Genomic DNA, 72,089 nt, shown 5'->3' with positions numbered 1-72,089 from the left:
ATATATATATATATATAATATTTCTCTGTATCATCTGTAATTTTTGTCTGTACTATCTATAATATTTATATAAAATATCAGTATATAATATCTGTATACTCTGTATATAATATTTGTAATCTTTGAATAATCTAATTATAGCATCTTGATGCTATAACTGCATAATCTGTCTAAATAATCTATCTGGGTGTTATGGTTTAGAAATCATGTTTTCTGGGAAATGTTATCAGTCTCATTTCTGCTATTCATCTATATATCTGAATATCTATAATGTTACATGATCAACATACCATATTGTAATAAACTTATGCCACACATTTAAATACTAAAAATCTCATGCTCAATTTCTGTAATTTCTGCTGTAAAATAATATTCATAATATTCTAAAAAAAAATAACCTGATTTTCATGCTTGTAAATATACATTCATAATCTTCTTAAATATATAACAAAATCTCCAGCATAGCATATTTCCCTTACCTAGATTCTAGAAAAACCCCTACTGAACTCTAGCCCTATACCCGCAGGGTTCCAAGCTCAGCATCTTGAAAATAGCTATCAAAAATCTGAGTTTCAGCTATTTATAGAGTCGGATTCATCGACGAGACATGTCACCTCATCGACGAGTTAAAAAATTCGTCGATGAACCTGCATCCTCGTCGACGAGTTTCAATCTGCCTTAAACACTCCCTCGGTATCTTCTCGTCGACGAGATCCTGAAGAACCTTCGTCGACGAAACCCATGTGTTCATCGATGAGGCTTGGATAAATTTCTTGGGTTATTACAGTTGTGCTCGAAAGGAAGTATGGAGTGACCCAGGAAATGGAGACTACCACTCCAAATGTTATGAGCCACAATCATGATCAAATTGCATTGGTAGACGAAGAGGTAAATGATTCTAACTCTGCCTCATTCACTGATTTGTGTAATAATGCATGTGATGTTTCTTATGCTGAAGCTTGCGATACAACATATGTTGAATTAGAAGTTGCCTCTAATGATTGCTTTGATGGTAACGCATATACTGATCATTTTTGTGTTGAATGTCGTATTGTATCATGTATTGAATCATTTGTTGAATCTTGTGATGATACTGTAAATGCCACATGCAATGATTCATGTAATGATTGTTTTAAATTTTGTAATGAATCATGTGCTGAATATGATGATGGAAGCATGCTTTTGAATGATACACTAGAAAATGTTTTATGTAAAATGCATAAGCTTCTATCTAAGGTATCTAAATAGAAAATATCTTTGAAAAATGAAAATAGAAGGTTGGAAAAACAATAAAAAGATCTAAGAAAATATCATGCCACCTTAGAAAAGAAAAAGATCAAAAAAAATATTAAAAATTATTTGTTTAAAGAAAGAAATAGAGAATGATAAATCCTTATGAGTCAAAAGAAATAATTCTTTGAAAAATGGTTCATATTCCAAATCTCGCAGTTATAAAAACTCAAACGTCTCTTCTGAACAAAATATAACAAATAAGCAAACATGTTTGTATGCAAATAATTGGTACCTAGGACACATTGGCTCTGCTTATTTGTATAAAAGTGCAAGAGGCTTAAATAAGGAAATGAAGTGGGTAATCTTAATAGCCAATTCCTTAGAGAGAGAGGGAGGAGGAAATCAAACTAAACCATAGGATAGGACTTAGTGGGGTCGATGTAACCAACAACCTGAGTGGTAGTTAAACTGAAAACAAAGGTGTACTCTCAAAAGGGGGGTGAATTGGATTTTAAAATTTTTCTTTTAATTCCTTTTAAGAATCCTTAACCTCTTTTAATTCTTTAACTTGTTGTTGATTCTTCAAAATTTCATCAAAAACTTGTTTCTTTATTTAATCCACAACCACACAAACATTCAATCATTCAAGTAATCAATCAACCAAACAATTTGAAAGCAAACAACCACACCAAGATTAAAGTATACAACACTTTAATAATGTAAGAACTTAAGACGGTTGTTTGTTTGTATAAGCCTTGTGGATATAAATTTGATTCAAGCTCTGTGGTTAATGCAATCCCTTTGATAATAAATTAGCTTTCTTAAAATGATTTTCGACAAAACATTTACACTCTTCCCAAAATTCAAAATTCAAATAAACTCTTAGTTAATTTATCTTTGGGTGTTAACCAATTAACGTACTCCCTTATGGTTTCCGCAAAGTATGGTTTAATCAACGTACTCCATTTCAATTTCCGCAACCCAAATCAAAATTAGACTTTATGTTTACTTAATTTCCAAATTTACGTAGTATATATGATTAATAAATTAAATCATCCACGTAATTTATATGTGGTGAAAATAAAGAGAAAGGGCAAGAGAGAGTGAGATCATGACTTTTACAAGATTTGGCTTATACCCATCCTACGTCCTCGCCTTTGGTAAACTACCAAAGGATGCACTAAAAACTGTTCTTTTACTAGACGGAACAACACTGTTTACACACTCCTTCAATAGGCTAGAGCCCGCTTCTCCAAGTGATATCCCTTCACTCAGTCACTCCTTCAATTAGGCTAGAGCCCACCTCTCTAAGCGATATCCTCATTCTTAGCCAATGATCCAAACACCTTGGAATGTCAAAGAACTACAAGAAACACAAGATACAATCTGCGTGCAAGTATACTCTCACAAAGAGCAAGTTAGTGCAATTTCAGCACTATGTACTTCAAGAAATTAAATACCAATATGAAATAGAATTGAAGCTCAAATTTAGAATTCACCAAGGGTTCTTTAGTGATTGAGAAAACTCAATATGAAAAACGTAGGTTGATGTTTCAGCAACAATTTAGATGATTTTCCCTAGCAACAGTATGAGCAATAGAGAACTTTAAGAGACATTGAGAGATTTAATGCAAGTATGTTGTATAATTGCTTATGTGTTAATTTCTTGGGATTAAGGTAGTATTTATGGACTTTTTAGGATTATTTTCCTTGTTCCCCAAGTTACTTGGAGTGTCCTCCAAGTTTTTATAATGTTCACATTTAAAAAACTAATTTTTATAATTTTCCCATTAAGTTCAAAAATTTGAAATCCTGTAGAGTCAGTCAGCTGGACAGGTGACTGGGTAATGCTTTTCACAGAGCCAGTCAGCTGGACAGATGGCTAACACCTTTCTGTCTATTTAGAATTTGACCAAAATAAATTTCAATCAACTAGCTCGACATAGTTCAAAAAATGGTCAGTCGGCTAGTCATGTCAGTCAGCTGACTGATTTCAATGCAAACTGTTAGTTGGCTAGGCAATTTATCCACTCTGATATTTTTTTTCAATCAGCTAGCCAATCTTAGTGTTTTTCTAGCCAGTCGGCTGACCAGTCCACTTTCTAGTTTTTCATTTTTAATTTTTCAAAATTAGTTTTGCTCTCTTAATTTGATCATTCATAAAACATTCTTCGAGGTTTTAAAATAGGTTTCTAAGTCCATCAATACCCTAAAGAGCTTCAACAATATTTCAAAAAGACATTTAAAATATAAAGCGCTTACATAAAGACTTTTAGGACATTTGATATTTTGAAACACTCAAGTCTTCATGCTTGTTTTGCTTTGAGCTCGTTGCTTTTCTTTGGCTCTCTTGCTTTGCTTCTTTGGTTCCATCTTGACTTCAAGCTTTAACATATCATCTTTAAAATCATACTTTTGATTCTTTAAACTTCATTTGATCCTTGTGAGCACTTTGAACTTACTTTCACATATGTGAGCCCTAAATCATCACTTAACCAAATATGTCAAGTTCCACTTTTTTGTTAGCATCAAAACAAGATTTTAAGCCTTGTAAGGCCAACATAAACTTAGAAGACCTCAAAATTGATGCCCCCCTAAGTGGAAAATCATGTGTTACCCTTTAAAGAAGAGTTTAGGTCAAAATTTGGTGAAAATTGAAAAGTTGACAGAGTTCGATCGACCATCCACGAATGAACTAGCCTCTTCAGTCAACCGTATAGCCGACTTTGACTCTTTGGTCGATCGACAGCTTTTGAACTAATGAACTTCAGTCGACCAAACCCACTTTGGTCAACCGAACTCCTCTTCGATCAACCATCCATTTTAGGTCAAAATTCTCTTGGTCAACCGAACTCGAGGGTTTTGTAAAAAATATTAAGCGTCGGTCGACCAAACTTGTCCCAGGTCAACCGAACCTCACGGGTCTACATATATTTCCCGCGTAAAAAAGCTCATTTTCACCGAAAAAAATTTTAGAGCTCCTCTGCTATTTCCTTGAATATTATCCTATATTCTCAATCCAGCACCAAAACCACTTCCATCAACATCCATGGCACGACTAGATGAGCATATTGATGCTCAGGATGTCGCATACACCAAGGACAACTGGTTTTTGTTAAAGCGTGCCAGGATCAGATATGCGAGGGAGTTTCGCCCCAAGGAAGTTATACTGGGTAAGATTCTCGATCTTCAGTTTATGGAAAAGCTTTTTAGCAACATTATGGACCTATTTTTATATCGGGGGTGGAGATCTTGTACACATATCAGCCTAGCAAACACTATCCCACATATGTTTAGTTATTTTACGCCAACTTAGGCAATAATGAGAATGGATATTACGCTAGGGTTTTGCAGACTGGTATTAGATTTGATGCTGAATATTTGTTAGATACTCTGGATATAGGGCAAGGTGAGTTTAAGTGCCCTAACTCTGTGACCTCCTGGATAAATGAATAGGAGTTTACTATTGAGACTTTTGCAAACCTGACTATAACTGATCCACTTGCTGCTAGTCTAAATCACCCGCCGAACTACAGATCCTTCACCTTAAAGGCCAAAATAGTTCACCACCTGATCACTTACAATATCCTGCCTAAGGCAAGATCTTGGGTGCATGTTTCTTTCCTCGACTATTTTGTTATGCGGTGTCTGTTTGTGAAAAAGAAACTTGATCTACCAAGTTTGATGATCCATTGGATGATGGCTAAGACTATTGGGTAGAGGATTATTATGCTATATAGGGGAATTTTGAATAGACTATTTCTTGTGATGGGAGTCACCCGATCAAATATGGCCATGCTAAAGAGAAGGAGGGATGCATATATGTTCTCCTTAGTTACCCTGAGGTTAATGGCGTATGAGCTGGCCGGCAACATGTGGTTACCCACAAGTGCTAGGGGAGGAGCAGCTCAGGAGGAGACCCCACAGGAGATGCCTCCACATCCTACGCAGTTGACGAATGCTAATCTAATGGCTGCCATCACCGGTTTTACGGACTCATTTTCGCAGTACAGAGATTCGTAGCATCAAGTTACTCAGTCTATTCAGTCTAACATAAAGGGGCTGAGGGACATGACTTCGTCATCCAGTGCTCAATACTCAGCTCTTTGGGATGAGTTCAAGGAGTTCTCTATCTTTTCAGAGAATAGGTCTAAGGAGCTAGATATGGTCATTGCTATTAATTTCAGTAAGCTAAATGACAATATCCATAAGTTATAGGATGATAGAGATTGGATGACGATGGACTTTGACCTAGATATAGGCAATGGCACTAATGATGGAGGCGACATATAGACACCAAGAAAGCACCCTGCATGATCAAAGATCATTCTCTGCCCTACATGATCAAAGATCATTCTCTGGTCTGTATTTATAATTTGCTTACATTACTTTTATTTCTTTTTCACTGACTACACCATACTTACACCCACTATCCATTTTGGTTTCTACCAAAAGTTGGGTCATTTGCAGTTACTTATATTTATCAATAGTTATTAGCTGAGGGCGAGCATTGGTTGTTCATTACTGACGTGCTCTGTATGCTCCTATGATCATATGATTATATATATATATATATATATATATATATATATATATATTCGGTTGCTATTATTTGTTCTTTTCATGAATATTTTATGATTAATGGTATATGTATATATATTGTTGACTACCTGGTTGCACGTTTAGTTTATAATGCCTCCTGCATGGCAGATGTAGTGGATGTGAAATTGCATGCTGGTAGATAGCTAGGTTCTCGCATGCTCTAAAACTTTGATATACTGTCTGTTTAAGAATCTTCTTTTGTAGGTTAATTTGGGAAATGTCCTGTTTATAGATGACACATAGCCAGATTTTTGGTCGACATTTTCCCAAAAACATTAAAATGTTTTCTAAAATAATATGGCATGTGCATGAAAAATATGTTTTTGGATTTTAAAATGCCTGCACTTGGCTCATTTTTAATTTGAATTATCTAGAGCTGTTTGTGCATACATATTTGAATGTTTTGAAATTAGCAGATTCTTTATGGGATAAATCACATTTTTAGATAAAATGCTACTGAAATTTTTAAAAATATTTTTTAATAAAACAAGTACATTGATGATTATAATGAAATACAAGTTAAAACATTTTGAAAGGATGAGTGAAAGCTAAGTGAAAATTAACCTCCATCCTGGCATAATCATCAGGCATTTAGAGGAGCTTAGCTCCATCTATAGGAAAAGAGCTTAATGAACTTGCTCTAGGTTATGAGTATCATGTCATGCCTTAATATATCTTTTCTCTTGCATGTGTAGTCTATGGGGATAGCTATATTGGTTGCATAGAAGAGTAAATTAATCCTTATCAGTATATTTATTTTAAGATATTTTAAATGAATGGCCTATACTCTTGACATACTTTGTAAAATCAATCTTTATAAGTATAAGTAGCTTATTTCATATAAGCTATAATTCAAATTGAAAAGGGGAGTATCTAAACGTAAAATTCCTACCATGCTATACTCTCCAATATTCTCAGCTTAGATGTATGTTGAATGTCACCATGACATGTGCTTAAATGAAATAATCTTCGTGAAAATCTTAAGTTGATACATATCGCTTTGCCACATGTTTTTTGTGTTTGTCATGTGATCCTTGTTTTAATTTGTCTGAAATCTTTAGGATCATCATGGTTGTGGTTTGCTGGTTATATTTCAATTTGTGTGCTTAATTAAAAAATCCGAAAAATCTTGCATGCTTGCATGATCTTTAAATTATTTTTTTTTTTGGCAAGTAACCCCTAGCACTTTAAGCAAACATTATAAGGGGGATATATATTTATATGTATATACATATATATCTATTGTAATACTTTATGGCAAGAACTAATTTCAAAACTAAATTTTTTTTTCTTTTTTTTTTCTCTCTTGCCTTATTATTATTATTATTATATGGTTTTAAAGTCGCACAACTAGTTTGGTAAGTACACATAAAAAATGCATGCGAACTAGTTGGACCGTTTTATGCTCAAACCTTCTATTTGCTATCATATGTCGTGTGTTTTAAACTCAAATCTTCCACGGGTCTTATGATATGTTTCAATTGCAATGGTTTGTGTATATTTATGGTCTAACCTTGTTTTCATGTCATTTAAATCATTTAAATGACCAGTTATATTATTTGTGTGCGTAATTGCTATATTTCATACTTTGTCATTCATTGTGCACTGTATGATTATAATCTTTTTGGATGCTGAAAGTAACAAATCTTGATCATACTGAACTATTTGAATTGGTAGCTGTGTATATATTGTAACTCTAAAACTCAATCAAGTCATTTATATGCAAGTATTTTTGGGAAAATGTTCTATTCTCGAACAGCATGCTGCCAAAATTTTTAAAGATTTCCCAAAACCATATTTGTATTTGAATGATAATTATCTTTTATTTGCCTATATATACTTAAATGTTTATTTAGGCCTTTTTTGCTGTTGCCCAAAGGGGGAAAAGTAGGCAAGTATTTGTTGTCATTAAAAATGAGAGATTGTTGACCCTATAGGTTATACCCAGTTTTGATAATGACAAATGCTCTTTGTATTTAATGGCTTTTAAGTTTGTGTGCATAATCATACTAACCGAATTACATTGATGGCATGCGACAGTGACAACTTGAAGAAAATTGAAGACCCCAGCCTATTTGTTTATTGTAATTTATATTTAACATTTCGAGTTTATTATAGTAAATAGGAAATGATCTGTAATAATTAATGCATTGCATGCATGATATGGATAAAAACTCAGTGATGATCATAGACTGACCATAGGGGGCCACAAAACCTTAGGGATCACCGACGCCCGATTTTTTAGGGTATATGCTCAAAATGACCAAGACTGTCGTTAGGACTCCCTATACTTCATAAAATATTCCCTATAGTCTTAACATTAATCATCATATGAATAGGGAAAATTTTTTAAGAGGAAAAGGATCGAAATGCCCAAGGATGGCATGTTCGGTCGACTGAACCCTAACCGGGTCAACATGTTGACCGCTCAGTCGACCGACTGGAAGTTTATAATAAGAAACCTAGTCAATCGAACCTCCCTAGGTCAACAAGTTAACCACTCGGTCAACCGACCGAAATTATATGGGCAACGCCCTGGTCGATCGAACCCCCACGTGGGAAATGCCAGCTTCCTGATTGACCGAACCTCATAGTTCAAATTGACCTGGTTGACCGAACCACGTGGATTTGGCAAATCGCCTCTGAAACCTTCAAGATGGTCGACCATACTTTCAATTCATTTTTTTCCTGGTCAACTGAATTGGACACTACGGTCAATCGAACCTCAAGTTCAGTCGACCAAGCCTCTAGGGTTATTGAATTTTTACCAAGAGTTAAACTGAGTTAACTTTAATTAAACTTATTTAATCTTTTTCAAAAATACCTAGTGTGTCCCCAACAACTATATGTTTTCCAAATTCTATATATAGCCCTTCATTTGCAAAAATTAAGTAGGGATTAGGATTTAAGATAAGGGAAAATTCTCTAAAAATATTTTTGTTCAAAATCCTTATACTTTCATATCTCTTCAATCCTATTGCCAAAAATCTACCTCTTGTACTCATCTAGCCACTTGCTTTGAAAGAAGGTAGTGTTTTCATATCATTCGTATAGGCTAAACTCTCCCTTGTTTATATGTGATTATGTGTTGAACTTTGGAGAGTTAGCTAAGGTTTTTCCTATAATATTTCATTCATAAATATTTTATTGGGAAAAACCCTTGTGTGGCTTAAGATCTTGAATCCCATTACAATTTTTCATAAGCTTGATTCGTGCTTTGATGAAAATATTTTTTAGCAAGATTGAAAACCCTCGTATCTACTGTGTTTGATATTTGAGAAATATTGTTTGAGATATCTGTTAGGGTTATAGAAAGTTTATGATTAATCACATTACAAGAAAATTGGCTTGACATCAAAAGCCTCACTCTCATATACACACATTGATTTACATCATGTTTAAGAGTTGCCACATTGGTTAACAAAATCTTACTTGAGCTTGATATCCTATCATATGTGAGTGCATTATTTGGTTGAGCATATTGGTACACATCTTCTTAGTTTAAGAAGCATATTTGGTTGTACACAAAAAATAGTATTTTATTATTGTACTCCAAGAAAGGGCCTGAGGTGGGAGAGAAGCCCTGGTAAATAGTCCCGGATTGGCTTAGACCCAGTTAGGAAAGCTAGGTTCACCATCCTGTTAAGGTGTGTTTAGGTTGAGGTTAGCCCCGCTAATTGACCTGGTTGTAACCGATGCCACTCCACCCGTTAAGTGAACAATAGTGGTAATCCTTGTACTTGTGAGCCAAGGAGGGGCGTAGGCAGTATTGGCCGAACCCCGATAACATATCGTGTGTGCTTTTATTTTTTCACAAATTTATTTACTGCACATGTATGTACATTATGAATGCTATGCAAGATTTACTTGCTGTATATTAATCTTATTTGCACATTTGGGATTGCTTAGAAAGACCCTAGGTTGCGAAATAGTACTAATATCTTACTTAACCTAGGAGAAAAAGTTTAAATTTTAATTCACCCCCTCCCCCTCTTGGGAATACAACAATCCTAACAATAATTATCCCTACACATCACACCCTCCTCTTCCCTCTCTCTCTCTCATCCACCTCCTCCACCAGAACCTCTTCCCCATCCTTATCATATTCAACTTCTCCCCCCCCCCCATCCTCCTTCATCGAAAACTCTGATTTCCTGGGCAATCCTAAAACAACCACCCAGTTCTACCTGCACCCCTGCCTTATGATCTTGAAAACATTTGACTTTCTCTCCACTATTCTTCTCTACCAAGTTCACTTCATCCACTTTATGTGTACCCGCATTACTAACCTCATTCACAACTTCTTTATTTTTCTCATTCACATTCAAATGACCACTTACATCTTCATTCTTTTTCTCTTCCACCCTCTAATCCTAAATCCTAAAAACAAGACCTTCCTCTTCTACTATCACATTTTCTTTTCTATCCACTTCTTTCCAAACCATCACATCTCCCTCCTTCCTCATACCTACCTTCCTTTCATCCTTAGGTTTTACTCCAAATCGGCACACCACGTCAGTGTGACCTTGCCTACAACATTTATTACAATAGAAACCCCTCTTCACGTATATTACCCTTTTCCAACTCTGCTTTTTTCCTACCACCAATGGAAAACCCTCCACATGATCCTTCTGCAAATCCAATTTAACACACAATCTTGCACCAGTGGCTCGTGTTCTATATAGTGTGGTATTATCCGTACCCAAAAATCTACCAAATCTAGTGGCAAAACTCTATAAACGGTTCATTCTATATAAATGTAAAGGCAAACCTGGTAAGAAAATCAACTGTGGTGCGATCGATGGCTCCTTGTTGACATCAAAATTCAGAGACTAGTTAAATAGTCGAAGTTGGCACCCTGCCACCCATCTTCCTTCTCGTGTCCATGCATGAATGTACTCCTTTTCATTTACCAAATGCAAACAAAACATGATAGTTGTCCATAAAACTTATCATTGGAACTTCAGAAAGACCCCAAGATTGGATAATATGCCTCCCAAGGACATTGATAGACGACCTTACAGAAAGAAATTTAAGTACCAACACAAACTTTAGACCTTCAATAGCCTTTTTCATTTCCACATTCGAGAAAACAAAACCTAATTCCCTATTAATTAGTTTCGGCTTCCTCAAAGGGATTTTGAATTTCAAAGATGGAATTGGCATCTTCAATGCTTCTACAAATAATTTTCCTCTAGAAAAACCTTTCCCCTTTCCAACCATATCATTCCCCAAACCACTCTCTGCAACTCGTGAACCACCGTCGGCACTTCCGCTCAACCCTCTGGTAACAGCTACCGGAGGTGGCGTGGCCATGTCTAGCGGCTACCTATTTTCCATATTGTTAAAAAACCGAACTTTTTATGGAGAGAGTAAATTGAAATTGAGTTTCAATGGCGATTGCAAACTCCTTGGCGTGCGGTGTCCCCCAAGCTTCCCGATAGTTCATAGTAAAGAAGACGTCGTTGGCTACGTTATCATCGGCATCGTAAAACTACATCGCCGTCGCAAGTTCACCATCGCAGCTTCGTCATCGTCGTCGCCGATGCAAGTTTTCTATTGCAATATTTGTCGTCACCGATGCTGGTACCCTAACCCTCCTTCATGAATAAACTTGAGAGAAGAAGAAACTCAAGAGCTTCGCGGTGGTTCAACGAACGAAGATGTCGTGGACAACTTCGTCATCGCCGTCACAGGTTTGCTCATCGTAGTAGTTTCATCGCAGTTGCCGCTTTGTAACCCTCCTTCTCTAGGGCTTCCCAATGGCAAAAAATGGACGCCATCGCAAGAGCTTCCCGAAAGTTCACAGAGACACCGTCAGTCCTACGTTGCCTTCCCCGTCACTATCGTTATCACTGTCACTGTCACTGTCGCAGCTTTGTCGTCAACGTTGCCATCACGGCTTCGACATCGCCGATGCTAGCTAACCCAATGCAACCCTCTGCCTCCGCAATGCTGGCTAACCCTGGAACCTCCCCCATTAAGTATGCCTTAAAATATCATATTCTCAATTGTTTGTTTTTTCCTTATATCTTCAGAATTTTTTGTTTTTACATATACTTTTTGTTGTATTTCAAGAAAAATGTGAATATTGTTGGCTTGATATATTTGATTGTTTGTAATTTGAGTTTATTGGAAATTATATCTTTGAAATCCCAAGCTATTGATATGTTGGAACATGTTTATTACAAGATTAGTGCACATACATGCTGATTCATTTGAAGATTTTAGTGTTAGTATTTTTGAAATTAAGAAACATGGTTTGAGAGTGATGTTTTCTATTTTTTGGTAAACGGTTGACTACTTTAAAACACCAATGAGAGGACAGCATAAGCCAGTACATACTAGAAAACTAGACAAGTAATCACAACTACATCATGTACATCCAAAACAATCTGCCTCGCAACGTTATCCACATTAAGCCTATCATCTGAGAAAACCTTCTTGCTCCTCATCCTCCAGATATGGTATACTGTTGAAGCCCATCCAAGTTTAGCCTTTAAAGCCCCTTTAGACTTATCCAGTTTGAAATCTAGTGAACAACTTCCTCCAAGTTTATAACTGCAACATGTATACCCAACTCTAACAGCACTGCCTTAAAATTTTGTCTCATGATGCAACACTCAAAAAACAAATGATTCCTTGTTTTCCCCTCCTTCAGATAGATTTTACATTTAGCATCATGAACTATTCCCCATTTAACCATCTTATCAAGAGTTTGTAGCTTATTCTTTATTGCTAACCAACAAATGAACACACATGGTTGACCACAGATTTTTTATGCCAAAGCCATTTTTACCAATTCATCTCCAAATATCTTTCTTTTATTAATTCCCAAGTTGGAGCCAAAGTAAAATTACTTGAATTTGTGAGGCTCCACACAATCTTGTCATTCTGTTATGAATTAGGATGAAACACCAGTTTCTCAATCAAATCCTTCACATTCTGTGAACTTCTTCTAAGCCACTTCCATTCCTTATTTTGCACCATAGAGCTCAACTTAGCATGTTTTTTAATACCTAATTCATACTGACTTTGATTTCCATAGTGCTCAATAAGAGGACTACAAAGATGCCAATTATCATACAAGATATTAATTTTTGCCCCATTTCCAACAATTCGCTTCATGGCTGGATAAATTTTCTCTCTATATTTTAGTATCTTCTTCCACAAAAACGAGTCTCTAGGTTTAGCTCACTTTGAGAGTGATGTTGCATGAACTGAATACGAAAATAGATTTTAATTTTTACAAAATGAGAAAAAAAAAAAAAGACAATAAATATTATAAAATAAAATAAAATGGATGATATGCTGCAAAAATTTTCCTTAGCTAGTACATCATTGTGAATATTTTTGTTTATGTATGCTGAGCTTGATTAATGGGGAATTTTGACAGGGCTTATGAATTTGAGAGCTTATGAATTTCCATGACCATGCCTCGGGAGATGCTAATATGTCCCACAAATCACATAACTAAAGGGTTTACCATGGTGATGAGTTTGTTCACTGTCAGACTAAAGAGGATTACTAGATTCACTGTCATGCTTTAACTGACCAAAACTTGAAATGTCTTGATATGCCATGTGACAGGTACCCATCTCCACCGAAACTCAACTGAATGAACACCCAACCTCTTGTATCCCAATATACTTTAATGATTACAATGCTCATTATCTTTTGGTTACGCTATGACATTAGCCATTTTGGTGTGATATATTTTGAGCAAATTTTTTGCATGCTTCAACTGGACTGACTTCTTCAAAGTGTTTGATCATTTTGCTGGCCTATTAAATTTCTATTTGTGGCTTCATATTCTTCTTATTATTTATCTATTCAGTGTTTCATTACTGCAAAAGCTCAACTTCTGATCTCATAATTAACATGTAAAGTGGTCTTTGTTCTCATTGTTAACATCGGAGGTAGGAGTCCATGGATAGTCTTGATATTCACGAGTGAGCAACAACTAAACCCCAAAATTTAAACTTATTGGGTCTTGGGTCCGATCAGGTATATAAGCACTCATCATCCACCTAATGTTCCAATGTGAGATAAACTCACAAGCGAAATTCTCAACACTCATTATAGATCGATGATTGTAGATTCGATGCTGTCAATTTCAATTAAAGGAATACGTTGGTTTTTTCTTTGGGACTTAAGAAAAGAAAAGAAAAAGTAAGAGATTTTTTTTTTCTGGCTCTATTATGAAGAAAAAACCGTCCATTTGGTTTGCACAATAAAGCCTGAAATGGAATCAAATTTCAAAAATGGGATGACATTCCTGCATTTGGTTTGCGAAATCAAGGACGAAGAATGGTGAAATTGTGACTCCAGTTTAGATGGGCTAGAATCGATCTTCACTCCATGGAATCAAATTCATTTATGATGAAAAAAAATATTCCAAAAATAACAACAAACATAAATAATACTAATAATAGTTATTATTACAGTAAAAATAGTAACAACTAATAATAATTGTAATAACAATTATATTTGTTATTATAAAATAATAATAGCAAAAAGAGCAATATTAATAAAAAGGCCATAATAATAATAATAATAGAAATAAGGATAATTATTATTATAGAAATAATAAAAATAATAATAACTAATAGTCACAATAAAAATAATATTTATTATTGTAAAATATAATAGAAGAAAAAACAATAATAAACGATGAAAATAATTATTATTATTTTAATGATAATAATTATTATAAAAATAATTAACAAAGTAATAACAACAATAAGAAATAATAATTACACTAAATAATAATTACAATAACAGTAGTAACAACTAATAATAAAATTTATTAAAATTATAATAAAAATCGTAAAATAATATTAATTATTATTTTAAGGACAATAATCATTATAAAATTAAAATGATAATAATAATTAATAATATTTACAATGGCAATAATATTTATAAGTATAAAAATAATAATAACAAAGGGAAAAATAGTAATAAAAATGAAAAAAAAAATATTATTATTTTAAGGATAATAATTAGTGTAATAACAAAGGTAATAATAACAACAACAGTAAAAAATAATTTTAACACTAATAAAATATATATTATACAATAAGAAAATAATAATAAAAAATTAAATAATTGTGTATAGGGGTTTCTATAAAAAATAGTTTCTTTTTTATTCCATTATAGAAAGCCATTGAAAAACATCGAATGTTGGAAAGAAATTGAAGTTGGATTCCTAAGTCATTTCATATTACTAACCAAACACAATAATTGCATTTCAAAAGCAATTGCATTCTACCTTGATTCTATTTCTTCTCAATTGCTTTCGTACTTCAATTTCATGCCATAAACTAAATGGGGTTAGTGTTTTTTAGTTTTTTAATGTATTTGGTTAGACTTCATAAGCACTAGCTCCAAATCAATCCGTTCGATTAGATGTGGAAGACTTGCCAAAAGAATTTGTCTAGTTCGAGCCTGAGCCCGAGCAAGCCTGAGCCTAACCCAAGCTCTAGGCTAAGCCAATCTTAAGCCTGATTTTTTGAGCTCGAACCGAGCTGAGCTCAAGTCAAAATTGAGCTTGAGTCGAGCTTTTACTTTACCAAACTGAATCTGAACGCTTCGAAGCTCAACTCAATTGGAATCAATTCATTTGTAATCCTACAGAAACTCTATTTTCAGGAATGTAATTTTCAAAAATATCATTTTATGAGAATTTTTTATGTTGTGAACTAAATCACCCTATACATCACATGACCACTTGAAAAAAGAAAAACCACAAAGTAATAGGTTTAGTGTTTACTCGCTTCGCAAATGGTTGTAGTATGGTCTCCAAACTCTGGAAGTGGAACCGTAGCTCTCATGATCCATCCTCCCAGTCTTCAAACTTTTCTCCGTACCTCCAGTTGCCGGACACCTCTACCTCAAACCTTTCTGCCACCCTCCTGGACATCTTAGCCTTCGCCGGACATCTTAGAGTTTTTTCCCCATTTATTTATTTTTAAAAAATATATTAAATAATACCTTTTTTGGAAAAATAATTCTCAGAATGACTCTGACGTAATCTTACTACTTCAAGTAGTGAGATTTGTCATGTGTCACTTTGGGAATTATTCTCATAAAAAAGATATCATTTAATATATTTAAAAAAATCATGAAAAAAACTCCTCGCTGAAGAGTGAAGAGAGCCGAAGTGAAGTTTTGGAAAGTGCTTTCATGTGTTGGGTTAATGCACTTTGGCGTTTCCCGATGCACCAGGAGCAGCCCAGACTAGACCCTTCCACTCCCTCTGCCATCCCTGTACGTTAGCCACCCCCAAAGAAAAATAATTTATTATTACTTCTTTGTTAAATATATATGGGTTTTCTCTTTTTATTTTACTCATTTTTTAAATGTATATATATTGAGTTATTAAAATATTTATTTTTTTAATAAGATGTGGTAACCTGCCCTGCCTCTTTCTTGCCTTCCCAAGAAAAGTCAGCATTTACTCAGTTGATGGAAAAGAAAGCAGTTAATTCGAGAAGAAAGATAAAACAATCCTACCCATCCCCCGACCCATGCAGAAGCAAATGAAAGGGAGAGAAAAAGGCGCATTGTCAGATGCTCAAAACCTAAAACTTCTCGAGTCACTTCCAATACATTTAAAAAGATTGAAAACCTTTTTATCCCTTGGGAGGCCCAGTGGGATTGAGCTACATATTAATGGCCATCCCCTTTCCTAAGCCTTCACTTCTTTCCAACTCCTAGGTCCAAAGCTTCCAACATGGAAGTTCTATGATCCAAATACTGGGCATCCACAAGAAGATTTGTATAACTAAGCTTCATAAGCTATTTTATCTTATTTTATTTTGTTGCCCTTGATGGTACAATATTGGAAGGCTGATTTTCGAGAAATGGATCCATTTTGATTATCCATACTTGGATCTCTTGTAAGGCATCTGGATCAATAGCCATGACTAGTTTCCATTTCCCAAAGTTATAGTAATGAATTGCCATTCATCAGCCCATGCTTGTTAATATGATATGCATTTATCTATCTTTTTCATTCTCAAAAACCAAGAAAAACAAATAAATAAAAAATAAAAAATAGAAAGAAGCTATAAACAAATTATATTTCTTTAATTTGCGCAGATGCTAGAGAACTTCAGAAAAATTAGACAACCAAAATCCAGAACGTGATATAGAATCCATCCCCATTGTCTCCAACTCGCCACCGATGGCAATGACCCAACTCAATCGAGTTTTCTCCCATTTTATAATTAAAAATAAATAAAATATCAAATAATACTTTGATTGGGAAAAATTTTTTCAAACTAATACTCACGTAATCTCGCAACTTGATGCTGCAAGATTTAAACTAATGGGCCACTGGGAAGGTGACGCGTGGCACGGAAGGAAGAAAATCTCGCAGCTTGGTGCTACGAGATTTAAATCGAATAGCCAACGGGAAGGTGACACGTGGCGGAGGGGAGCAAATCTCGCAGCACCAAGCTGTGAGATTTCAAGGAGCCGACCTTGCCGTCACCAGCGCCGTTAGTTCAAGCCTCTGCAACTCCAACGACAACCCACTCCTCTCGGCAACTCGCAGCAACAATAGCCGCTGCTGTCGCTCTCTGCTTCGCAACCGCAATCACCAACACTACCACAACCCCGTGCTCCACTCGCCCAGCCTCCCTTGCGGCAACTTCACCACCTCACCCAACGAACCAGTAGATTCAGCCACGACACCACACAACTGCAAACAACTTCGGCAACCATCGTCACTGTCATCGTCGTCATTATCAACTCCGGATCACACCAGAAAACCGACACAACCACCACGCATAACCACCTCAGGCAACCTCCCCATCCTTACCCTGCAACACCTCTTGAAGCAGAACCAGTCCTCGCCGCCACCGTCACCAACACCCCTTGCCGTCGTCGCTCACCATCCTTGCCGACACCGTCGCCCACGCTGCTCGTATCTTTTTTCGTCACCGTCGCATTCTAGCCTTCTCCCCCTCGCAGCAACCTATATCTAACTACCCGCCTCCCCCAGCATCCAGGTAAGTTCCCTGCATAACTCAATCAGCGGAAAGGTGACGCTGGCTTTTGCCCTTAAATCTCGCAGCTTGGAGCTGCGAGATTTTCTCCCCTTACGCGTCACGTGTCAACTTCTCGTTGGCTGCGAGATTTGGTTCTTTCCTTGCCACACGTCGTCTTTCCAGCAGCCCATTAGTTTAAATCTTGTAGCATCAAGCTAAAGAGATTACATGAGCATTACTTTAAGAAAATTTTTCCCAACCAAAGTATTATGTGATATTTTATTTATTTTTAATAATAAAATGGGAAAAAACTCCAACTCAATTCACACATAAAACAAATCTAGCATCAAGCAGGGATGGCAGAAGGAGTGGCTAACTTACAGGGTTGGCAGAGGGAGTGGAAGGGTCTAGTCTAGGCCTGCTCCTAGTGCATCAGGAAACGTCAAAGCACATTAACCCAATACATGAAAGCACTTTCCAAAACTTCACTTCCGCTCACTTCACTCTTCAGTGAAGAGTTTTTCCTGATTTAATTTTTTTTTAAATATATATATTAAATAATATCTTTTTAAGAGAATAATTCTCCAAGTGACACGTGGCAAATTTCGCTACTTGAAATAACGAGATTTGTTTAAATCTCACTATTTCAAGTAGCGAGATTACGTCAAAATTATTTCAGGAATTATTTTTTTTAAAAAAATATTATTTAATATACTTTTAAAAAAATAAATAAATAAATCGAGAAAAAACTCGTACATCTTAGCTTTTGGACCTCTCTCACAATCTCCAAGTGTCTATGCCTTCTAATGTCTTAGAAGGCTTGGAGGCTCTTATTTGCCGAAGGGTCGAAAACTCGAAGCATCTTCCTTGTGTTGATTAGATTTGTAGTTGGAAAAATATTTTTGTATTTTGCGTGGGAGCCTTGGAACATTTTTTGATGGCTGATGAGTGGTGAACGTTCTTGAGTTTCCGTTTTTCTGATAATCGAGCATGAATAATGCTTATTACCTCAATACGTTTCACTTCAAGGGAAAAATATGCCTATATATATATATATATATATATATATATATATATATTTTATATATTAATTAACTGACATTATTTTGTATCCTGATTTCCGTATTCCCATGTCAGGATCATGTTGTATCCATATTCCTCATTGATATTGGTGCCTTCTGTATCTGCTCTCTATGGGGTTTTATTTGTTTTGGGATTTTTTTTTCTTTTTCTCCTTATTTTTATTTTTTCTGCTTCTTTTGCTGCAGGCTAGTGTGTTTTTTGATCCTGTATTAACAAAGACACCTTCATTTCATCTTTTTATTCATCATTTTACCATAATGGAATTACTTATGCCAATTGGGAAAAAAATGATCCATTCAATAATCAGGACATTTGCATCATTAACTAGAGTTTCAATTTTTTTAAATTAAAGTATGAAAAGGTGTCGTTGGCCACTCAGATGATCCTACCATATATGCATGTAAAGCGGTATTCAAGCATCAAGGTTGGTTCTCTATCAACCCAAATTCATGAACTTCCAGAGTCTTTTGTTAGATACCTTCTAGATGACTCAGGACCCTTCCTTCTTCCCCTTTCCATCTCAAATGATGATGCCCTGCCTAATAGAATCCACAACCCTTTGGATGAGGAAGATTTTCAAGTATCTGAAGGATCTGAAGATGAATAAGAGAAATCATTATCACCTCCTTTTCCAAACCTTGAATTGATGGTTAAAAACTCAATCAACTCACTTGGTGGTGCAATTTTCCGTAAACTGAATTGGAGTGCACCAAAGGACTCAGCTTGGATTAGCACTAACCCTCTGATGCTCCTCTTTCAGCGAGATTGTGCTCTTGTTGCAGTCATATGATTCATTGGTACATGATCTATGCCATGCATATGATGTTTATATTGATGGAACATCATCAAGGCCTGCAAGTTTCTAACTTGCCCTTCGCAAGTGGTATCCATTGCTTTTTGCCCAAAAATGGAGTTTCGCTGCTTTGTATGGGGGAAGAAATTGATTGGAATTTCTCAGTGTGAGATCACTGGGTTTTATCCAGCACTTGTTGAAAATAAAAATGTTATTGAAGCATTGATTTGGGAATTTTTTGTTGATAACGTGAGGTTTAGATTTGAATTGGAAAATTATGTATTTGATGTCTATGTCACAAACGATAAGCGGGTAAAGTTCGTTGATTTTAACCTTTGGAGCGCGGTGCCCTCACACTGTCGTTGCTATTTGATTGGGAAGAATTGGGGCAAAAATTTAGGGAAGAGAGGGATGATCTGGAGTCTAGAATTGTTGAGAGCCAATGCGATGTTTGATCAGGTTTGAAGACAGCAGTTCCGTATGATCACTTCGATACCAGTTCAGATAAGTGGTTGGGACCAGTTCTTTAGAAAGGCCGAGGAGGAGTTGCAACAGCAAATCAGGTCTCCTGAAGCAGGAGCATGAGAATTTAGTCTTTCATTTTTTAGCTAAGTAATTGCTGTTCTTTTCACCACATTTTGTTTTAGACATTTCCTTCTCAATGACAGGTCAGAAGTTTGATAAGACATGATTCTATGCATTGGCGATGCATTTTATTTTGTTTGGAATTTTATGTCATGCATGGCCTTTGTTTCTCTCATTGTTGGCGAGTTTCTTGGGCATTTATTTAGAAAGTTGTCTTTTCTCAGTCAATACTAAGCATTTTCCTTCCTAGTAGCTAATAGGAATCTGAATCTTGTTGTTTCTGTGACAACTTTTATTACTTTGAGCTAGCTTGATTATTATGAAGCTTTATTCCTTCAACTATCACATGGAATATACTACTACTTCTGCAATGATCCTGTTGACTGTAGCCTAATCAGCTTGAGATGGTAATAGTTGGCTGATATTCTGCTTGAAGAATGAAAATTGCTGCAATAAGAACTCTATTTATTTACTGACATTTTAAAATTGACTTGTTAATAGATTTTTGTTATTCGTTCAAGATAGAATTCATTAAAGGGAACCAAGGAGGTGCCTATGACGTACAAAACAGTTTCAAAAGAGAAATAAACTGTACTACATGGTGTCAAAGAATTCAAGAGCTGTATTGGCTTGTAAAGGTAACTTGGAGCCTTCCAATAATGAAGAAACATGACACTGGTTTTAATGCTCGTTTCCTTGATATTCTTTGTTCAGTTATTTTTGTTTGTATTTGGATGACATTAACCCCCATAATTTTTCTCATCATTCTTAATAAAGTCTTTTGTTTATCCGAAAAAATGTCATGGGGCAATATGATCTCTTTAGCCTCTTTACAGTGTTCTGCTTGTGTAGCCTTCCGAGAAGCATCATTGTTTGATAAAAGTAGAATGATTTCTAATCTTTATTATTTTAGTTTTCTCTATTTTTTAGGAGGATTTCCTTTTTTCTACATTGTGCTTCTCTTTTTCTTCAATATAGTGTTTGGGGGGCTAGCAATGGTGTTGGTATATGGAAGTTGTTTTCCAAGCAGCATATTTGTGAGGGTGAATCTGATTATGGTTTCCCACATTATATACTTATGAGAATGGGTCTTCGAATTTTTTTTGCTGGACACTTGGACTTGAAGGCTTGGGAATTATAGTAATATAGTTGATTGAATGGATAAGGAAGATTGTCATGTCATGAACAAGAGGCCTAAAAGTGATTGATGATCTATTCTACATATGATTCTTGAACTTCTGACGTCTTGTCTTGATGCATGCTCTGGGAGCACATGAGCCTCGCGGGGTTTGGGGCAGAGTATGTGGTCTTTTCTCGGGTTTGGCATGCCCTTCTGCCCGAGGAAATTCCCTCTCTTGGTGTCCTTTGGCCCAGTTGCGTCTGCCAAGCTTCCCTCTCTGTAGGATCGTCTATTGTTGGTTGGTATGGCACTCTCGTTGCAATTTACCTGCTCCCAGATCTGACTCTGAGTTTTTTCCGGTTTTATCCTTTTTTTTTTCTTAATATATTGAGGAAAATATTTCTTGAATAATCCTAACGTAATCTCACTACTTTGAGTAGCGAGATTTGCCACGTGTATTTCCTACAAAAAAATATATTATTTAATATATATTTTTTAAAAAATGATAAATCTGGAAATAAATATTATTTAATATATTTTAAAAAAATGATAAATCAAGAAATAAATTTTTCTACATAATAAATTTAGCATTTATTATTAATTTTGAGTAATTAGTATTTATAAATCGGGAACGTTTTGAGAAACTTTCTATACCCGTCCTACGATTGGAAAATTTATATATATAAAAATTATTTGAAATTAGCTGTTGACTGCGGACAAGGCAGTATTTACGACGATTCAAAATAAATTTTATTTTAAGAAAACACTTGCGTCTCTCCCCTTTTTATATTTATTATTTTAAGAAATAATAATAAAAAGTTCTGAAGATTTATTCAAATTTTAAAATACAAAATCATTTATAAAGTTATTATATACTCTATATATATATATATATATATATTACACTATTTTAAAATTTTTTAAAATATCCATATAATTATCTATAATTCTTACCTTGTATGCATTGCTTTGGTTCTTTAATTTTTTTTAAAAAAAATCCCAAAAACTGATAATTTAATTGAATTAAAATATGTATGGGTCTTTTGAAACATCTCAAGTGACGCCAAACCGCATAATTAATCTCAATAATTAGAATTTAAACTATGGTATCATTTTTATTTTTTTATATTCATTTTTGTACAGTGAAGAAACAGTTTATCACAAAAAAAATCTAGTATTGAATAAATATTGAAATTACTGCTCATAACTTTGCAGTCTTAATAATAAGTATTTTTCTTAATTGATATTGATATTAAAAAAATCTTATATTGAATAAATATTAAAGTAATTTTTTTTGTTGTGTCAATATATATATATTAATTTCTGGTACAATTAAAATTGGTAATTTAAATAAAGTTTAAATTTTCAATTTATTATGCAATAAATTCTTTTAATATATATTTTTAAAAAATGATAAATCGGGAAATAAATTATTCTGCGTAATAAATTGGGAAATAATTTATTTTCCGATTTATCATTTTAAAAAATATATATATTAAATAATATTTATTTTTTGATTTATCATTTAAAAATATATATATTAAATAATATTTTTTTGTGGGAATGACACGTGGCAAATCTCGCTACTTCAAGTAACAAGATTACGTCAGGATTATTCCGGGAAATATTTTTCTAGGTATTATTTAATATAAAAAAAAAGGATAAAATGGGAAAAAACTCTTCACCGTGCATTTTTCTCGGATGTTTCTCAAATTTGGGTTCTGTGGCGAGACTGTTTCACTGTTTGAAGGTATGGCTCTCTTTGTACGGTTTACTTGCTTCTAGATCAGCTCTCTATTTCTCTTTGGAGGATGTGAAATTTGAGTTGGGGGCGTGCTTTGGCTGAGTGGTTCGTGGTTTCTCATATTTTGATCGATTCATTCTGAAGGAGGAGGTTATCGTTCTCGTCTTATCATTGTCTGATTTTTAATATGCCATTCTTCTATTTATTATTTTGGAGTTAGATTTGAGATTGTGTTTTGGGCTTCCAATTTTCCTGTTTGCATCTGTTCTGGCGTTCAGGAGCTGTGTGGAGTCCAGGTCTTGCTTCCTTCCTGTTCAGGTCTTCTTTGTGGTTAGTTCATATTGTGTGTTCTATGCAACATGAGCTTTCCCAATTTTGATTTGAGAGAGAGAAAGAGAGAGGGGGTTGAAGAGAGAGGGCAAGCTCAAAAGATTGTTTTCAGGATATTTGGTGCATCAAAAGATTTTGTTTGTTCCCCTGTAGCTCTATTATTTGATGCTGCCCTGCGCTCCCTCTAAAGAATATGACCTTAGTGTGTGAGGATTTTGTGACTCCTCTGTGTTCTTCTTAGTGTATTTACTCATTTTCTTATGGTTTTGATGAAAGCCCTCATATGTCTCCCACTCTCCACTGGGTTGTTCCTTGAAAATTAAACTTCTAAAAAAATATGATGTTTTTTTGGGGGTCCGGGAAGTGTTCCCTATTACTTGCTTTTTGCTTTCAATTTTTTTTTTAAACAACTAGTGACTGTAGATGCTCCCAGTTCTATGCTGATTTTAGCATGATTCCATTGAATACTGTTATGATGAGTATAGTTTTATCGAGGTCTTCTACTTAATTAGTGTGTTCCATGAACTACAACCATGCTTAGTGTGTTCGATAAACTACAACCATGCGTCGAGCCTTCATATTTTAATTTGCTTATGGATTAAGATGTCTTAACTAATGTATCTTCTTTTTACAAAATATTTATGTATATTTCTACATTATTGTTCATCATATTAATGAATCCAAAATTATTTGAATCATGCCTTTAAAAATTGTGCATTTTATCTATTTGTTGGTTCAAATTTGAATTCCTGTTTAATTTTAGATTGTAAGCCTCCATCTATATGTTTGGAAAGTGCTTGATTGTATTTTGGGTTTAGAATATTAATTTCATGGAAACAACATTTTTGCTAGCTATACAAATAAGATTTGGAATGTTGTCTTTGGGGAAAAAAATTATTTTCCCTTGATGACTGAGCTTCATTGGATGTAGGCTATTCTCAAGGAAAAAGTAGATTGAAGATTTTGATATACAGCTGCCTGAAATTTGGTTAGTTACAGTAATTGTTTATCGAATAAATTTCTTCAAATATAAGGTATTTATGATTCATTTGTTTTGGTTGTGGCCTTCAAAAAATAAAGAATGAATATTTGAATTATTACATTCCACTGTTGCATGCATTGTTAGTTTGGTTCTAGATGTTAATATTTGTCTGTTGTGTTAAATTTTGTTTGTTGGTCTTGGGCTTTGGTGGAATTTCCAGAAATTAATTTTGTGAATATATTTTAAATTTTTTTCTTTTAATTTACATTGATTATCAGGAGTCCATAGTATTATCTTTTCTATGAAATTTGTGGCTATTCACTTGCAGCATTTGTATTTCATTGCTATATTTAGGGTCATGATGAGTTGGTGCATGGATGCAATTATTGTCCAAGGTTGAGTAAAGGAAAGTTCTGTGGAATTTATACCAAGTGTCATGAACATGCCCTAAACTTGCTACAGTTATGTTTGTTAGGGATTTAGGAACAATAATCACACACACAAGCAAAATAAGCATACAAAATAAGAATACCAGGTTCACGTAGTTCAGTCTAATCTGACCTACGTCCACCAAATATACTATAACTTGAGAGAAAACAAGAGGAGGAGACATACACTCAAATCAACTCTTCTCACACTTTTCTCTTTCTCACCTTTAGCACTCTCACACTCATCGCTCACTCACTTCACTATATTCACATTCACGTGCAATTGCTTCATTATATAGTCATATTGAATGGATAGGAAATGGAGTAATTGGGATATTTAATGGGTTATTATAGCACGCGTGCATTATCATTCCAACGTATGAAAGCTAGCTCCTCCGTGGCTCATTTTCATCTACAACTCATCCTTTTTAAGGCCATTTAATTTTCCATTTCCATTTATTCCATTTCCATTTTTTCTGTTTCTATTTCAGCTTAACAATCTCCCACTTGGAGATGGAGATACTATCTCAAGCAGTATATAGATAATGATGTGCTCAAATCTGTCTTCAAGCATGATGACCAACTGAAGTTGAGCATAACTTCAGCTTCTCTGTAGTCACCACCTTTGTCAACATATTTGCCGGATTCCTCCTACGTTGGATTTTTTCCAGTGTCAACACTCCATCCTCTAACAGAGATCTGACGAAATGATAACGTAATTCAATGTGTTTGGTTCTAGAATAAAATGCAAAGTTCTTTGTCAGTTGTATTACACTTTGACTGTTGTTGTGTAAAACATTTCTTTTCTGTTTTATTCCGAGCTCTGTTAAAAAACCTTGAAGCCAAATCATCTCTTTACTAGCTTCTGTCACTGCTACATACTCGGCTTCTGTAGTGGATAAAACAACAATCTTCTGTATCTGTGACATCCAACTAATAGCTGTTGTGCCAATAGTGAACACATATCTGATGATGCTTCTATGATGATCAATTTTGCCTGCAAAATCGGCATCAACATATCCTCGAATTTTTAAATCTCCTTTGCCAAAACATAGGCACTTATCAATAGTGCCATGTAGATATCTCAAAATCCACTTCACTGCTTCCCAATGAGTCTTCCTTGGATTTGACATAAACCTGCTGACAACTTCCACTGCTTGACTAATGTGTGGTTTGGTACCAACCATGATGTGCATTCCAATGGCAGAGGCGTAAGGTACTTTAGCCATGAAGTCTTTCTCTTTATCTATCTAAGGAGCTTGATCCTTGGAGAGACGAAAGTGTCCTGTCAATGGCGTATTTACTACCTTGGCACTGCTCATGTTGAATCTCTATAAAATACAGCTAATATACTCCGACTGAGATAATCGCAATGTTTCATGTTGCTTATCTCTTGAGATCTACATACCAAGTATCTTTTTGGCTGAACCCAAGTCCTTCATGTTAAACTCCTCTGACATTTGCTGCTTCAATTTCCTGATTTCTTATATATTTGGCCCTGCAACTAACATGTCATCGACATATAGCAATTGTATGATATAGCTAGAATGATGCATCTTGAAGTAGCAACAATGGTTGACATTGAACTTCTGAAAATCTTTTCTGTGCATAAAACTGTCAAATTTTCTGTACCATTGCCTAGGAGCTTGTTTGAGATCATACGAGCTCTTCTTCAATCTGTACACAATATCCTCTTTACTTTTTATTGAGAATCCTTCTAGTTGGTGCATGTAAATCTCCTCATCAAGATCACCGTGAAGAAATGTTGTCTTCACATCAAACTGCTCAAGATGTAAACCCTTTAAGGCACCAATGCTCAAAATTGATCTAATAGTTGTTAACTTCACAACCGGTGCAAAATTGTCAGTGTAGTCAATTCCTTTCTTTTACTTGAAGCCTTTAACTACCAATCGGGATTTGTACCTCCTGGATCTGTCATGCTCCTCTTTGATCTTGTACACTCACTTGTTGTGAAGAACCTTCTTACCTTTGGGCAACTTAGTTAGTTCCCACATTTTGTTGGAGTTGAGGGACTTCATCTAGTCCTTCATTGCAAGCTCCCACTTTCTCGAATCTCCCACCTGACATGCTTCATCATAGCATTCAGATTCTCCTCCATCTGTAATAAGTAAATTCTTCATATACCTCTTATTTGGTACATGCTATTGAGAAGATCTCCTAAACTCCGGAGCTGGAGAAGGAGGCGGTGGTGCGACAATCTGCTACACAGGTTCCTCTGCCTAAGGAATCTCAGCATTTTGCTGTTATGTCTCCTATGCTTGAGGATTCTCGGCGTTTCACTATTGTGTCCTGACACCTTCTAGGACATTATCCAAGTCTATATAGGTTGTTTCATTCTGAACTAGTTATACGGGTTCTGTTGGATTTGTTGTGTGTCTGTCTTTGTATATCACATTTTCATTAAAGATCACATCTCTGCTTCTGATCACCTTCTTGTTTTCATCATCTCAAATGCAATACTCATACTCATCTTCACTGTAACCGACGAAGGTACATTTCCGGGACTTTGGATCAAGCTTGTTTCTAACATGATCATTAACATGCACATATGCTACACAACCAAAAGCTTTCAAATGTGAAAGTCTCACCTCTTTTCTGCTCCATACCTCTTTTGGTAGATTGTTGTATAATGGTACTAATGGACTCCTATTAATCAAGTATGTTGTTGTATTGACTGCATATGCCTAGAACTGTTTTGGTAAGCTTGACTGTATACGCATGTTTCTGGCTCTTTCAGTCAATGCTCGATTCATCTACTCGGCCATGCCGTTGTGTTGAGGCGTACCTAGCACAGTTCTTTCCATTCTGATACCATGATCATAGCAGAATTTCTTGAACCCGGTGTCATCATACTCACCACCGTTATCGGTTCTCAGCTTCTTGATTTTCAAATCAGTTTCATTTTTAACCATTACTTTCCAAATATTAAAAGCATCAAAGACATCATATTTGTATTTCAAGAAGTAAACTCATACCTTATGAGAATGATCGTCAATAAACCTCATAAAGTAATTCCTTCCACCTGGGGATAAGACGGTCGTCGGTCCCCATACATCTAAGTGGACTAGTTTAAGTCTCTCCTTCTTTGGGGTACCGGTGTATGTCTGGAAACTGACTATATTCCGTTTCCCAAGTATGCAATCCTCGCACATATCAATATCTACTAACCGTAGATCACTCAACTTTTCCTTTGAATGCATCACTCTGAGTCCCTTTTCACTGATGTGACCAAGTCATTGGTGTCAAATGTTGCTATCGACATTTCCTGTAGCAACAAAAATAGACATACATGCATTAGAAGTCACATAAAGTGTTCCACTTTTCTTACCTCATGCAATCGATAGTGCACCCTTTGAAATCTTTCATTCATCGCCAACAAATGTTGTGATGTATCCCTCATCTGCTAGTTGACCAACTGAGATCAAGTTCTTTATCAGGTATGGAATATATCTGACATCCTTCAGCTTCCTTACTCACCCATTAATCTTGATCTTCACAATTCCCTTGCCAATTATGTTGCAAGTGGTATATACTCCTCTAGGCAATCTTTACTGTAAGTGGCATAAAATGAGGCTCCAAAGTCTAAAACTCAAGATTCTTTTGCTCTCCAAATAGCATATCAACATATCACCTTCTTTTGAAGTAACATTTGCTTCTGTCTTCGCCTTATATTTCTTTCTTAGACCTTTGCACTGGTTTCTGAAATGATCGAACTTTCCACAGTTGCAGTACTCAATGTTTTTTGTGCCCTAGGAACCTTTGGGATTTTTGGATTTGGATCGCATGGACTTAGATCTTCCGCGATTGTTTGATCGGCCATGCCCGCTTCCTTTCCATGAATCTCTCCTTCGGCTTTCCACATTCAATGCTAAACTTGAAGTGGAAGCAGTGTTTGACATCCTTATCTCTTCCTTCAAAATCATGCTGATGATTTCGTCAAAATTCAGCTTTGATTTTCCTGCGTAACTACTGATCATAGTAACAATACATTTCCAACTCTCAGACAACTGACTAAGAGTTAGTAAGGCTCGGATCTCATTATTAAACTTGATTTCAACTTAAGCGAGCTGATACAACAGCTCGTTGAAATTATTTAGATGTCTACTAAAACTTTCACCTGTGAACATGTTCGTGGTAAATAACTTCTTCATTAAGTGTACCTTATTGGAGGTTGATGGCTGCTCATACATGTTGGAGAGCGCATCCATAAGAGACTTGGTGATTGTCATATGCTTGATATTGAAGGCAACATACTTTGCTAGCATCATCCTGATATCTCTGAGAACTTTTCGATCAAGCGACTCTCACTCATCCTCCTTCATAGAATCTGGCTTTCCCTTCAATGGTAAGCGTAACTCCTTACCAAATAAGTAGTCCTCAATCTGCATTTTCCAGAAACCGAAGTTCGTGTCGTTAAACATCTCAATCTCAAGCTCTTTTTGTTCGACATCTCGATTTATCAATCTAGAGATGGAATCAGCTCAAACGAATAGCATGGTTGGATCCGAAATGGCCAAAAACCTTAGAAATGGTTCAAGTCGTTCGAAAAATGGACCTGCAATGACTCTGAAAACCTGATCAAACCTTCTGGTCAAAATCGCTCAACTTTCTGTTAAACTTTACGAAATATACTCCCACTTAATAGAATATTCTGATTCCATTATTGACAACGTTAACTAATTGCTGATGTGATAGGTGGGACCCGATGATGACATGGCACTGACGTGGAAAGTGGGGCCCGATGATGTGGTACTGACGTGGCAAATGGGGTCCAATGATGATGTGGTGCTGACGTGGCGATGGGGCCTAATGCTGACGTGGCAGTGAAATCCAGTGATGATTGTGCTAAATTACATAAGGTAAAATCCCAAGAAAGTGGGGGGTCACAATGGGTCACTTAAGTCCTACTTTCCTAGACAGAATTTCCTTAGACACGTAATTAGTACAATATAAAACCTAGGACCTCCGATCTAGCAACTTTGCTCCGATCTGACAATTTTGCTTTGATCTAGCGACTTTGCTCCGATCTGACTCTGATACCACTTGTTAGGGATCTAAGAACAATAATCACACACACAAGAAAAATAAACACACAAAATAAAAACACCAGATTTATGTGGTTCGGTCTAAATCTAACTTACATTCACGGAGCACACCGAATATACTATAACTTGGGAGAAAAACAAAAGAAGGAGACACACACTCAACTCAACTCTTCTCACACTTTTCTCTCTCTTACCTTCAACACACTCACACTCCTTGCTCACTCACTTTACTATATTCACATTCACGTACAATTGCTTAACAATATTTTCCAAGAAACACCAGATTTAAATGTTTTGTTTTAGTTTTTTATTCTTACATTTTGTGTTAGATTTAATGTTAAAGTTTGGGTGGGCTTAATAGATGGCTTAAAGACTTGAAAACATTGGGCTTGGATCTATGCTGACTTTAGTTAGTTTAGGATTTTATTTTATTTATTTTAAATATCGTTTTGGTTTGTGATGTTTTTTGTATATAATGTATAAATATGGTCCAGTTTGAAAAAATGTTAGTTTTGCTTCAAGAAATATTTGATCTGGGCTGTCTTCTTTGGGCTGTAATTTCACTTCACAATATTTCAGATAACTATTCGATTAGGAAGGAAGTCTGGATACTACCAATCCCATTGTAAAGAGGCTAAAGAGCAAAAAAATTGTGATGACTTTGATAGCATTTGAAGGAAGAACTATGGGAACAATTTGTTTTCCATTTGTGATATCTTCATTATGTTTGTTCACTTGTAAAAGAATCTGCCTTTCCTTGAGCTGCTTGAATTTGATTCGCCATGCTGACCTGCCTATTCTGGCAGCAAAAAAAATCAGTCGTTTGAATTAGTTTGCAGGCTTAAACGTTAGCAGAACTGCTATGACATGTCAGAACTAATACTAACTGAATCAAAAAGGAACTAATGTGTATTAAACTGAAATGAAAAGGAGTTAATGTGTATTCTTCCTTAATCTAGATATGATATGTTGATTAAATCTTGCTGATTATTTTTTCATATACTTATTCAATATTTTCAAATTCATTTATCTTTATGTAAATTTATGTTATTCTGCATTTTATATATATATATATATATATATATATATATATAAGCGGAAGCCCTGAATTACATTGAATTAATTTTTTCATATATACATCCCAATCTTATATAATACAATCACCTATTTTAAATAAGGAAACAATCCCCTTACCGAAAAATATCAAATATCCCACATTTGCCCACTTTCCTAATTTGTTCATTATTTACAATGATACTTGGAATTTTAACACTCCCCCTCAAGTTGGATCATAAATATTAATCATCCTCAACTTACTAGAGAGATCATCAAAGTTCTGTCATCCCAACCCTTTAGTGAAGATATCTGCAGTTTGTTCCTTGATAGGTACATAAGTCATACATATAATTTCTTTTTCAATTTTCTTTTTGATAAAGTGTTTGTCCACTTCCACATGCTTAGTCCTATCATGTTGAACTGGATTGAGAGAGATGCTGATAGCTATCTTATTATCACAATAGAGTTTGATAGAAAATTTCACCGAGACCTGTAATTCTTTTAAGAGTTTCTGTAACCATAGTCCTTCACATATCCCTTGAGCAACTGCCTTGAATTTAGCTTCAACACTACTATGAGTCACTATATTCTGTTTTTTGCTTCTCCAAGTTACCAGATTTCCCCAAACGAATGTGCAATAATCTGTGGCGGACTTTCTATCTTCCACTGATCTTGCACAATCTGCATTTGTAAAGATCTTTACTTCCTTGCTTTCACATTTCTTGAAGAAGAGTCATTTTCCCGAGAATCCCTTGAGATATCGAAGGATCTTGTACACAACATCTAAGTGGACTTCTTTTGGTGAATGCATGTGTTGGCTTACTACACTGACTGCAAATGCAATATCTGGTTTAGTATGTGATAGGTAGATTAGCTTATCAACCAATCTCTGATACCTTTCCTTTTCAACTGGTATTTTACAGTCTTCAACCCTTTTTACCGTTTTAATTAGGGTTTCGCTGGGTTTGCATCCAAGCATGTTAGTTTCAATTAAGAAATCAGTAACATACTTTCTTTAATCTATCCATCTCTACTGTATCATCACCAATAAGGATTATATCATCAACATATACTATTAGAATTGTTCTTTTACCTCTTTCAGACTATTAGAAGAATATGGTGTGATCTGATTGCCCTTGTCGATAACCTTGACTCTTTATTACTTTTGCAAATCTGTCGAACCATGCTCTGGGATTCCACACAAGGACTTCTTGAGTTTACACACTCTATTTTCTTCACCTTTCTCACTGAATCCTAGTGGTATAGTCATGTATACTTCTTCTTCTAATTGCCATTTAAAAATGCATTTTTAATATCAAGTTGTTGTAGTGACCAATCTAGGTTGGCTGCCAAGGACAAGAGGACTCGAATTGTATTTAAGTTTGCCACTAGTGCAAATGTCTCCGTATAGTCAATGTCGTAAGTCTGTGTAAATCCTTTTACAACAAGTTTGACTTTATATCTTTCAACTGTTCCATCATATTTATATTTCACTATGAATACCCATTTACAACCCACTGGCTTCTTCCCTCTCGGCAAATTTATCAACTCCCAAGTTCCATTTTTTTTAGGGTCTGCATTTCCTCCATGACTGCCTCTCTCCATTTAAGTATTTCTAGAGCTTCTTGAATGTTCTTTGGAATTCTCATCCTGTCAAGGTTAGAGACAAAAGCACGATATCCTGTAGACAAGCTTTTATAAGACATGTATTTAGACCAGGGGTATTGAATACATGACCTAGTTTGTTTTCTGATTGCAATAAGTAAATTGATATCATCAGTTATAGGATTATCAAAAGAAAGCTCAATTACTAGATCATGATTGGGCGTGGACTCATGGCTATTCAGAGCCATTACCGGTTCCAACGCTCTTGGTGCCTCAGGTATGAGATTCTCCCTATTCTTTGTATTCGGCTTTCTTGAGTAAACAAGTATGTCTGCGTTGTTTTGCTTTCCTGAATCTCCCCCTAAGGTTAAGTGTTCTATTGTGTTTGGCAAGTCAGAAAGTTATACAATGGAAGGCTCGATAGATGGACTAGGGAATGAAGCAATGGGAGGCTCAATAGGTGGTACGGGTTCAGATGACTTCTCTACTTATTTTTAGAAGCAATAACCAGTTCTCATTACGAAGCGGAGTCACCTTGGTTCACATTTCTAGGTAGAACCAAACCGTACACACTTTATAGGATGGTGCACTTCCTAACTCACCTAACCGGGTTAGAACCAAATCGGTACACCTTACAAGACAGTGTATTCCTCTTCAAACCACACCTATAATACAAAGATATAATTTTTGTACAAATAAATGCTTCTAAAAATAAATAGAGATGTACACAATGAAACTCTAATATGCTCTCTCTAATGATATAATTTATGCTCAGTAGAGCATGAGAGTTTTTTTCAAAATAATTTTGTAATCTTTGAAAAGGATGTATATGATAAAATACTTAAAAGATTTAACCGCAAAAAATATTTCTCCAAAAATTATTTTTCAATGAAGTGTAGGATAATAACTTAGGGTTTTCTTTCAAATGATTTTTGCAAATATAAAATTTATATATGAAAGCTCAAATGCAATAAGGCTTTTCTAGCACCATATATATATGAGTGTAAATATGTACTTAAGCCTTTCAAAATCAACCCAAAAAGATTTTGTAAAACAAGACATGGAAAATAGAAGTGTAAATATACTCTTGTTTTTGAAAAGGTGAGTGAAAACAAGATATGCAATAAAAGCTCCTATAAATAATCTAAGCTCAAAGAAAAATGTTTTCTCCAATGAATATTTTCAAAAACAAAGTATAGGAGAAAAATTATATTTGATGCACTCTAGAAAACATTTGCAATGAAATGGAGTTGAGCTTTTGATTTTGATTTAAAATGCCTAAAATATTTGAGAGAATTTTTGGCTAATCAAAAGCTATTAATTGAAGTTATGAATGTGTTATTTATAGATTTTTCGAAAATCTCAGTGTTAAGGGACACGCTCGTCATTTTAAAAATGTTTAATAAAAAAATTAAGCATGTTTAGTGCTAGAATTTTGAGCAACTCGACAGGGTCAGTTGAATGAGGTATGCAGCGATCGACTGACCTCAAGCAATTTTCAAAGTGCTTGATACTCGGTCGGCTGACGCTATGCTTCGGTCGGCGGAGTATTGAAGGTTGGTCGACTAAACACATTTTGTGCTTCTATGGATGGTTGATTGAGCTTTGAATATGACTAGATGACGAGGTTCGGTCAACTAGTGAATGTACTGGTAAGCTGGCCTTAAAGCACTTTTCAAAATTTTGCAAACGTCAGTCAACTGAGGATAGTGAAGTGGAAAAATGGCCGGTCGACTGAGCTCTGTTAAAACCTAAGTATTAGCCCTATTTTGACCTTGAAATTTTCTAACCCTATGGTGATGAGTATGACATTTTAAGTGAAGGGTTTTCTATGAAAATTTTGGTTCCTTAAGGTCAGTCCATGGTCAATTGAGCTTAGCATCATATCACGTGGAGCGGCATTATTATTGACCGAAAATAAACTAAATGCAAGTACAAATCAAAAGATATGAATATCTTCTTCTTCTTTGCTCTTCTGATTCTTTATAGGATATGACGGACATTATATTCTTTAAGTGAGTCGAACTTCCATTTCTCCTTTACCTTATGTGTGTGCTGAATCATGAACATGTTCAAATACTAAATGCACATATAAGATACGAGTGATTTGTCATAATCAAAACGGGATCGGATTCAAAAATTCAATAAACTCTCCTTTTTTTATGATGACAAACACACGAAAGCAAAATATGTGAAGCCTAAAAAGGCTCCCCCTTGCAATATGCACAACTTAAAAATAAATCATGAAACTCAAGCATATTCAAAAAAGAAAACATTATAATTTAATCGTGCATTTAGATTTAGCATTAAGGCTCAAAGACTCATCCTATTTAAACATTCAAAAATGTAAGGAGTATGAAAAGATTAGCAGCATTTTGCTCAAATAATTTTCCCCTTTTTGGCATCAACAAAAGGGTTAAACTAAGTATAAAACAATTTAATCATTAAACAAAGTTTCTTAGCTTAAAACGAGAACTCTCCCATTTTGACATAAAGTTTGGGCAAATGAAAGCACTTTTATTTATGGTTTGAAAGATTTTTCAAGTAAGCATGCAACAATAGTATAACTAGTCATTTAAAATATTAAATGACAGGATAATTAAGGTCAGACCAGAAAATATCCTCAAACTATTGCAATTAAAACAATGCATAAGACCCGTAGAAGATCAGAGTTTAAAGCATACGACATATGATAGCAAGAGTAGGATTGATCATAGGACTGGTCTGACTAGTTCACATGCATTTCATCTATATACGATCACTGAACCAGTCATGCAAAACCCAAAAAAAAAAATTTAATATATATAAATTTCATGACACAAAAATTTGTATAACAGTTTTGATAGCATATGTCATGAATTCACTTAAGTGCACAGACAAGAAATAAGATATAGCCTATATAAGTTCTATTCTTGCCATAAAATTTAATTTGAAAAGATTTCCCTTTGATATTTATCAATAAGTACTGGGGATGATGCTTACTGAAAAAGAAATTCTAATTCAAAGGTCAAGCAAGCTCAATTTTTTCTAGTAGACGTTCAAGCACAAAACAATTCAAAATATAACCAAAAAACTCAACCATATAAATTCCAAAAATATTAGAAAATTTTGAGATCATATGGCAACACAAATTATTGTGGCTAAACAACATAGTTATTATTTAAGATTTTCAATAAATCATCACATGTTTGCACAAGCCACATTAAGCTCAACATGGATCTAAGCCAAGAATGTTGGAGAGCATAAGATGCTCCCACTTTTCGATTTGAATACATGCTTAGATGCTACGTGTTTAAGATTCACTGTGGGCAGGAAGAAATTCATTATACTAATCATATGAGCCACAGTAACCCTTTGATCAAAGCTAGCTTTGATAAAAATTAACTACTTATACTGATACAATGAAAAATTCGTTAAAATAGTATAAGCAACATTTTTTAAATCATTTAAGCAATTATACTGGATAGAAATTAAGCAATTTTCAACAAGAAACCAGCATAAGACTTGGAAGCCGAGAAGCACTTAAACGAGCACATCATTTGGCGCAATCCATGATATTACAAAGGAGTATAGTATGAAGTTCTTTTGTTTTTTCTTTCAAGTTATATTGTAATTATAATAAGTCTTTTATGTCTGTAATAACTGAATCTCATACATGATAGGATTTAATACTCAAGACCATAGTTTGACCTTAGGGATCACCTTCAGTCGACTGACACCGTATTTTTGGCCTTAATTTTAAAGTCTAGGCCGTAAACCAACTCTTGGTCCCCAAGGACCTCATGAAAAATCCCATTTAACTCACAAATCATATCTATGCAAATAGGGGTAAAATCTAAGCAAAAATAGGACTTGTCTTGAAGTTTGAAAGGGCTTCGGCCGACCGAACTCAGCGCATTAAAAACGCATCAATTGACCAAATTAACTAGAAGTCAACTTGTTGACTTCGCTCGGTCGACTGTTCAGTTTTTGAACATATCTTCCACAATTGACCGAACTGGCACGTGTCTGACCCTCAATAACTTAGTCGACTGAACTTCTAGTTCATTTTTGATTGAATCAACCGAACCATATGAATAGTAGACTGAATTTCAGATATAGTCGACCGAACCTCGAACATTTTCAAAATCTCCTTGAATGTGGTTGACCATAGTCATAGTTCAAAATCTTCATGGTTGACCGAACTTGACAATTGGGTCGACCAAACCATGAATACGATCGACCAAAACTTTCGGGTTGCCATATTTTTAATCGCAGTAATAAGCACTAAACATGTGTTAACTTTTAACTAAACTTTTTCAAAACTCCAATAGGTCCCCAACAGTAAAAATTTGAGGGATATCTATATATACTCCCTCATTTGTCTTAATTAGTAAGTAGATTAGCAAAAGTAATTAGAGAAAATTATCTCAAATCTTTTATACTTCTTTTGCTATATATACATTCCAAGCACAATTTTGAATACTCTCTTTCATTCTTACTTACAAATATCTTTTTGAAATAGAGAGTTTGTTTTACTTGTTCCTCTTTCTTGCTAAGCAATTGCAAGATTGAAAGAAGTTGATTGTGGTTATTGTGTGCATCCTCACAAATCATTTCCTTGCTAAAATAATCTCACATATTCATACGTTTTTGAAAATGTATTTTTGAGAGTTTTGCTTGATTGTTTATTCCCATAATATTTCATATATAAATATTTGATTGGGAATAACTTGTTTTAGCTTCCTAATCTTTGCATTCAAATTGCAAGACTTGAGAGTTTGCACACTTTATTTGAAAAATCTTTTGCAAGCTTAAACCCTAAGTATCTGCTATAATTATATTTGATAAAAATTTTTGTGAGACTCGATTAGGGTTTTAAGGTAACCTTGAATATTCAAATATATTATCTTGAATTAAAATTTTCAAGATTTCACTTGAGCATTAAATACTATTATCTGTGAGTGCATTGATTATTGTTTGTGCGTATTGGTACAAATCTGCTTGTGTTAGAAGCACTTTTAATTGTACGAAAAACTATATTGATTGTAATCCAGGCGTGGCTTGAGGTGGGTATTCTCCGCCCTGTAAGGAGAATTTGTAAAGGTCGAGGTCAGTCCTGGTAATTTGACCTAGTGTTGTATACGATGCCGATTCACCTGTTAAATGAGCCATAGTGGTAATCTTCGGGCTTGTGAGCTGAGGTAGGGACGTAAGCACTTTTGCTGAACCCTGATAACATTTTCGATGTCTCCTTTACTTTTCTTGCTTTACATTATATTGCTTGCTTAATTTTATTCATTTATTGAATATATTGAATTGTAAATTGTTGGAAGATACTAGAACTGTATTGCTTGTGCATAGTATTGATTGATTTATCTTTTCTGCAATTTCATACGTGGGTAGACTGCCCCTAGGTTGTGAAACATTGCTAATATCTGGTTAAACTTAGGAATAAGTTTAAAATTCCAATTCACCCCTGATAGCTTTACCGTGATCCCAAGAAAGGGGGTGAATGGGTATTTTTAAAAATTTATGCCCTAGGTGAGTATCCTAACAGCAGTATATTCACAACTCTATGGTCAGTCTAGTACAAGTAAAGTAAATCAATTATAATATGTATCAGGAATTAAATAAAGTGATTTAATTAACTGCGCATGCACCACAAAGCAGTAAAGAGGAGTGACACACATAAATGTTATCGAGGTTCAGCAAATTTCTTACGTCCCTGCCTTGGCTAACAAGTATAAGGATTACCACTATACTTACTCACTTAAACGGGTGGAGCAGAACTTAAACAAATCAGGTCAATTAGCACAGGGCTGACCTCAACCTTTACAATCAATCCTTATCAGACTAGATTACCGTCCTCTCAGGCCACGCCTGGAAACACTTAGTAATTTCACAATAATGAAATTGGTACAATGATTATGCTTTCACGTAAAGTAGATATGTACCCTATACATATATTCACATACACATTAATGATATGGATATAGTGTAAGCTCAGTGATGCAAATTATTATGCTATCAACACTTAATATGGTATAATCAGTGGTATGCTCAAGAGTGTTCAAAACAAGCAGTTTCTTAGAATCTAAGTAAAGCACAGTTCAGTAGCAAATCAATATTTCAAAGATATGAATCAGATAATCAAACTAGTTCAAGAAGATATTCCTCAATGAAATGAATACAAAACTAGTTTGAAAATATTTTGCTTGTTTGAAAAAATTTTTGCACAACAAAAGTCTAAGCTATTGGATACTTGCAATAATAATGCAAATATCATAAGCTTACTTAGTTTATTCCCACACAAGATTTATAATACGAAAATCTATGGGATAAACCCAAGCTAAACTTCCCAAAAATAATATCACAGTCAATCAATCAAATGGGAGTTTATCGCAAAGTGTAGTAATCACAAACACTCAAAATGTGATCTCACAAACTTAGAATATATCAAGGGAGTAAAGATTTGAGAATATTTGGACAAAGAGTGTATTTTGTAAAGAGAGGATTTTTTGCTAATCAATTTTCTAATTCTTTCTAATCCTCACAAATGAGCCTATATTTATAAGTAATGTAAAAAATATAATCGTTCGGGACTTGTTAGGAATTATTATAAAAGTTTCAAATAGTTAAAATACCATTAACCCAACTTAAACCATTTTTATCGTGGTTAAATTAATTTTAACCCGCCGAGGTTCGGTCACCTGAATAGACATAGTAATAGAAGTAATTTAAATGAGTTCAGTTGCCTATGTCATGCTTTGGCAGCCTGAATCAAAGTCAGTAGCATTGCTTTGTAACTTCAGGTGTCCGGTCCTATATTCAGTGGCTCAAATCCATGTGTTCGGTCGTTCGAGGCTCTTTTTGAACTAAACTACTCGGTAGCCCAAGTTGGTGGAATGTCCCTTTCGAGGGGTTCGGGCACCCGTGGAAGGTATGTGCATTTTTGGTCGGTTGCCCGAGAGCCCAAGTCAACTGTTGACTTTTTAACAGTTCGGGCGCCCGAGGAGTTTTGAACTCCAAGGGTTCGGTCACCTGAGCTCTTTCAATTTTCCTAATAATATTCAATTTCAGCACATATTTAACACTCCTATATATTATATGATATGTGTGTGAGTGTTGGGATCTAAAGTCTTACTATGGTTTTACTGAGCTTACCATATATCCTATATACATGATATGCATGTAAGAAAACACAAATCATATCTTAGATTACTATTACAAACCCATATTTCAATTATTGAATTGATAATACAAATTAAAGTCTTTAGGATCTTCTTATTGCTTCAAGTGTCACTCCTTGGAATGTTTATTTTAAGTCTGCACAAACACTTGAAAATCATCAAATACCTAAGTATTTGTCATTATCAAAACCGGGTATGACTTATAAGGTCAACAACCCCCCCTCTTGGGATTACACCAAAGTCAACAGTATCCATATCTTCTTAGGTCTTTTTGAATTTATTTATTTTCAGTTTTCGCTCTCCATACTTTCTTAATTTTGACACTCTTTCTTTTATATGGACATTCAAATTTTATGTGCCATTTCTCTTTACATAAGAAACACGTAATGTGTTCATATGTATTAGTTGAATATGTATTAGCATAATTGTTGGAGGCTTTTACAAAGTACCCTATATAGAGGTTTCTTCTCTTAGTGTTCTTAATTCTATTAAAACCTATTCCTTCCTTGTCCAATGACATTCGTTGAACTCCAGCAAGTTTGTCAAAGTTCTCTTTTCCTTTAGTAAAGTTATATATGATTTTAGCTTGATCTTCATCTTTACTTTTAAAACTACAAATTTCTATGTCTTTTACACTTTTACCATTTACTTGCAGCTTAACTAGTTCTTGAGACATCTTCATTATTTTATCCATGAGTTCATCAATAGTTGAGTCCTTTTATTTTTCAATTAATCTAGAGGATTCTAGTTGATTCACAAGTGTTTCATTTTTTTGTCTTAGAGCTATATTCCTCTTGGACACTTTTGTGAATCTATTATTTAATGAAAACAATTCAAATTGGATTTCTCTATAAGAAGGTAAACATTCAAATGATTCATTACAAGATTCATCACTAGTTTCAAAAGATGAGGTTGAATAGGAATATACCTCGTTTTCTCTTGCAGTCAAGCACATGTTAGCCATCTCATGATCGCTTGATTCACTTTTTGAGTCACTTGAACTTGAGTCATCCCAAGTTGCTTTCATTGCTCGCTTTTTCTTCTTCTTTGCATCTCTCTTGAGTTGTGAACAATCAGGTTTTATATGTCCTACTTTCTTACAATTATAACAGGTAGGGGGTTCATTCCTTGTTTCTTTCTTATTAGTCTTTCCCTTATCTATTTTTGATCCTCTAAATTTTATTGCGAATCTCTTGTTCTTATTAAAGAATTTGCCTAACCGTTTAGTGAACAAGGCTAAATCATCGTCATCTCCCTCATCATCCTCTTCTTCACTGGAACTATCCTTTGAAGCTTTTATGGCTATTATTTTCTTTTGTTTTTTACCCTCAGTAGCTCTTCCATTCATTGTCATCTCATACGTGAGAACCCAACCTATTAATTCATCTAAGGAAGTGATTTTTATATTTATGCCTTCAGTTATGGTAGTGGCCTTAAGTTCCCAAATAGAAGGAAGTCCTCTAAACACTTTTCTAATCATCTTGACTCGCTCTGAGTTGTGCTTCCAAGTGTAGAAGTGTCAAGTTGTATCAAGGATGAGTTCAGGATTGTATTCCATAGGGACCACTGAGTATCAAAGTATTTATAAAAGTTTAGTGAAATCCTGTTGTTGAAAAATGGGTTTTGAAAATCTTTTTTGTCTTTTACGATTTTGAAAATAGTAAACAAAGTGAGAGAAGCTTAAGTAAACTATCAAAATGAAACTGAAATTTTATCAATTTTCCAAAAAATGTAAATCTAATAACGCAACCAAAACTAAACAGATTAACTGAAACAATTTTACCAAACACTCGGGTTACGGGTTCAACGTCTGTTTGCTTCCACCATTTACTAATTTCCTAAGCCTTACTCCTATTCTTGTTAATCCAATCAACGCATAAAGAAGATAAAATTTTATTACTAACGATCGAGTAAATTGGCCACGTCCAAATGGAAGAAAATAAAAACTCTTATTACGCATCAACCGAATTTTATGTAAAAATAAGTTGATTAAAATCTTAGATTAAATCAAGGTTTTGATGTGCCTAATGTCAACAACAAAACAAGAAGTAAGAGCTAGCGATTTATCAACGATTCCTTCAATTTTCGGTTTTAACCAAATAAAAGTTTAACAATGATATCATAGGATAACTAATAAACCATGGAACGCAAACGACATCGACCCATAACCCAAGTTACCGAACTTAGCCACTCATGCTTGAAATAGAAAAAAAAAAAAAACAAGTATGGAAATCCTAGTCTACTTAAGGAAATACCTAAACATACATTATTAAAGATGACAACTACAAATAAGGAATTAAAACACGTAGGAATGGAAACTTAATCAAACTTAACACACACACACACTAAAAATTGGATATTTAACCAAAGTAATAACTTGAACCACAATCACAATTTAAACACAAAGCAAACAAAAATTTAACACATAAATGATAACAAAAAAAATAATAAAAACATGAGAAATCAAATTGGACTTAATTAAAAAAAGACTAAATTAAAACCACCACTAACTAGATAAACAAGTAAGAAAAATTCAACAAAAATTAAATACTTAACAATATTCAATCTTAAAAGAAATAAAAAAAGCTGAACTTTATGCAATATTTAAAGTCTTAACAAAAATAAATAAATAAAAGAAATCAGGGAATAAAGAGAGCTCTCGAAGCTTCAGCTGGTTGCAGGGGCTGCTCTGTGATGCTCTGCTGCGGCGGAGCTGGTGTTGCTGAAGATGGAGGAGGTTGCTGTGCTCTGCTGTCTGCTGTTATGTTGCTCGGGGCAGAGGATGCTGTTCGTTGGAGCATGGAACAGAGGCTAGAGGACTTGGTTGGCTGGTGCGTTGCAGGACCAGCAGTAGGAAGCTAAATCTGTGGAGTTGTTTTGCTGCAGGCAGTGGAGAGTTGCAAGGTGGCTGGAACTGTGCAGCAGGGAAGAGGAGAGGCTGGGGCTGGTGTTGCTGGAGGTGCAACAGCAAGGGGACAAGGGAAAACAGAGCTAAAATGAGAGAGAGAGAGAGAGAGAGAGAGAGAGAGAGAGAGAGAGAGAGAGAGAGAGAGAGAGAGAGAGAGAGAGAGAGCAGAGGGCAGGGGAAAGAAGCGAAGGGGAAGGAGAAGAGAAGGAGAGATAGGAGCAGGAAGGAGAGGCCAGCGGGAAAGAAAAAAAAAAGAAAACTAAATAAGAGAAGAAGAAGATGAAGAAGATGAAGAGGATCCCCCCTAGTTGCGCTCGGATTCCTTTTAAAAGAAAGTTGTAGTGCCCTACCCGGATTAGCCAACCTGACCCGGCCATGCATGGCCGGGTCACATCAAATACCCATTCATATATATTTTTTTTTATTTTCTCATTTTATTTGTTTTTTGTTCATCGCAAATTTGACTCTTCTTAAGGTCGTTTCTCGCAAAACTCAAAACATGAAAGTTGTAGATAATCCTTTCCTCTTTCTCCAAAAATTTAAATCGCCTCAATCGGAGTTCGTACGGAAAAGTTATGCATGAAATACGAACATGTGTCAGTTTTGGTTCCCGGGACTTTTCCTGTGATAAAAAGAATTATCAAAAACTCGTAAATTGCACAATAAAATTCAAGAATGATAATTTTGGCACTTTATTAAAATATTGGACAAATTTGGACACTTAATTAAAAATATAAGCCGTAAAGACCGGATTAAAGTGCACAATTACGCAGTTTTTACGCGTAATCACACCCCCCAACTAACGTTTTGCTAGTCTCTAGCAAATGACGTGAATGAATCTCAGGGCGGTGCCTACAACTTCGAACTCCAGTGATCATGAAATCAATGCACATGCGACACAAGCATACCGTTTCACATACAAGAATATAATTGAATTTCAGACATGCTCGTTCATATTCGATGCACATTCTCCAAAGCACATCACTCATGCAAGTTTCATCATTTATATGTCATTTAAGTGCAGTATACTCACATGAAATTAATTAGTGGCACATTCAGAATTAATGCAGTCATATAAGTCCAAGTATAAATAGGTAGACTCTCGAAGTGTGTGTGTGTGTGACTCAATACACCTAGGATACCAGTGGACACCTACAGAACGGTCGCTTTGACTCGGCCTAACTGGTATACCCTCAAAAATACTCAAAAAGATAGAAATGGGTTTGCTCATTATATTTGAGGAGGAGTGTTGCGATCAAACATCTCACATAATAAAAGGAACAACGGTAAATGTATGGAGTGGACTAGTCTGGAAAGGATCTAGCCTATCTATGAGGTGTCAGTCGCTTCACCCTAGCATCTTCTCACCTACTCGCCACATCCAACCGAGACCACCTTAGATCAACTTATTCACAAACTTGTCGTGAACACATCGAAGGCATTAATTGGTTGAAGAATCTTCGTACGTAGAGAATATGTGTTGTGTCCTTGACTTTTTGTGATATTTTTGTGGAGCAGACATTAGCATTTCATTTCACGCGCATTTTTATTTCTTATCATTTCTTCTGCTCATTCTTTATTTTTCTACCTTTTCTTGAACAATTAAGACAATCATTACACTTCGTTTGTTATCTTCATACCATCAACGGGAATTGAGTTCGAATAGTGGTCCATGAACTAAGTCTGTCTCTAGGGGTGGCTCAGCCTTCACATCTTGAGTAGGTTACAAGACTTAGGTTTCTATCTCCCCACTAGAAGTCACCTCTAGGCTAGCAAATCAAAAACAAAGACTAGTGTACAAAGAATCATCTAGAAAAAAAAAAAAAAAAAAGAATTGAGTTCCATGAACCTTGATTTGATATTAACGCTCAAAAGGATGATACATAGCTCAAGGATATCTCACAAGGTGTCATAGTCGCCACGGGTGTTCTCTCAATGCTCACAGGAAACTCTAAGTGCAATGAATCACGTGAGTGTGTATTCAACCTCGTGAGATGTCATGTAAATACAGAAAATTATATAACCAAATTAACACGAATGTACTACCAATCAATTATTCATGGAGTCATAAAATCATATAAAGAGAAATTACGCATAAATGACTCAAGTGTGTAGTTCTTAGGTTATATGCAGGTATGTGAAGGGTACGAGTCAATGTTAAAAATGGGATAATGCAGTGTAAATCTTTAGTGCTCCTCTTTCTTTCTCTCTTCCCTTTTGATTTTTGAATTTTTTTTTCTTCAATATAACACTATTTTCCCAAGGCAAACCACATATGTTTAAAGCACGCAAACCATAGGGTAAATTCTCTTCCACCCCCCAACTAGAATGTAGCATTGTCCCCAATGATGCAGGAGAATTGAAAGAATTTACCCAAGAGAGTATTTAAACGTAAAGCAAGACAATTCTAAAAATATAAATGAGAAAAAGAAGAAGTACCTGAACCGCTTTGAAAAGAATATAATGCTAGAGAATAAGAAATAACAACTACAGAACAAAGGAAAACAATAAGAAAAGTAAAAATATAAATGAGAAAAAAAAAAAACACAAAACGCAAAAAGAAAAGAAAAGAAAATGAACTATACTAAGTGGGGTCAAGCAAATGTACAGTAGATTCCTCAGGTGCAAAGTTAGAAATAAAAGGCTTGAGCCTTTGACCATTAACCTTAAAAACATTACCATTTTGAGAATTCAGAATCTCTACAGCACCATGAGGAAAAACAGTCTTCACCACAAAAGGTCTACTCCACCGAGACCTTAACTTACCAGGAAACAAGTGTAGGCGAGAGTTGTACAATAGCACCTGTTGGTCGGGCTCAAAAGTCTTACGCTGAATGTGTTTATCATGAAAGTTCTTCATTCTCTCCTTGGACAATTTAGAATTATTGTAGGCATCTATCCTCAGCTCGTCCAATTTAGATAACTGCAATTTTCTCACACAACCAGCATCATCAATGTTAAAATTGCATTGTTTAATTGCCCAGTACGCCTTATGTTCCAACTCTACAGGCAAATGGCAAGCCTTACCATACACTAATCTATATGGAGACATGCCTAAAATGGTTTTAAAAGCTGTTCTATAGGCCCACAAGCTATCAGACAATCTCAAAGACCAATCCTTCTTATTTGGGTTAACAGTTTTCTCAAGGATGTGTTTAATTTCCCTATTTGCTAATTCAGCTTACTTGTTGGTTTGAGGATGGTAGGCAGTAGAGATTTTGTGATGGATACCATACTTCTTCAATAAGGCTGAAACATGTTTGTTACAAAAGTGCGTGCCTTGATCACTAATTATGGCTTTAGGCATGCCAAACCTTGCAAAAATGTTTTCTTTCAAAAAATTTATAACCACTTCATGGTCATTAGTTCTGCAAGGGACTGCCTCAACCCACTTGGAAACGTAATCAATGGCAAGAAAAATGTATAAATAGCCAAAAGAAGAAGGAAATGGTCCCATGAAATCTATACCCCAACAATCAAAAATTTCAATCACTAGTATAGGTTGCAAAGGCATCATGTTTCTCCTAGTGATTCCCCCTAATTTTTTACAAGGTTCACAAGCTTTACAGAAACTCAAAGCATCCTTAAACATACTTGGCCAATAAAACCCACTTTGAAGAACTTTAACCACTGTTTTGTGGGCGGAAAAATGCCCACCACAAGCTTCCGTGTGGCAAAAATTTAAAACATTAGAAATTTCATTGTTAGGCACACACTTTCTAATGATCTGATCTGAACAATATTTAAAGAGATAAGGATCATCGTAAAAGAAATTCTTAGCTTCAGCCTTCAACCTTCTTATGTCTTGAGCATTCCAACGAGGTGGAGTTTTCCTTGTAACCAAGAAATTTACAATATCAGCATACCATGGTAAATATTCAACGACAAATAATTGTTCATCAAGAAATTTATCAGAAATTAAAGAAAACTTCTCAGAAACTTCTGGTTGAAACTGAGAAAGGTGATCTGCCACCACGTTCTCCACTCCCTTTTTATCTTTTATTGTGAGATCAAATTCCTGAAGTAGAAGTATCCACCTTTCCAGTCTTGGCTTGGTGTCTTTTTTTGACAGTAGAAATTTTAGAGCTGCATGGTCAGTGAATATTATGACAAGAGAACCAAGAAGATAAGATCTAAACTTATCCAATAAAAATACTATAGCTAGTAGTTCTTTTTCTGTGGTGGAATAGTTCTTTTGTGTTGCATTTAAAGTTTTACTAGCATAGTATATAACATATGGCAGTTTATCTCTTCGTTGTCCAAGAACAGCCCCCATAGCGAAGTCACTTGCATCACACATTAATTCAAAAGGAAGTGACCAGTCAGGAAATTGAATGATAGGTGCAATGGTGAGACATGTTTTTAATTCATCGAAACCATTTTGACACTCTTGGATCCATTCAAATTTAGCATAATGCATCAAAAGTTTGCAAAGAGGTTTAGAAATAAAGTTAAAATTCCTTTTGAATCTTCTATAAAAACCGGCATGCCCTAAAAATGATCTAACATCTTTCACATTTTTAGGTGCAGGCAAATTTGAAATCAAGTCTATTTTAGCTTTATCCACCTCTATGCCTCGAGAGGATACAATGTGCCCCAAAACTATTCCTTGTTGGACCATAAAGTGACAATTTTCCCAATTTAACATCAATTGCTTTTCTTCACATATTTTCAAAACAACTAGCAAATTAGACAAACATGCATCAAATGTTTTTCCAAAAACTGAAAAGTCATCCATGAATACCTCTAAACTGTCCTCAATCAAGTTGCTAAAAATACTTAACATGCATCTTTGAAAAGTAGCTGAGGCATTGCATAGTACAAATGGCATTCTCCTAAAGGCAAAAGTTCCAAAGGGACAAGTGAAGGTAGTCTTCTCTTAGTCCTCTGGAGCTATTTCTATTTGATAATAACCGGAGAATCCATCTAAAGAACAGTAATATTCATGCCCTGCCACTTTTTCTAAAACCTGATCAAGGAAAGGTAAAGGAAAATGATCCTTCTTAGAGGCAGCATTCAATTTCCTATAATCTACACACATCCTCCAACCTGTGGTCTCTCTAGTAGGTACCAATTCTCCCTTATCATTTTCTACAACGGTTATACCAGATTTTTTTGGGAGAACTTGTATTGGACTAACCCATTTACTGTCAGCAATTGGATATATGATGCTTATGTCTAACAATTTCAAAACTTCCTTTTTTACCACTTCTTTCATTATGGGGTTTAGTCACCTTTGCATTTCTCTAGAGGGTTTCGAATCCTCTTGCAAATATATCCTATGTGTACAAATGAGAGGACTTATACCTTTAATGTCGGCAATGGACCAGCCAATGGCTGATTTGTGTTGTGTCAAAATTTTCAACAACTTACTTTCTTGGTCAGGAGTCAACAATGCAGAAATCACCACTGGGAATGAGTTCTTTGGTCCAAGGTAGGCATATTTTAGTTCCGGCGGCAGTGGCTTCAATTCTAACACTGGTGCCTTCTCATCGGATGGTTGTGCTGGGTTTGTATTGCCGGTAATGGTTCAAATTTAAGCTTCCATTGCATCTCAGTTGAGTCACCTGCAATACAAAGTGAAGAAAAATGATCAGTAGACTCAGTTAAATCAAGGGAATCTTCTAATTCCTCCCACCGCTCATCACAATCATAGTTTAACCAAGGAGTGTCTACAATTAAAGATTCCAGTGAATTGACTTCTTGGATTTCTTCATGTTCTTGAGGTTGCTGCACAAATTGAAGATATTCAGTTCTAAAGTCATATTTCTAAAACTCAATTTTAAAACACCACTCCTACAATTGATTATGGCATTGGAAGTTGCTAAAAATGGTCTTCCCAAAATCACAGGTGGTGAAGAATTTGCGCGGGATGACACTTTCATATCCAAGACCACAAAATCCACAGGGTAGTAAAATTTATCCACTTAGACCAAGACGTCCTCAATGATACCCTTAGGAATTTTTATGGATCTATCAGCAAGCTGCAAGATAATGGATGTGGTTTTCAATTTCCTTAGCCCCAATTGTTCATACACACTATAAGGTAGCAAATTAACCCCCGCACCTAAGTCTAGCAAGGCTTGCCCTATCTTAGAGTTTCTGATGACACATGAAATAGTAGGTGACCCAGGATCCTTGTACTTAGGTGGTGTGTGATTTTGAATAATAGCACTAACTTGCTCAGTGAGGAAGGTCTTTTTCTGCACATTCAGTTTGCGTTTTACAGTGCATAAATCTTTTAAAAATTTAGCATAAGCAGGAATTTGTTTTATAGAATCTAGAAGTGGAATGTTAATCCTAACTTGCTTAAAAATTTCCAAGATTTCAACATACTGTTTATCCTTGTGCAAAGAAACCAAACGTTGTGGAAACGGTGCAGGTATGGAACATGCATCATTATGTGAATTTAAAGTACTCGACTCACCACTATCAAGAGAAGGATTAGCCTTTTTACCTGAACTTCCTGCACTATGGGCAGGGTCACCCAAAACCTTACCATTCCTCAAAGTTGTAATAGCTTTCACTGATTTCACATTGCTCCCTTCACCTGAATGCTGAGATGATCGACTGTGCCCTTGTGGATTGGGCTGGGGTTGAGCTGGAAACTTTCCTTTCTCCTGGTTACTCAAAGTGGTGGTTACTTTAGTGAGAGTCCCTTTGATGTCATTGATAGCATGGGAGTTTTGGTTGTTGATCGTGCTCTGACTCTGCATAAACTGTTGCAAGCTAACAGTTAGCTGTTGTATGGAGTCTTCCACTCCTCTTCTTTGCATTTGGGGTGGCTGATTTGGAAAATGAGGTGGCCCTAAGCCTTGGCTAGCGACTGCATAAGGATTATACTGACTTGGTCCCTGCGTAGATGGCCCCACTTGGTCATTTTTCCAACTAAGATTTGGATGATTTCTCCAACTTGCATTATATGTATTAGAATAAGGTCCAGAAGAATTCTTAGAAACCATATGCACTGGGTTAGATTGATCATGCAAAACTTCCTTAAAAGCAGGAATAGTTGGACATGCATCAGTCACATGCCCTGGATCCTCACATATGCTACATTTTTCAGAAGATGATGGTAAAACGTGCATTTCATTTACCTTCTTAAGTTCAATGGACTCTAACCCTTTAGACATCAATGCAAGCCTAGCATTCAAATCATCAACTTCTTTCAATTGATACTTACCACCCCCACCAATGCATTTTTACTTTTCAGATCTATCATACACATTAGAGACATCCCAAGATTGGGCATTTTCAGCTAAGTAATCAAAATAATCAAAAGCTTCTTCAGGCCCTTTATTGAAAAACTCACCATTGCACATTGTTTCTACAAATTGCCTCATCTTTGGTTGCAATTCCTCATAGTAAAAACTGATGACCCTCCAATTTTCATACCCATGGTAAGGACATGCATTTAAGAGATCTTTGAAACGTTCCCAACACTGATAAAATGTCTCCATATCCTTTTGGCAAAAATTCATGATTTGTCTTTTCAAAGCGTTAGTTCTTTACATGGGAAAAAAATTTCTTTAAAAACTCCGTTTGCATTTTTTGCCAAGTCCCAATGGATCTTAGTCTTAAGGAATTCAACCAGGTTTTTGCTTTGTCTTTTAAAGAAAATGGGAACAATTTCAATCTTATTACGTCCTCAGTGCATGTTCTATCCATTAATGTGGAACAAACTTCTTCAAACTCTTTAATATGCAAATATGGGTTTTCAGATTCAGTGCCATAAAAATGAGGTAACAATGGAATCATCCCAGGTTTAAAATTAAAAGCATTTGCATTCAAAGGTAGAATAATGCAGGATGGGGTGCTGGTCCTAACGGGTTGCAAATATTCTCTGAGTGTCCTATTAGGGTTCTCCATATCATGAGGTTCATTTTCAGCCATGATGCTACGCGTGTCAGATGGTAATTCAAGTGATTCAAGTGAAACAGGTTCACTCGATGATGAGATGGATGAGTCTGTCCTGACTAGTCTAAATGTGTTATCTCTAGCCCAACTAGTCATACAACTCAGTATAAACGCAATAAAAGCAAATAGGTCAAAGGAGAGGAAGTAGATATCACCCAGGCTGTGAAGACGTTCATAGCTCTAAAACACCTCTCTGAAATCTGAGAAACACTTTGATGACACCAATTAGTTCCCGGCAATGGCGCCAAAAACTTGGCTCGCTCTGAGTTGTGCTTCCAAGTGCAGAAGTGTCAAGTTGTATTAAGGATGAGTCAGGATCGTATTCCACAGGGACCGCTGAGTATCAAAGTATTTATAAAAGTTTAGTGAAATCCTGTTTTTGAAAAATGGGTTTTGAAAATCTTTTTTGTCTTTTACAATTTTGAAAACAGTAAACAAAGTGAGAGAAGTTTGAGTAAACTATCAAAATGAAACTGAAATTTTATCAATTTTCCAAAAATGTAAATCTAATAACGCAACCAAAACTAAACAGATTAACTGAAACAATTTTACCAAACACTCGAGTTACGGGTTCAACGTTTGTTTGCTTTCACCATTTACTAATTTTTTAAGCCTTACTCCTTTTCTTATTAATCCAATCAAGGCATTAAGAAGATGAAATTTTATTACTAACGATTGAGTAAATTGGCCACATCCAAACGGAAGAAAATAAAAACTCTTATTACACATCAACCGAATTTTATGTAAAAATAAGTTGATTAAAATCCTAGATTAAATCAAGGTTTTGATGTGTCTAACGTCAACAACAAAACAAGAAGTAAGAGCTAGCGATTTATCAACGATTCCTTCAATTTTCGGTTTTAACTAAATAAAAGTTTAACAATGATATCATAGGATAACTAATAAATCATGGAACGCAAACGACATCGACCCACAACCTGAGTTACCGAACTTAGCCACTCATGCTTGAAATAGAAAAAAAAAAAAAGTATGGAAATCCTAGTCTACTTAAGGAAATACCTAAACATGCATTATTAAAGATGGCAACTACAAATAAGGAATTAAAACACGCGGGAATGGAAACTTAATCAAACTTAACACACACACACACTAAAAATTGGATATTTAACCAAAGTAATAACTTGAACCACAATCACAATTTAAACACAAAGCAAACAAAAATTTAACACATAAATGATAACAAAAAAATAATAAAAACATGAGAAATCAAATTGGACGTAATTAAAAAAAGACTAAATTAAAACCACCACTAACTAGATAAACAAGTAAGAAAAATTCAACAAAAATTAAATGCTTAACATTATTCAATCTTAAAAGAAATAAAAAAAACTGAACTTTATGCAATATTTAAAGTCTTAACAAAAATAAATAAATAAAAGAAATCAGGGAATAAAGAGAGAGAAGAGAGCTCCCGGAGCTTCAGCTGGTTGCAGCGGCTGCTTTGTGATGTTCTGCTGCGGCGGAGCTGGTGTTGCTGAAGATGGAGGAGGTTGCTGTGCTCTGCTATCTGCTGTTATGTTGCTCGGGGCAGAGGATGCTATTCGTTGGAGCATGGAATAGAGGCTAGAGGACTTGGCTGGCTGGTGCGTTGTAGGAACAGCAGTAGGAAGCTAAATCTGTGGAGTTGCTTTGCTGCAAGCAGTGGAGAGTTGCAGGGTGGTCGGAGCTGTGCAGCAGGGAAGAGGAGAGGCTGGGGCTAGTGTTGCTGGAGGTGCAGCAGCAAAAGGACAAGGGAAAACAGAGCTGAAACGAGAGAGAGAGAGAGAGAGCAGAGGGCAGAGGAAAGAAGCGAAAGGGAAGGAGAAGAGAAGGAGAGGCTAGCGGGAAAGAAAAAAAAAAGAAAACTAAATAAGAGAAAAAGAAGATGAAGAAGATGAAGAGGATCCCCCTAGCTGCGCTCGGGTTCCTTTTAAAAGAAAGTTGTAGTGCCCTACCCGGATTAGCCAACCTGACCCAGCCATGCATGGCCGGGTCACATCAAATACCCATTCATATATATATATTTTTATTTTCTCATTTTATTTGTTCTCTGTTCATCGCAAATCTGACTCATCTGGAGCTCGTTTCTCGCAAAACTCAAAACATAAAAGTTGTAGATAATCCTTTCCTCTTTTGAATCGCCTCAATTGGAGTTCGGACGAAAAAGTTATGCATGAAATACGAACAGGTGTCAGTTTTGGTTCCCGGGACTTTTCCTGCGATAAAAAGAATTATAAAAAACTCGTAAATTGCACAATAAAACTCAAGAATGATAATTTTGACACTTTATTAAAATATTGGACAAATTTGGACACTTAATTAAAAATATAAGCCGTAAAGATCGAATTAAAGTGTCCAATTACGCAGTTTTGACGCATAATCACATCTCATAGGTAGGATAACTCTTTTCCAGTGCATTAAAGGAATTAATTAATTATATGGGTGAATGGATTCTTCTTGGTTCATCTTAAAGGCTTCATACTTGATGGTGAAGATGTCAATCCTATTGTCCCTAACATCTGTAGTTCCCTCATAGGTAACCTCTAACTTGTCCAAACTTTCTTTAGCTGATTTACAACTCATAACTCTATTGAATTCATTTGCATCTAAGGCACAATACAACGCATTCATTGCACTAGAGTTAATTTGAATTTGTTTCATGTCTATATCATTCCATTCTTTTTCTTCGCTAGAGACTTCTTTGTTGTTGACAGATTTTGTGGGAATCAAGTCAACATGTGTGACTACTTTCTATACTTTGTAATCCATGGTTAGAAAAAATATTTTCATTCGTTGGTTCTAGAAGGTGTAGTTTTCACCACAAAAGATGGGACGTCTAGATGAAAATTGGCCTTTGCCAAATGAGGATACTCCTAACTTTGCCATAGGGATCTTTATGTAACTACTTGTTAGGACATACTACAACCTACGCTCAGATAGCAATTGAAATTAGGATGTATTCCCAAGAAGGGGGTGAATTGGGTTATTTAAAAATTATTCGCGGAATTTTGATTACTTTAACCCCTAACTATTCAACCTTCCAATATATATATATATGTACATATGTAGATATACAGCAAACAGAATTATGTTAATTACAAGCCTTTAGATATGAATATGGATATACAAACTGAATTTACAATATGATATAACACATTCAGTTGATCACTTGTTCATATTATAACTTTAAGTTTAATTCAAGAAGAACTCGTTCTGAGTTGTGCTTCTAAGTGCAGAAGTGTCAAGTTGTATCAAGGATAAGTCCAGGATCGTATTCCACAGGTACCACTGCATATCAAAGTATTTGCGAAAGTTTAGTGAAATCCTGTTGTTGTAAATTGTGGTTTGAAAATCTTTTTGGTCTTTTATGATTTTGAAAACGGTAAACAAAATGGGAGGTATTTGAGAAAATTGCTAAAATGTGACTGAACTTTTATCAAATTTCCAAAATTGAAAACCTACTAATGCAACCAAACAAAACAGATTAACTGAAACAATTTACCAAACACTCGGATTACAGGTTCAACCTCTATTTGCTTCCATCGTTTACTAATTTCCTAGGCCTTACTCATCTTCTTGTTAATCCAATCAAGACATTAATAAGATGAAATTTTATTACTAAATCTCAAGTAAATTTGCCACATCCGAATGGAAGAAAATAAAAACTCTCATTAAGCATCAACCAAATTTCATGTAAAAATTAGTCGATGAAAATCTTAGATTAAATCAAGGTTTTGATGTGCCTAACATCAACAACAAAACAAGAAATAAGAGTCAGCGATTTATCAACGATGCCTTCAATTTTTGATTTTAACCAAATAAAAGTTTATCAATAATATCATAGGAGAATTAACAAACCATGGAAAGCAAACGACATTGACCCACAACCCGAGTTACCGAACTTAGCCACTCATGCTTGCAATCCACAATTTTCGGGTCAAATTAATTCCACGATGGCTCATTGCATCAATAAAATGAAAGACAACAAATTAAAACAACTAATTATTTCAATCTTGAAGCATTTAAGATAACAAACTAAAAGATAAGAAATTAAATTAACCTAATAAACCTCTCGAATAATAAAGGAAGGGAAAATATTCAATCCAACATTAAATCTAGTCAAACAATGTATTAAAACAACCATTAAAAATAATAACCAAGATAAAAAAAGAGAGAGCTGCTGTGCTGGAGTCTTCGGGGCTGCTGTGGTTGGAGGAGGTCGTGCAGCAGGGAAGAACTCCTCGGCAGCTGGTAAAAATGGAAGCAAAGGAGCTGTGTTGGATATTTGCAGGAGGGTCTTCGGGTTGGCTGTGTGTGGCTGTAGCAGTTGGGAGTGCTGGCAGTAGGTCCAGCTGGATTGGAGCTAGTCTTTAGTGGTGCTGCAGTCTCTAGTGACTTCTTGGGTGGTAGGCCGCTGCTGTAGTGTTCGGCTGCATGTGTGATGGCTGAAATACTGAGAAATAGAGAGGGGGAGTAGAGGGAGGAGAATACTGGGGAGAGTGAGGGAGTTTAAGAGTGAAGCTGAGGAAGAGAGAAAGAGGGAAAGAAAGCGAGAGGGAGAGAAGCTAAGGGAAGAAGTGAGACAACAAGGCAAAGGAAAGGGAGAAGAAAGGGAGAGTAGAGGGTGCGCGGAGGCACACCTAGGAGAGAAAGAAAAGAGGATTAAATAAGGGGAGGGGGAGAAGAAGCACTATGCAAGACCTGGATACACGGCCCGTTTGGAAGATCTGACTTTGTCTGCATGGCCTGGTCACATCAAGCAGTTTTTTTATTTTTTTCAAAAAAATTTTTTCTTCTCATTTTTCTCTCCGCGATTAGATCCAATTTTGACCTTCTTGGAGTCTATTTCTCTCAAAATTCAAAACACAGAAGTTGTAGTTAATCCTCTCGTCTTTCTCCTAAAATTCGAATCGTCTCAATTGAAACTCAGACAGGAAAGTTATGCACGAATTACGAACCGGTGTTGGTTTTGGCTCTTGGGAATTTTCTTGCGATAAAAAAATGTCAAAAATTCATCAATTACTCAATAAATCCCAAATATTATAAATAGAACACCTTGTTAAAATATTGAGAGTTATTAGGCATTTAATTAAAAATATAAGTTCTAATGTCCAGATTAAAATGTCTAATTACGCAGTTTAAGCGTGTAATCACATCCCCCAACTAACGTTATGCTAGTCTCTAGCAAATAACGTGAATGCATTCAAACCAAGGGAGTGACAACTAAAATTACACTACCTGTGAAAATTACATGCCATGAAAATATACTTTCTGAATTTAGGAACACGAGACACGGATTAACCCAAGCTAAGTATCAACTGAAAAATTTATACACTATCTAGTAACTCAACCAAGGTAATGGAGTGTAACACAGCTCACGTGTACTAGAAATGATCAAAATTCCAAGATTGACTACTACTAGACATTATCGGTTTCAATTACAACAATTAGTATAAGACAACTGCACGGTCTTACTCTAATTCAAAACCATTGTATTCGCGTTTTTCACACTATTACACTTTAAAAGGCACCCACTTTTTTGATTAGTTAGGACCCCGGTAATAGGTAGTCATTTCTAGTACATAAATGTACAAAGGTGGCTTTCACGCTACTACGCTTTAAATAGTACCCACTTTTTGTTTAGTTAGGACCCCAGTAATAGGTAGGCCTTTCCAATACACAATTTTTTCCCTTTTTTTCTTTTCTTATTATTATTTTTTTTTCATTCCTTCTTGGAATGAATCCCAGGCTTGTTTTTTATTTTCATTTGCTTCAAACTTTTTTTTTCATAGCCATTAGGATATGGTTCATTAGAGTCCTAAACAATCGAAGCGTATATCAACCAAAAATGGTCTAAGGTAGTTGTTCTAAATTTTCTAACCTGTGTAGTGTGTGTAGTAAGATTTTCAACCTCCTTCCCTAGGATGAAACTAAGTGAAATGGATAAAAATCGCTTTTGATTTCAACTTTGATTGCATTATATCCTCAAGAGAAAAATTTGGCATGTAACATTCACAAATGAGGAATTTAGCATGCTTTGATCTCCATAACAGTTGCAAATATCACATTAAAACTCTTCATATGACAGCATACAATATCACATGCAAATGCTCTCCCCCTAACTAAAATGCGACATTGTCCTCAATGTGAAAGCATAAAGGAGATGGAAAAGATGATAATGAGGGAAGTAGAAGCGTACTTAGGTGGAGAAGTAAGGGAAAGGAAAAACTGAAACTAAAGGAAAATGTACCTATCAATAAACTACAAATAAGACAGAATGAAACAAAATGAAAACAAAGGAAAGAAAAACATAACAGTGTGTTCGATGGAGGTTCGGGAGAAATTTCGTCTGGTGGGTGCAGATTTATAAATTGAACTGGCGAGTCTCCAAATTTGAGTCGCCACAATGAGTTAATTTTGTTATCTGATTCCTTGAAGATTAAACTCGCACAATTCTACTCAACTTCTTCATCTGATGCACCAGTCACCTCACCACTGCCGAGATTCGCTTTAGCATTACAATCATTGACATTTGCTTTAATAGAGGATGACGGTTCCACGATTGCAATCTGCACTTGAGTATCTCGCTGGGCTTGAAATTGAGAGTCATCTATCTCCAAAGCATTCAGTAATGTGTTCATCCTGGTCAAATTGGTGCCTATCTCGTTGATGGCTTGAGAAGTTTGAGAGTTGATCACATTTTGGCTTGCCATGAACTGTTGCAAGCTAACAGTTAGCTACTGTATGGGATCTTCCATTTCCTTTATCTGCATTGGAGGAGGCTGATTTGCAAAGTACGAGGGTCCTGAGGCTTGGCCAGCTGTTGCATAAGGAATGTATTGACTTTGTCCCTACAAAGATGGCCCCACTTGGTCATTTTTCCAGCTGAAATTTGGATGACTTCTCCAAACTGCATTGTAAGTATCAAAATAAGGTTCATAATAAATCTCAGAAACCATATACACCGGGTTAGATTAATCAAGCAAAACTTCCCTAAAAGTAAGAATAGTTGGACATGCATCAGTCACATGCCCTGGATCCTCACATATGCTCCATTTTTCAGAAGATGATGGTAAAACATGCATTTCATTTACCTTCTTAAGCTTAATGGAATCTAACCTTTTGGACATCAATGCAAACTTAGCATTCAAATCATCAACTTTTTTCAATTGATACTTACCACCCCCACTAATACATTTTTTCTTTTCAGATCTATCATACATATCATAGAAATCCCAAGATTGAGCATTTTTAGCCAAATAATCAAAATAGTTAAAAGCTTCTTCAGGCCCTTTATTGAAAAACTCACCATTGCACATTGTTTCTACAAATTGCCTCATCTTTGGTTGCAACCCCTCATAGAAAAAACTAATGACCCTTACATTCTCATATCCATGGTGAGGACATCCATTTAAGAGGTCTTTGAAACGTTCCCAACACTGATAAAATGTTTACACATCCTTTTGGAAAAAATTCATGATTTTTCTTTTCAAAGCACTAGTTCTTTGCATAGGAGAAAATTTATTTATAAACTCAGTTTGCATTTCTTGCCAAGTCCCAATGAATCTTGGTCTTAAGAAATTTAATCAGGTTTTTTCCTTTTCTTTTAAAGAAAATAGAAACAATTTCAGTCTTATTACCTTTTCAATGCATTTTCTATTCATGAATGTGGAACACACTTGTTCAAACTCTTTGATATGCAAATATGGGTTTTTAGATTCAATGCATTGAAAATAAGGTAACAATGGAATCATCCCAGGTTTAAAATTAAAAGCATTTGCATTCAAATGTAGAATAATATAGGAAGGGGTGCTGGTCATAATAGGTTGCAAATATTCTCAGAGTGTCCTATTAGGGTTCTCCATATCATGAGATTCATTCTCAGCCATGATGCTATGCATGTCAGATGGTGATTCAAGTGATTCAAGTGAAACAGATTCACTTGATAATGAGATGGATGAGTTTGTCCTAACCAGTCTAAATGTGTTATCTCTAGCCCAACCAAACATACAAACTCAGTATAAATGCAATAAAACAAAAATAAAAGCAAACAGGTCAAAGGAGAGGAAGTAGATATCACCTAGGTTGTGAAGACGTTCATAGATTTATAAACACTCTCTCTGAAATTGGAGAAACACTTTGATGATACCAATTGGCTCTCGGCAACGGCACAAAAACTTGACTCGTTCTGAGTTATGCTTCTAATTATATAAGTGTCAAGTTGTATCAAAGATGAGTCCAGGATCGTATTCCATAAGGACCACTGCGTATCAAAGTATTTGTAAAAGTTTAGTGAAATCTTGTTGCTGTAAAATGTGGTTTGAAAATCTTTTTGGTCTTTTATGATTTTGAAAATAGTAAACAAAATGGGAGGTATTTGAGAAAAATGCTAAAATGTGACTGACCTTTATCAAATTTCCAAAAATGTAAACCTACTAATGCTACCAAACAAAATAGATTAACTGAAACAATTTACCAAACACTCGGGTTACAAGTTCAATGTCTGTTTCCTTCCACCGTTTACTAATTTCCTAGGCCTTACTCCTCTTCTTGTTAATCCAATCAAGACATTAATAAGATGAAATTTTATTACTAAAGTTCGAGTAAATTTGCCACATCCGAACGGAAGAAAATAAAAACTCTCATTAAGCATTAACCGAATTTCATGTAAAAATTAGTTGATGAAAATCTTAGATTAAATCAAGGTTTTGATGTGCCTAACATCAACAACAAAACAAGAAATAAGAGCTAGCAATTTATCAACGATGCCTTCAATTTTCGGTTTTAACCAAATAAAAGTTTATCAATAATATCATAGAAGAATTAACAAACCATGGAAAGCAAACAACATTGACCCAAAACCCGAGTTACCGAACTTAGCCACTCATGCTTGCAATCCACAATTTTCGGGTCAAATTAATTCCATGGTGGCTCATTGCATCAATAAAATGAGAGACAACAAATTAAAGCAACTAATTATTTCAATATTGAAGCATTTAAGATAACAAACTAAAAGATAAGAAATTAAATTAACCTAATAAACCTCTCAAATAATAAAGAAAAAGAAAATATTCAATCCAACATTAAATCTAGTCAAACAATGTATTAAAACAACCATTAAAAATAATAACAAAGAGAGAGAGAGAGAGAGAGAGAGAGAGAGAGAGAGAGAGAGAGAGAGAGAGAGAGAGTAAAGCCGGGTGTTTGCAAACAGCAAGTCCCAAATATTATAGATAGAACACCATGTTAAAATATTTTGAGTAATTAAGCATTTTATTAAAAATATAAGCTCTAATGTCCTGATTAAAATGTCTAATTACGCAGTTTAAGCGTATAATCATCCTAACTATTCAACCTTTCAATATATATATGTACATATGTAGATATACAGCATATAGAACTATGTTAATTACAAGCGTTTAGATATGAATATGGATATACAAACTGAATTTACAATATGATATAACACATTTAGTTGAGCACTTGTTCGTATTGTAACTTTAAGCATAATTCAAGAAGATTCACAATAATGTACTCAAGAATAAATTCAATGATTGATTTATGTCTTAATAAAAATCAATATTAAGATCTAACTTTCTGTACATGTATTTTCTTTCAAAACTGATTGGTAAAATGCCTATTTAGCTTCAACACATATACTTTATTCAGAAAAAATGTTCACAAACAAGTAAATCCTCAAATTAAATATTTTCAAACTCAAAGTTGTAAACTTTTCTGAATGGTCAAATCAATGCTTCTCTTATACAATTGATATATATTTGATCTCAAACAAAATATGTTCAACAAGTTCACTATGTTTAACAAGATTGCTCTTTTCAACCGATTTTCAAATATTTAGCTCAACCTCAAATATTCAACAAGATTTAATTTTGAGCACGAGATAATATTTAGAAAATTCTTATTAAAATAAAATTATGCACGCAATTTATAGCTTGTAGAAAATAAAAAGAGTAGGGAAGAGGAAGCTTAACACCGTTGTTTTTACAAGGTTCGGCCGCAGGCTACATTTTTGCCTCCAGCAACACGCTGCAAGGATTTCCTTTACCAACTTCGCTACCTGGTAAAGTTACACCCTCTCTCCCTCAAAGGTGGAGTTCACCTCTCTAACGAGAATCCCCTCTTGTTAGGCAATGATTCAATCCATTTAACCATAAAAAATACAAGAAACAACAAATACTTGCTTGTACAAGAAAAGACTCCTTAACCGAGTATATTAGTACACGTTAGATTCAAAAATAATACTTTAAAAACAATATAAAAGTTGAAGCTCAAAGTATATCACCAGAACTTATTGAAAGATGTGAGTTTTGAAGATCATATCAATCTTTTCCAAGTGAAAGAATCAAGAACATAGTAGTAGCCTTTCAGTAAAATAGAACACAAGAGAGTTGTGCGTGCTGTTGCTTTTCAATTCGTGTTCATTACCCTAATGTGCAAGAATAATATGTTTGAATAGAGCACTAGGGTTTCAAAAACTTTCCTTTGAATTTTCTCTTAATTTGGAAACCATTCATGCAAGATTTGGAAATAAAATCAGCGTTATTTAACGTTTAAACACTCGCATCAATTGTGTTGACCCTATGGGTCATTCCTAGTTTTGATAATAACAAATACTCATTATATTTAATGTTTTCCAAGTTTGTGTGCAAGTTCATATTGGTGAAATTAGTTGATGGCACATGAAGACTTGAAGAAAACAAAGACCTGGAAGCTTTCTCATATTATACTTTATATTATTGCTTTATTCGGGTATGTAATAGTAACATAGGGCAAAGGTCTGTAATAATTTGCATTATATGCATGTAGGAACTATAAAGCTCAAGATCTTAGAGACCTTAGGGATCACCCTTCAGTCGACCAACGTTGGATTTTTTCGGCAAGAAAAATGGCCTTAGAAATGACCCTAGGTCCTTACACAATACTTGAGATTGTCCCCATAATCACATATATTATCTGAGGAATTAATTGAAGTGAAATTGGGCTAAATTGCAAAAAATGAGAGAGATCGGGCGACCAAACCCCAGAAGTTCAAAACTCCTCGGGCGCTCGAACTATTGAAAAGTCAACATTTGACCTAGGTCTCAGGTGATCGAACCATTTTATGCATATCTTCCACAGGCGATCGGGTGATCGAGGAAATAAGTTCAAAAACGGCCCAGGCGACTAAATCTTTATGCTCGGGCTATCAACCCACTGACCGGGCACTCGAACTTATGAACAAATGTTTCTGAATTTTGTTTGGGCTACGAACCTACACTCGGACTGCTGAACTAGTTTTAAAGATTTTAAAAATGAGTCTGGTCAGGCGACCGAACCTCAGTTCAGCTACCCGAACCTTGTGAGGTTAAAATATTTTTACTGATTATTTTAAAGGGGTAAATGGGGTTAATTTTTGAAAACTTATTTTAAACTTTTTTAATTATTCCCATTGGATCCCCCAACTGTCAAAAAATACTCCTTACCTATAAATACCTGTTCATTTGTCATAATTATCAAAATTGATTAGGGTCAAACTCTCTCAAATTCAGAAATCCTTCTTTAGCCTATAATACTCTCATACACTTCAAAATTTCATTTTCCTTGATCATTTAAGTGTTGTGAGTGTATATAGTGTGCTTATGCATCATTCTAATTTGCTCATGCTCTCATTTGCTATATTGATTGTTTCATTTTTGTTGAGAGTAAAGTTTTAAGTTCTCCCATCAATTTTATTTGATAAATCTTGTGTGGGAAGACTTAGTGGCTTGTGGTTCTTGCATAGTTACCTTAGCCTATAATTTTTTGTGTGCAAAAATATTTTACAAAATCAGATTTGAATATCTCATTGTGCATTGTTATTAAGAAAATTATTTTGGAGATATTCTAGATTTCTATTTGTTTGAATTTTTGAAATCTGTTGACTTTTTGAGTCCGATCTCTGTTTTTGATGCTGATAAAACACATGTATCTTACCTGTGCACTAAGCTTATAAATATGGCTAATTCTTTGCATGCATGGATGGTAAAGATATAGTTAATGTCATAAGGAGCTCAATGCTCACACCGTATTATGGCGTTAGAGAAGCAAAAGGAATGAAGACCTATTTTCAATTGTATTTTCATTCATTTTTATATTGGTCTGTAATAATTTATATCGGTCTGTAATAATCTTTGCATGTTATGCATATAAGATCTATAAGCTTAGAAATGTCATAGATTGACCATAGGGACCAAATGACGTTAGGGCACCGTTCGCTCGATTGACGCTGGATTTTTGGGACTATCTCAAAACGGTCTTAATAAGACCATAGTATGACTCTAGGTCCCAACACTCATGCACATATATCATATAAAATACATGAGTGTAAAAAATTCATTTAATTGAATATTATTAGGGGGTTTGAGAGAATTTGGGTGACCGAACCCCAATAGTTCAAAACTCCTCAGGCATCCGAACTACTGAGAAGTCAACAGTTGACTTAGGCTTTTAAGCGACCAAACTAAATTGTGTACACCTTCCACGGATGCCCGAACCACATGAAAAGGACACTCCACCAACTCGAGCTACTGAGCTGTTTAGTTCAAATTGAGCCCCGGGCGACCAAACACACGAGTTCGGGCTACCAAACCAATGACTGGGCACCCGAATTTACAAAAAAATGTTTTTGACTTTGATTCGAGCCACCGAACTGAAACTTAGGCTGCTGAACCTATTTAAAGACATTTTATTATTGTATCTATTTAGGCGACCGAATCACAGTTCAGCCACCCAAACCGCGCCGGGTTAAAAATTAATTAACTATGGTAAATACGAGTTATTTTTGGTTAATTTCATTTAAACATTTTGAAACTTTTCTAAAAATTCCCAACATGTCCCAAACAGTTATAATTTTACTCTTGCCTATAAATATAGGCTCATTTGTGAGGATTAACAAGAGATTAGCCAAAAATAATTAGCAAAAATCATTTCTATCTGAAAATATCATTTTACCTAAAATACTCTCAAATATTTATTCCTTTGATAGATCTTAATATTGTGAGAGGTTATTGTTTGTTCTTGTGTTTATTATATAGTGCTAATACTCCCATTTGTTTGGTTGATTGTTTGATTATTTTTGAGAGTTTAGTTAAGTTTATCCCACATATTTCAATATTATAAATCTTGTGTTGGTATAAACTAGTAAACTTAGGATATTTGCATTGTTATTGCAAATATCTCATTGCTTTGATTTTGGTGTGCAAAATATTTTTCTACAAGTTAAAATATTTTCAAACTACTCTTGTGCTCATTACATTGAAGGAAAATCTTTTGAGTTAAGTTTGAATATTTGATTAACATCTTTAAAACCCCGATCTGCTATTGAGATTTCATTTAGCTTATTTTAAAGATACAAGTTGCTTAGAACACTCTTGAACATTATTGTGGTCATATCTTGTTGAGTGTTATTTGTACATATATTCACATCACTGAACTTGTATTTTCTATATTGTTTATGTGTGATTGATTGAGTGTATTATGTGTATTGGGGTACAAATCTGCTTTACTTAAGAAGCATAATCACTTTACCAGTCATGTTGTGAAAAATACTGTTGTATTTCCAAGTGTGGCCTGAGGGGGCGGTAATCCAGCCCATAAGGATTGCTAGGGCCTTCTCCGCTCCACAAGGAGAATTTGTAAAGGTTGAGGTCAGTCTTATGCTAATTGATCTGGTTGTATTAGGTGTTACTCCACCTGTTAAGTGAGCATTAGTGGAATCCTTAAGCTTGAGAGTTAGAGGCGGGGACGTAGGCACAGTTTGCCAAACTCTTATAACATATCGTGCGTGTTCTTTACAATTTCGCAATTTATTTAATGCATGTGTATGTTTTATTATGAATGATTGAGTTTATTTCTACATAGACAAACCCTAGGTTGAGTAATACTGTTGATTTGGTTTAACTTAGGTGATAATCTTTAAATACTCAATTCACCCCCTCTTGAGAATACACCAAAACTAACAAAACTCTAAACTAAGATTAAGAGTTTATCATTGTAAGAACTCGAACCGTGATATATGGGTTTAAATAAATGAGAGAAGGATAAAATTTGAATTTGAACAGGCTTCGTCGACGAAGCCAGAGTTCGTCGACGAATGCCTTGTATCTCTCGTCGACGAAGTTTAGAGGCTCGTCGACGAGGAGAAGCTGAGAGATTTAGAGAAACCTGTGATATCAGGATTCGTTGACGAATCCACCATCTCATCGACGAGCTGTCAATACGACCTCATCGACGAGGACACTATTTTGTCGACGAGAATGCCCGAGCCAAAGGGCTATAAATAAAAGTTTCATTACTTTAAAGCTAAGAAAACTCAAATATCTTCTCTCTCTCTCTCTCTCTCTCTCTCTCTCTCTAGAACTCTCCATACTCTCTATCTCTCTAGATTTCTTCGTTGTTCGTCGTTAGAATTGTGAATCTGAAGTTATCACGAGGATCGTGGAAGGATTCTCTACAAGTTATATGGATCGAAATCCCGTTTCAGGGATTTTTGGGTTTTGGAGTAAAATCAAGGTAAGGCTTGGTTTTCAATTCTAATCCAATAGTTTAGTAGAGAATAGTGTTGTGAGTATCTTCTGTACTGTTGATTGTAGGTTTTGGAACTCGATTCATTGTTTAGGGGTCTTAGAGTTCAGGATTTGCTATTTGGGGGAAAGGTAAGGGGAATTGCGTTTATATCGGTTATTTTTTAAATTGGACTTGGTAGAACTATGGTTCACGGTCCTGTGTGTGTTTTGGCTACTCATTTGGGGGGATCTAACGGCAAAAACTATGGGTTTTTCATGATTACAATTTTGGGAAAAAGGGGGCGACGGGTTGCAACTCTGGTTTTGTTGAAAATCGAATATATATGTTGATTTATACTGTGTTATAGGGATGGTCGTGCCTTGACTTGTTTAAATTGTATGTGTTTGGAAAACCGTGATTTTAGATTACCAAATAAGTGTGGTTTGTTTGGTTATATGAGCATACATGTGTGTGTGATTAGTTGAAATGCTAGTAGGAACGCGATTCCAAATTGTTCCAAGTACTAAGAGTGTCTGACCTTATATCCGAGGGCATATAAAATCACTGGCCATAGATTGGTAGAGTGTTTGACTCTATATCAGAGGGCGTGAGCCTATTCCGACAGATCAGGTCGAAGGGTGTGGATCCACCAATTTAGCGCTGGTACGATGCCATGGGAGTTAGGGACTAGCCATGTGTCAGTGGCGCCGTGTTCGCGGGTTGGCTACGGGCCAATGCCGTATGTCGCGGGCCGACTTCGGGCCAATGGGTGTGACGACACCGGGATTGCTAATCATGTGTATGTGTACGTGTATGCACTGTTGTGAAATTAGTACTGAAACTGTGTTTAACTGCATGTATGTTGCGTCATGATAACACTCAAATGTCACACACCGATATAACCTATGTTCTTCCTTACTGAAAGGTGTCTCACCCCTACTGTATGTATATTTTTACAGGCCCTTAAAGTAACTGGAACTAGCGTCCTGGTGTAAGGAGCTTAGTGGCCGGTGTACTGTGGGTATCGCTTGGGTAAGTGCTAGGACTTGTATTTTGTGGGTTGCCATTTTGAGATATGTTGGGCACCCGTTTGTACGTTATTTGATGGAACGTTGATTCTGTCATTGTGTAGACTCTAGTATGGTACTGCATATATATATATAGAATGACCTTTTTCCGCTGCGTATATAGTTGTGTTTGGATGTATTTAGGGTGTCTGGGAACCCTACGGGATCAGACTCTCATTCTTTGTACTGTATCTATGGATGATTTGTATGATATAGGGATAGGTTAGATTACATTTTCACCCCTGGGTCCCATTTTCGATTTCGGAGCGTGACAGCTTGGTATTAGAGTTAACTAGGTATTTAGGTCTTATAGACTTGGTTAGGCTTTACTGTGAGTACATACTAGAGTATAGGATGTTGAATATGGGTAGAGTTGGTCAAGGGTTGTTCGGTTGCTAGACTAGGATTTGTCGACGATATTCCGTGTTTTTCCTGAGATGACGATTATAGTACAAGCAGGGCAGATCATTGATGACTTTCCTATTGGTGCGATAAGACAGACCTAGACCTGGCAGGAGGCAGTTAACACGATTAGTGTAGATCATTGTGTTAACTGTATGTGTTGTAGGGATACTGATAGTTTCCTATCGTGCTGTAGAATGGAGCCCAAGGATAATGACTTGAGAAGTGGCTCCGAGGAGGCTGCGAGTGATGTGTCCCCTTCTGTGCCTCGAGGTTTGATGAGACAGGTGTTACGGGAGATCGGGCGGAGTGTGAGGAGACGCGAGCGCTTTTCTTCTGCTGCGCGGTGCACCATTGAGAGGTTCACATGCATGCTTCCTCCGATGTTCTCTAGAGGACCTGAGCCAATGATAGTAGAGGATTGGGTGGATAAGACTAAGAGGATTCTGGAAGTCCTACACTGCACGGATAGGCAGTGAGTCCTCTATGCTACCTTTCAGCTATCTGAGGAGGCAGGCCGATGGTGGACGGCGGTGAGTCTGCTAGAGAAGCAGAGAGCCAGTCTTGAGGAGATGACATGGAGCTGTTTCAAGGAATTATTCTTCGACAGATACTTCCTGGCTTCTGTACGTGATGCGAAGGTAGATGAGTTTTCTGCTCTGACTCAGGGGAGTTTGACGAGCAGGGGTATGCGGCTAGGTACATAGAGTTGTCCCGGTTTGCTCTGTGTTTGATCCCGAGCGAGTATGAGAAGACTTAGAGGTTCGAGAAGGGTATGAGGAAGGATATCCGCAAACTAGTGGGTATGCATTAGATCCGCGAGTTCTCGATGTTGGTAGATAAAGCCACGGTGATTGAGACCGGTATCTGAGAGAACAAGGTGGATCAGGAATCGAGGAAGATGACAGTACCTTCTGGTTCCCAGACCTGATCTCGTCAGGGATCATGAAAGAAGAGGAATAAGGGCTCGAGTTATCGCCAAAATACCGAGCGCCAAGATTCTCAGATGAGCCAGACTAGTGGTTGTTGTACCAAATGCCACAGATGGCACGAGGGTGAGTGTCGGTCATTTGGGGGTAACTGTTACAATTGTGGCTAACCAGGTCACATGTTTCGTGATTGTCGTGCACTGAAGCGAGACGTGCCTGCATCTAGTGTGAACTAGGGGAACAATTAGATACCTCGGGGAACCGTTCAGACGAATACAGTTCCGGCCAGAGTATATTCTCTTACTCTAGCAGACGCTAAGCATGCAGGGAACGTAGTGACAGGTACCTTATTATTGCTTTCAAATAATGCTTTTGTTTTGTTTGATTCGGGTGTAACTCATTCTTTTATATCTATGAATTTTGTTGGACGGTGTGGGGTTGAAACCCAAGTCATGAACGAGGTGTTATCTGTTACTACATCATTTGGGAGTGTATCTTTCTGTGGGAATATGTTGGAAAACTGCCCAATGGTAATCCAAGGGAAGCTGCTACCGGCGAATCTTGTGGTATACGACATGTCGGGGTTCGATATCATTTTGGGGATGGATTGGTTATTCTCCAATTATGCTGTGATTGACTATCGTAGGAAGGTGGTAGTTTTCAGACCTCCTGGGGAGCAGGAGTATGAATTTGTGGGATCATGTGTGCGTCTGGTGCCACAGATTCTAACAGCATTACAGGCAAGGAGGCCACTCTTATACGGATGTCAGGGGTACCTAGCTTGTGTGCAGGAACCGCCGTGGGATGAGTTGAGACTCAAGGATATTCAGGTAGTCAGCGAGTTCCCGAATGTGTTTCCAGATGATTTGCTCGGTTTACCTCTAGATCGAGAGGTGGAGTTCACTATAGAGTTGTTGTCTGGAAAGGCACCGATCTCTAAAGCTCCATACTGGATGGCTCCAGCAGAATTTCGAGAGTTGAAGGAGCAATTGTAGGAATTACTAGACAGGGGTTTCATTCAACCTAGTGTTTCACCTTGGGGAGCTCCAGTATTGTTTGTGAAGAAGAAAGACGGATTGATACGTATGTGCATTGATTACCGTAAGGTTAACTAGGGGACTGTAAAGAATTGCTATCCTTTACCTCGTATCGATGATCTCTTTGACCAGTTGCAAGGAATGCAGGTCTTTTTGAAGATCGACCTATGGTCAGGGTATCATCAGGTAAGAGTTAGATTTGAGGATGTAGCGAAGACGGCTTTCCGAACCAGATATGGCCACTATGAGTTCTTAGTCATGCATTTTGGGTTGATGAATGCTCCGACAGTATTTATGGATCTTATAAATAGGGCTTTCCATGAGTACCTGGATCAATTCGTGGTGATATTCATTGACGATATTCTGGTATACTCAAGGAGTTCGAAAGAGCATGAGAATCATCTGAACGTATTACAGGTTTTGCAAGAGAAGAAGTTGTATGCTAAACTGAAGAAGTGTGAATTCTGGTTGGGTCAGGTGGCATTCTTAGGTCGTGTGGTGATTAGTGATGGTATCTCAGATGATCCTAACAAGATCGAAGCTATGGTCAACTAGGTGAGGTCGAAAAATGTGCAGGAGGTTCGAAATTTTCTAAGACTGGCGGGTTATTATCGTCGGTTCATGGAAGGGTTTTCTAAACCGTCTGGGCCTCTAACTCGATTGGCTAGGAAGGGAATGCAATTTGAGTGGACCAGTAATTGCAAGCAGTGTTTTCACGAGTTGAAGCATTGGCTGGTTACTGCTCCAATGTTGACCATTCCTTCGGGGGATGGTGGGTTTGTGATTTATAGTGACGCGTCTCTGAAAGGTCTAGGATGTGTGCTTATACAGTAGGGTAAGGTAGTAGCATATGCTTCTCGGCAACTGAAGGAATATGAGAAGAATTATCCTACGCACGATTTGGAGTTGGCTGTTGTTGTACATGCACTGAAGATCTAGCGACACTATCCGTATGGTGTGCAGTGTGAGATCTTCACTGATCGTAAGAGCCTTAGGTATTTTTTTCACGCAGAAGGAGTTGAATATGAGGCAGAGACGGTGGCTTGAGTTGATTAAGGACTATGATTGCACGATTAGTTATCACTTGGGGAAGGCTAATGTGGTAGCTGATGTGTTGAGTCGGAAGTCAGAACCTACGGCTGTATCTACGGTTTTAACTCAGTGTCACATCAAACGGGATTTGGAGAGCTCGTGTATAGAGTTGGTGTCTGGTGATCATCAGGCTTTCTTTGCTAGTTTGGTGGTCCAGTCGACTTTGTTTGAGCGTATTAAAGCCGCGCAGGCTAGTGATGTAAAGTTGGTAGAGGTTATGGAAAATGTACAGCTGGGACTCGCTACAAGGTTTAACATCTCTAAGGAAGGTGTGTTGAGGTTTGGGACCAGACTATGTGTTCCGAACAATGATGAGATCAGAAGGACGATTCTGGAGGAAGCGCATCGTTCTTTGTATACGGTACATCTAGGTAGTACAAAGATGTATCGAGACTTGTGCGAGACCTTCTGGTAGTCTGGTATGAAGAGGCAGATTGCTCAGTTCGTGGAGTAGTGTCTGACGTGTCAGCAGGTGAAAGCTGAACATTAGAGGCCGGCAGGGCCGTTGCAGCCTTTACCTATTCCGGTGTGGAAATCGGAGCACATTTCTATGGATTTTGTGACCGGATTTTTGCCAACATTTCACGGGCAGAATGCTATTTGGGTGGTCGTGGATAGATTGACGAAATTTGCTCATTTCATACCTATGAAGGTTGGCTATACTTTGAGTAAGCTAGCTACAATGTACGTGCATGAGATTGTGAGAATGCACGGAGTACCGGTGTCCATTGTATCAAATCGAGATCCGAGATTTACTTCTCGATTTGGATGAGCTTGTAGGAGGCATTGGGGGAAAAGCTTACTTTCAGTACAGCGTTCCACCCCCAGACTGATGGGCAGTCGGAGAGGACGATATAGATCTTGGAAGATATGTTGCGAACTTGTGTGTTAGACTTCGGTGATAGTTGGATAATATTTATACCACTCGTAGAGTTCACGTATAACGACAGCTTCCAGGCTAGTATCGGGATGGCACCGTTCAAGGCTTTGTATGATCGGAGGTGTCGATGTCCCTTATATTAGGATGAGGTCGGTGAACGTCAGATGTTAGGACCTGAACTTGTGCAACAGGCATTTGAGAAGGTAGGTTTAATCTGAGAGAGGATTAGATTGGCTCTGAGTTGGCAGAAGAGTTAAACAGATGTTCGCCGCTGTGATTTAGAGTTCGAGGTGGGGGGTAAGGTAATTCTGCGTATCGCTCCGATAAAATGGGTGATGAGATTTGGGAGGAAGGACAAGCTGAACTCGAGGTATATCGAACTATTTGAGGTACTTGAGCGAGTGGGTCTAGTAACCTATAGGATTGCACTACCCCCAGCACTCTCGAGGGTCCACGATGTGTTTCACGTATCCATGTTGAGAAGATACGTGTTGGATCTTTCACATGTTATCAGTTATGATGAGCTGCAAATTGGGGATACATTAGCATATGAGGAGATACCTATTCAAGTTCTGGACCGTAAAGTTCAGAAGCTTCGTACTAAAGAGATACCGTTAGTGAAGGTATTGTGGCGAAACCACAAGATGGAGGAAGCTTCTTGGGAACTAGAAACAGAAATACGCCAGAAGTATCCACAGTTGTTTTGAGCACTTGTACGTTATCCTACTTTGGGTTGGGATAAGTGGTTAGTCATCAGGAGTGTGTGTATTGTGAAGTCCTGGGACAGTTGTCTATGTAACCAAGGTATTCCTCCGCCACAAGTGAGGGTATGTATGTGTATGTGTATGATGGGGCTGCGCTGTAGTAGTCGCCAATTTTCTTCCTAGAGTTGCATATGTGTATTCAGTTGTATGTATGAGTTTGTGAATGAGAGATGACAAATTTCGATGACGAAATTTTTGTAAGGAGGGGAGGATGTAAGAACCTGAACTATGATATATGGGTTTAAATAAATAAGAGAGGGATAAAATTTGAATTTGAACAAGCTTCGTCGACGAAGCCAAAGTTCGTCGACGAAGGCCTTTTATCTCTCGTCGACGAGGAGAAGCTAAGAGATTTCGAGAAACCGGTGATATCAGGATTCATCGACAAATTCACCATCTCGTCGACGAGCTGTCTATACGACCTCATCGACAAGGACACCATTTCGTCGACGAGAACGCCTGAGTCAAAGGGCTATAAATAGAAGTTTCATTACTTCCAAGTTAAGAAAACTCAAATATCTTCTCTCTCTCTCTCTCTCTCTCTCTCTCTCTAGACCTCTCCCTACTCTCTATCTTTCTAGATTTCTTCATCGTTCATTACTAGAATCGTGAATCTGAAGTTACCACGAGGATCGTGGAAGGATTCTCTACAAGTTCTACGGATCGGAATCTCATTTCAGAGATTTTTGGGTATTTGCGTAAAATCGAGGTAAGACTTGATTTTCAATTCTGATCCGGTAGTTTAGTTAAG

The 72,089-nt window shown here is 36.0% G+C and overlaps 1 protein-coding gene, 1 long non-coding RNA gene and 1 pseudogene across 5 annotated transcripts; 2 read left to right on the top strand and 1 right to left on the bottom strand.

Annotated features, from left to right (window-relative positions):
* Positions 1 to 16,305: 16,305 nt before the first annotated feature.
* Positions 16,306 to 20,295, top strand: LOC131149783 (uncharacterized; annotated as a pseudogene).
* Positions 20,296 to 23,105: 2,810 nt separating this feature from the next.
* Positions 23,106 to 30,923, top strand: LOC131149782 (uncharacterized). Of its 4 annotated transcripts, none has more exons than XR_009135297.1 (3): positions 23,114 to 24,477; positions 29,616 to 29,779; positions 30,545 to 30,923. It is a non-coding gene; the product is annotated as an uncharacterized LOC131149782 (long non-coding RNA). The 4 variants fall into 4 exon arrangements; XR_009135296.1 differs by lacking the exon at positions 30,545 to 30,923 and adding an exon at positions 25,391 to 25,614 and having other exon boundaries at positions 23,176 to 24,477; positions 29,616 to 30,528; XR_009135298.1 differs by lacking the exon at positions 29,616 to 29,779 and having other exon boundaries at positions 23,106 to 24,477.
* Positions 30,924 to 45,290: 14,367 nt separating this feature from the next.
* On the bottom strand, positions 45,291 to 49,422 carry LOC131148164 (uncharacterized). Its single transcript, XM_058097899.1, has 5 exons — positions 49,134 to 49,422; positions 48,886 to 48,944; positions 48,274 to 48,436; positions 46,301 to 46,792; positions 45,291 to 45,778 (listed from the first exon to the last, which is right to left on the bottom strand). The coding sequence occupies exons 1-5, from the start codon at positions 49,420 to 49,422 to the stop codon at positions 45,291 to 45,293; spliced, it is 1,491 nt and encodes a 496-aa protein (XP_057953882.1).
* Between the last annotated feature and the right edge of the window lie 22,667 nt (positions 49,423 to 72,089).

This window comes from Malania oleifera, chromosome 2 (genome assembly GCF_029873635.1).
Source record: "Malania oleifera isolate guangnan ecotype guangnan chromosome 2, ASM2987363v1, whole genome shotgun sequence".
NCBI lineage: Eukaryota > Viridiplantae > Streptophyta > Magnoliopsida > Santalales > Ximeniaceae > Malania > Malania oleifera.
This window is presented reverse-complemented; position numbering and strand designations above follow the sequence as displayed.

Coding starts and splice junctions, on each gene's coding strand:
- LOC131148164 (XM_058097899.1), bottom strand. CDS start 49,422: ATGCAGAGTCAGAGCACGATCAACAACCAAAACTCCCATGCTATCAAT. Junction 48,945..49,133: donor TAATCCTTCTCTTGATAGTG/GTGAGTCGAGTA, acceptor AATTTTTAAAAG/ATTTATGCACTGTAAAACGC. Junction 48,437..48,885: donor AGACCTTCCTCACTGAGCAA/GTTAGTGCTATT, acceptor CAATTTGTGCAG/CAACCTCAAGAACATGAAGA.